The sequence below is a fragment of the Xenopus laevis genome, chromosome 4L (genome assembly GCF_017654675.1).
Source record: "Xenopus laevis strain J_2021 chromosome 4L, Xenopus_laevis_v10.1, whole genome shotgun sequence".
In the NCBI taxonomy this organism is placed as follows: Eukaryota; Metazoa; Chordata; class Amphibia; order Anura; family Pipidae; genus Xenopus; species Xenopus laevis.
Window position 1 is genome coordinate 88,403,910 of NC_054377.1, and position 72,089 is coordinate 88,475,998.

Consider the following 72,089-nt stretch of genomic DNA (forward strand, 5'->3'; position numbering starts at 1 on the left):
GAAATACCCTTCCTTCCTGAGATGTCCTATACTTTCTGAATGGCGCATCGGGTGCTTTTACCTTCACTCTTCGTCCAAATCTGCAGTCAAACCTCCGTCCTCTACATTCCCCTCTCAGCCGTCAGTTATGCTAACTCCGCCCTCAGCCCTCCCCCAACCACACCCACATTGGTTCAAAAACACTGGGGATGCGTAGGAGATACAATCTCCATGAAAATTTGCATGAATAAAGGGTAGGGGACAGGGGGGACAAACGGCAGTGGGCCTAGGGGCGCCCGCTATGTAAATCCGGCCCTGGGTGCACAAGATAGTCACAATATTTATCCACCTTAAAGGATGCCTACTTAAAGAGAAACTGGAAAGAAGAAAGTTGTGTAACAACATGTTTAAAGAAGAACACATGCAGGTGTGTATGTGTGCCTTATATGAAAAGCCTCTGGTGTGCCTGTAAATAAAAATCTTCTGTTCAACTTTTCCATCCGTGTGGTGCGTAACAGTTGGGTTTACTTCCCCATTAAAATCTGGAAGCCCCTCCTACAGACTTCCATAGTTCCTACTAGTCTTTAAAAGGGCCCTGCACCCTAAAGTAAACTTTTTTCATAATGAACAATAATATGCAACCAGTCATGGTTTAGAAAGGAGGTTCCTTGTAATGGCAGCCTAATGCCAAGGTCCAAGTAGCACACATTAAACACAGGGCTTCTTATTAAAATCTTCAAAGATCAACTTCAAGATCAAATCTTCAAATATTCAACTGTGGGCAGATTTAGTTAGCACTATGTTTAATTTATGAGACATATCGACAGTACTAAATATAATTATAAACTATATTTTAATGCTTATGGTTTATTGCAGTTAGTTAAATGTCATGGCTAAGCATTTTAATTGTGTGTTAGAGCTTACAAATGGGCACCGAGTCACCCCATAGAAGAGAGCTATACTGGCAAATTCACTATGATTCGTAGTTGCGCCAGCGGCAGCTTCGCCGCACTTTGCCAGGCGTATTTTCGCCAGCGCTACTCAAATTCACTAAAATCCGAAGTTGCACTCAGGGGAAGCGTAAGGTTGCGAAGTTGCGCTAGTGTTTATTCACCAAGCAAAGCGAAGTTACGCTAGCGATGCTTAATTTGCATACGGCGCCAAATTGAAGTTACAATGAAGGTATATGTAGCATCACTACACAAGCCTGGGAAACCTTCAAAACAGCAAATAAAATTTTTATTTTGTCAAAGCCACAGACCGCTGAAGAATTGTACACCCTCCACTGTCATTCCTCCTATGTGTGAATAAAGCCGAACCTTGATGTTAATTGTGCCGGATTCCTGGTATTTCTGATCTGCGCGTTGGCAGCGTTCTGTGGCTTTGATGTAGTAGCCGGCGAGGAGTGACCGGCATATCGCGAGAGCAGCGATCGAACAGGACGGTACATTGGTCCGGGTGAGCTCCGCCATTAACGATTCATGAGTAGAGTTTAAAATTTTTATTTTGCCCTACACATGTGCCCACTGTGGAAGGAGGGGAGCCCCAAAAAAAATTTCGATCTTTTTCAGCCTATCACCCATAAAAAAGAAAAAACACCAGCATTTTTTGGGACTTAGAAAAATGTTAAACTTTTTTTGAAGCAATCCCTATCTACTCTATTGCACTTCACCTGGTCTGAGGTGGCGAAGGAATTCTGGCGTAAAAGGTAGCGTTCAGAAAAATTTGCACTTCAGTGAATTTGCGCAGTTACCTCCGTTGTGCAAATTTGCCAGGCGTAAGGGTGCGAAGTAACACAATCGAATTTACGCCAGCGTCCATTAGTGAATCGGCGAATTAACGAAAATGCGCTACGCTAGTGAATTAACGCTAGCGTTAGGCGCTTCGTCCTTTAGTGAATTTGCCCCATGGAGTTTGGTTGCTCAAAAAAAACCTTCTGTGAAAAACTGACACAATAACATCTTTGCTAAAATCAATTAATTAAACTCATTCCTGACAGGAAAGTGTTAATAACTTGCAGAAAATACCAAACTACTGGGAATCCCTCAGTTCGATACCTAGTAATTTTTTTCTACTGTGCTTCAGCTTGCTGAGTGGTGTGCTGAGCACTGCAGTGTGTCTGAATATTCCATGAATTAATGCAGTGCTGGTTAAATAAACTTGCAGATGAAGCTGCAGCAGTAGATCCCTTCATTGCTGGAGAGCAAAAGGACTGTTAGGTTTGAAGAAATAAATAAATGAATAAATAAAAAATAATTACAAAAATAAATAAAATAAATATATATATATATATATATATATATACACTGTGTGTATATGTATGGGAGTTGGTGTTTCTCTATGAAAATGGGCCCTTTTATTTTTCATTAGTGATGAGCAAAACTGACCCAATTAGGCAAAAATATAATAAATGTTGTTGAAATGTAATTGGAGTTAATGGAAAAACAAAATAAGGGTTAAAACATTTTAAGCTCTGCAATAGCATATATAGTATATTGCCCTACTTTGTTAGAGGTAAACTACATGGGCGATTTTGTAGGATTGAGTTGGATAGACAGAAGGCATCTTATAAGTCGTATATAGTTTCATGGGTCCAAAAATAATGGGATTGATACAAAAATCTGATAAACTACAAGTAAGCATGGCCATATGATGTGACATGCCGACAGTAACTGAACACTCCATGCTGACTTTTCAGCTAATGAGATAAAAACTGATGTTGTCTGACAGACTTTTGCTCATTGAACTACACATGTCACACGTAGATGCATGAAGAAAACATACCATCCAACTTTATCTGATCCAACTTAAATTACAGCAGAGGGATCAGATTTTGTTGTGTGCTGTTACATGACAAGATTTTGTGGGTCAGATAAAGCCTAACTCACAAAATCTGATCAAAATCCCTCTTGAAGTTTGGCCCTTGGAGAAGTCTCTTTCTACTGTGCTACAACTGTTTTAATAGAAAAAAAGAAAAGGTTCCAATGTTGCCAATTTCTTCCAAACATGGCGCCCATGCAGCACCTTGGATTGACAGGGGATGGGCTCTGATCTAAGTTGGTTGATGTGAAAGCCAATGGATGCAAAATAATAATGTGAACCTTTTTTTTTTTGCATTTTTTAATGACGCAAAATACCCTTTTATGCCTATTGTTTATTGATTCTCTTACCACTGGAGGCCCAAGTCTAATGCCCACTCTGTCCTACCCTAAATCTGGCACTGCACCTAACAGCTGCTAAATTGGCTCCCCCTTCAAGGAATTATTGCTCATGCAGCAGCTAAAAGGAAGGTGCCCTTCTTAAATAACTCAAAACCTCAAATTCAAGACAATGGGCAGATAATCATGAAGATTTAGGGAGACCAATTGCAATATGTACTGTATTGTATGTATATAAATTGTCCAGAGGAAAACATTCTATTGGTTGCTTCCTGAAACACCCATTTTACATTCCTCCTCTAATATTGGCCAATTCCTATGCAGATTAAACATTTAAGTATAAATAAAAATGAATACCATGTAATGCTCGATTACCATAAGGACAACCCAGGCAGGGTTCTGGGGGCCTAGATTTGTTGAAAGTTTTGGTTGGCCACGGGCAGAGCTGGGATGGTTTAAGGGCAGGGTTGGGTCAAGCGAGGGGCAAGGCACTGCCCAGGGCAGGAATAAGTTAATCTGCCCCAGGTACTATGTTTTATAGTTGTCATGATTCTAGACCAGGGAATCTAAGATCTCCAGTCACACTGGTCTGGGGTTGGCTTTATACTCCTGTAAGTAAATAAGAAAGCAAATATGAACAGTTTCTAGTCTGGTGGGGAGCTGCCAGCTCAAACCTCATTTGACTGACAGATCTGTACGGCGCAATTCTCTTTGTCAGTGAGCACTGAGCTGGACCATGGGATAATACAGGGCTGGGGGCAACTATTGCAAATATAATTGCACAGCGGATATATATGTTTTGTAAAACACTTGTTCTTTACTAAGTCCTGTGAGTGCGGCTTCCTTTTTTTGATGTTATTATCATGAACTTCAGACCAGCACACAGGCATTGCAGTATTTTTGTTGTTGTGCACCAGATTTGCATTTTTGTATATATCTCTTTGATGCTGACATGTTCCTATTATTTACCATTTTACAATTTGTCCGGTGAAACACTTGTCCTGGCCCACAAAGGGTGAAATTATTTAAGATTTGATAATGATAACCATTGCTTTCTGTGTCTTTGCTCTGATCTCTCAGACTGAACGAAAACCAGTGTATTCTGGTCAACAGATTTTAATTTTGTTGTGAACATTGAAACTATAAGTGGCTAAAAATATGACAGTTGTTGTTTTGCACAGCTGAATGGAGATAATTGTATTGGCAATTGTGAGTGATTACTGCATTATCTCCAGTCAGAGAAAGTTATTTTTGAATGCTAAGGGAATTAATGACACATAAAACTATTTTCATATTGACTGCATTCATCAGCAGAACTGCTTTCTCTAGCGTTGGCAGTTTGTGATTACTACAAGACACTCGGATGTAAGGTAGAATGCATTGAACAACAATTTGCATACATTTACATCCAGAGAGCCTCTGTTCTGGTTACGGCGGATGTACAGCAGCACCTTCAATTCTCTGTGAACTCCTCTAATGGTTCACTCTTTCATTGAAATTCATGCATTTCATGCTACTGTATTACACGAGGACAGAATGACTTTATGTACCTGATGGGTCACTTGATTTCATCAATCTATTAGCCGTCATTAACTAGATTTATTAGCTGCATAGAGACTTATTGCACTGCAAATCAGTTATTCAGGCAGTTGAACTATTTCTTGCAGCAGAATGTCATGAAACAGTGATAGTATTGATTATTTTGTAATAATAGTTATTTTAATCATTTTGTGGGTCTCTAAACTTTAAGGTTTTGAAAACGTATGTCTCCATCCACCCTTAGCATAGGTTCAGACTGGATAAAACTTTGCTTTGACATGGCATGGCACAACATGTCACTGCTTTATTTCTATGATCTATTTCATAGCCATCAATATGAAAGCATTTTGTATGAAATTAAATATCATACATGATTACATTGCACTTGTAAATAAGTTCTGCTTCTAATAATAATAGTAAAGTAATTCAAGTCAAGCCAAAATGTATTGCCATTTGTACTACATTATATAGGAATTCTTTGTGCAGCATAGTAAGATACACTTTTTCAATGTATACAAGAAAAGATAAAAGTGCATCGGGTACATAAGGAGTGAAGAGTTCTGAAAATGTTTTTTTAAGCCTTTCATGATATAGACAATACAGTCACAATAATTTATAGTTTATTCAGTATTCAGCTATTGTACTACACAATAACCAGGGTTGTTTTGGGTAAGTGCCACCCTGAAGCAGGATCCAATTTAAATATCAGAATTTTGTCTCTTGAAGTTATAAGGGGAGGCTTTTGTTGCTCCTGGGAACTTGCTGGACACTGCCACTTAGGGTGAGTTTCTCAACTCTGACATTGCTGACATTCTGCATGCAAGTGGAACAAACCTACCATACTTAGCATACCTACCATACATTCTTAGATTGTGAGCTCTATAGGGAAGAGATACTCTTGTCCCTTCAATACAGGTATAGGATCCGTTATCAAAAAATGTGTTATCCAGAAAGCTCTAAATTATGGGAAGGCCATCTCCCATAGACTCCATTTTAACCAAATAATTAAATTTTTTTAAAAAAATAATATCCTGTTATTCCTGTTTATTATTATATAATAAAACAGTAACATGTACTTGATCGTAACTAAGATATAATGCATCCTTATTGGTGGCAAACCAATCCTATTGGGCTTATTTAATGTTTAAGTCATTTTTAGTAGCCGTAAAGTATGGAGATCCAAATTAGAGAAAGATTCCTTATCCAAAAAGTACCAGGTTTCAAACATTACATACATACATTAATTCAAATAAGTACCCAATTGGTAGATATTGAACATGAAATTGCTATTACAACGTATTTCCACTAGAGGGCATTTTAGCCTTATTGCAATTCCAATTTAAAATACAAACGTTTCATAGTACCAAGTCTTTCTGTTTCGCTGCAAGATAAATTAGATGCCAGTTTATTACGGAAGTATCGAATAACTAAATTAGGTTTTACAAAGTATTTTGAGTGAACCTATATGTATCATTACAAAACTGCCGTTCATTTTCTGGAAAACTCATTAACTCTTTAAAGTAGTTGTGGATTGAATTAAATGTTCCTATATTTTTATTATTTTTCTCACGTAAAATACCAAATATGAGAATTGCAGCCTGAATTACCAGATTGCTGAGTTTAACCTGAGGCATGCCAAGATGCAGAAACCTGCCAGTATGGACCAGGGATGAAGACAGGCCTGGAGAAAATTTTAGGAATAGTGGAGGCATCATTTACTTACTGAAAGGCATTTTGCAAATTGCAAAAAATCAGCCACAATTGGTTAATGTTTTGCACTTTGCATGCTGCCATCCTCCCTCTCAGAGCTGAACTAAATGCCTGGTTGAAGTAAAAGAGCATGGTAGTTAGGTCTAAAGTGGCAGTTTGGAGCACATTTTTAGCTTGCAGCTCAAGTGATCAGTGCAATGTGCTTATATGATGCAGCTTCCTGAATGTAAAGCAAGTGACAGTAATGAATGACAGTAACCTCCGAACTTCTTAGTAGCTATTCAATTACCTGGGATGTCCAAGAGGAAATCTTTTTTTATTGTGGTGTGTTTATAAGGAACCAGTCACTGTTACTTTAGGTAAAATGAAAGTGAAAAAACACAGAAGCAACGCATCTATCACTTTGCCATGCTCTTTATTCCTAGCTTATACAATACATTATCCCATTTATGTGTTTCATCCTAGCCTAAAGCTGGCCATAGACGAGCAGATTTAGCCTTATGTTGGACGAAATGTTCTGACCTACAACTAACCATTCAGATAAATAAAGAAGTAAAGAGAACAAATTACACAATTTTCTGACCATGAATTGACAGACAGTAATCGAAAGTTATGTCCGACAAATAGTAGTGACAAACTCCCATTGATATGATCAGATAGGCAATACATGTAGAGTAGTGATGTGTGGGCCGACCCAAGGACAAAAAGAGGCAGGTTCGGGCAGGGCCGGATTTACATAGTGGGTGCCCCTAGGCCCACTGCCATTCGTCGCCCCTGTCCCCCCCTTTATTCGTGCAAATTTCATCAATGGGGATTGGCGCATGGGAAATTTAAAAAATGATTGTATCTCCAGCGCATCCCCAGTGTTTTTGAACCAATGTGGTTGTGTTTGGGCAGCATGCCGCCCCCCTAAAATCCTGCCACCCTAGGCTAGGTGGCCTTTCCACAAATCCGGGCCTGGGTTCGGGCCGACCCCTGGACAAAATGCGCGGGTCACGGGCGTTTGCGGGTCGAGCTCTTCTCCTGCTCTCCCCGCCCGCGACCTAGTACTGCCGGCTTCCTGCGCCGGAATTTATAGACTTCCACCCGCCCCTTTTGTGACGTCACTGCGGGCGCGGGTCTATAAATAAAGGCGAGCAGCAGGCCTGGGTCAGGTGCAGGTCGAGAAATTCTCAAACCACACATCACTAAAGATATTATCATTAGCCGACAGAGATCTTCTAACCTGACCGATCAACTAAACGATTGATCCCCATGGTATGAAAAATGTCTGGACGATTCCCACACGGTCCGAAAATTATCTTTGCTTCTATGGCCAACTTAAGTTATTTAACCATGGTACAGGTAATATATCTGAGGCCTTGTAAGTCCTTGTATTTTGTTTATTAACCCCTTATATAGCACCAAAACACCAACATTTATAGGTTTAAGTGATCTTAACTTGTAACCAGTGCCATATGTTAATAGCAGGTGCTGCCTTAGTGCATATAAAATTGCCTGCCCCGTCTTCAAGCCAATACAGTCTATTTAAATGGGAGAGGGACAATCCTCACCTTTCAAATGGCCTGCAGCAGGCTGGGGGCTAGGACATTTTTTTCTATACAGGCAGGCGTGGCATGTCCTTGGGTGCCTCTATAGGAAATATATCCCTTCTTATAACTGAAAAGAACTCTTAATTCTGGATATTCAAAAGGTAAGAAATAAACAGTCAAAAATAATAGAAATTATAATTCTGTTGTTCTAAGGTAAAGCTGTGGATTTTATGGTTTTGCTACAGCCTCAAATTTTCTTCCATCATTGGGGCTACTAAATAACATGAGTTGGATGCAGCATCTGAGCCTGCCACCTGTTAGATATCAGCTTAACGTTACTTTCTTCGGATAATGATGTGATCGCTGTCTTGGAATTGTGTCAACATGCTTTTAAAATGCCATTTGTCTGCGGCTGACAATATCACAGTATGAAAATGCTGACATGAAAGAGAATTTCCACTTCGTACAGTCTGTAATATCTCATTTTATCCTGGTTATGCTTTATTAAATTCTCATAAACCTGTCAATAGGGACAGACATCATTTCACTATACCCCATTAGCTCTTCTTTCTCTGACTCTGTGAGAAAATAATGTACAATGCAGCACTGGCTTACCCACGAGCAGCCGGGGAACTGCCATGTAATTGAATTAAGTGGCTTGTGTTAATGACTCCGAAGATTTCCCTGTTTAAATAAAAATTAGTAAGATTATAGGATGGCAGATTTTGTAACGGCAACTACAGCAATATTGCGAGTTATGATTATAGTAGATATTACTGATAATTTAATAATAATGGAGATGACGTTATGCTGCAAGGCACAGCTGGATTGTAATTTGAAAATCGAATGTTTTAAACATAAAAAGGAATCAAATGCTTCTGCTTGGAATTTGTATATGTGAATTTCATGAGTTCACAAATAATAAATGTTTCTGGTTGGATTGTTTTTTTTGTTTTTTTTGTAAATCAGTTTCTAAAAGGACAATTATTTTATAAATAAAAAATTCATATATGCTTTAATCCACGTTTTATAATTTGTTATACTGTACAGGTATGGGAACTTTTATGCAGAATGCTCGGGACCTGCGATTTTCCGGAAAAGGGATCTTTCTATAATTTAGAGCTTTATCTCTGGTTAAAAAATCATTAAACATTAATTAAACCCAATAGGAATGTTTTGAGTCCTATAAGGATTAATTATACCTTAGTTTAAATTAAATACAAGGTACTTTTTAATGTTATAAAGAAAAGGGAAATCATTTTTAAAAATGTGAATTATTTCATTATTATGGAGTCTATGGGAGATGGCCTTTCTATTATTCAGAGCATTCTGGATTATGGGTTTCTGGATAACGGATCCTATACCTGTACATTATTATTAATATATATTGAGTATTAAAATATACACTTTTTTCCACAGGGAAATTGGAAATAGATACCTCATTATTTAAAGGGGTAGTTCACCTTTAACCTAACTTTTAACATGTTCTAGAATGGCCAATTCTAAGAAACTTTTTGATTGGTCTTCGTTATTTATTTTTTATAGTTTTCTTTTAATTACTTTCCTTTTTCTAAATCATTCCAGCTTTCAAATGGGGGTTAATGACCCCATCTAAAAACAAATGCTCTGTAAAGCTACACATTTTTTGTTATTGTTTTTATTACTCATCTTTCTATTCAGGTCCTCCCCAATTCTAGTCTTTTATTCAAATCAATGCATGGTTGCTAGGGTATTTTGGACCCTAGAGACCAGATTGCTGAAATTGCAAACTGGACAGCTGCTGAATAAAAAGCTAAATAACTCAAAAACCACAAATAATAAAAAATGAATACCAGTTGCAAATAGTCTCCAAATATCACTCTCTACATCTTACTAAAATTTAATTTAAAGTTGAAAACGCCCTTTAATGAAAATATTCATGCTGTTATTGTTCCAATAAATGTCTTTTACAGAGGCTATGAGCCAAGGTTTTAAAAGTTGCCTTGATTCATGTTTGGAATTCTCTTTAAACAGCAGGAATGAGCAATAAAGGGGATGTGTCAGGAAGCAGAATTTCTGTCCAGTATCATGTGCTTTCCAACAGTAAAAGCATAGATTCAAATAATGAAAGTTTTGTGTTCCTTTGGGCTGGTAATGTTAACAGTGGGACTGGAGACGGTGAAGATCGTTCCTAGTGCTGAATCTTCTTTACTTTTGGAAGATACTCAGCTGACACTATGGGGCAGATTTATCAAGGGTCTAAGTGAATTCGAGGGAAGTTAAAAAATTTGAAATTCGAAGTAATTTTTTTTGGATACTTCGACCATCGAATAGGATACTACGACTTCGAATTTACTTTGACATTGATTCAAAGTAAAAATCGTTCGACTATTCAACCATTCGATAATCAAAGTACTGTCTCTTTAAAAAAAACTTTGACTTCAATACTTCGCCAACTTTGTATGATCGTACTACAATCGGAATACAATCGTACGATGAATAAAATCCTCCGGCTTCGAATTCGAATGTCGGAGGGTTCTATTCGATGGTCGAATTTCTAAGTATTTCCCACTTCGAAATTCGACCCTTGATAAATGTGCCCCTAAAAGTGAAGGGTGCAGATAGGTGTTTATATATCAAATATACAGTATATGTGGGATATGGGTCTAACCTTGTGCCTATGGAAGCCTTCAACAGCATTTGAATTCCACTAATGTTCAAGAAAGGGCCAGATATGAACAAATTAACGTTTCATCCTTTTATTTATCAATTAAACATACTGCCAATGAAAACATTAGCCAAATACATTTGATGCTACATCCTTGCCACATTGCATTTCAGCATATAGCTTTGGTTAATGTTTTTTTATGAAAAAAAAAAAAACATTGCTGTAAATAGTTTTTTTGTTTCAGGTGTCAGGCAGCTTGGGGATTTAAAATAAAGCAAAATGCCATCTGTTTTTTGAAAGTCAAGAAGACAGGGGGATCATATGTTGCTGAATGTCCTATAAGCATATAAGGTAGAAAACTGAGGAATAATTGGCAAAATAGCACAGCTAGATATTAGTAATGGGCGAATTCACATCGAATTTCCATGTTTCGCTGCCGGCGAATAAATTCGTGAAACTCCAGCAAAATTCGCCAGCATCCAAAAAATTTGTACGCGTGTCCAAGAAGTCGCATGTCAACACTATTAGGACGCCCAATGACTTTAACGATAGCGTCCAAATTGAGGCGGTGTCAATTTTCCAGTTTCTAATTTTTTTTGCCGTTTGGCGACGTGAAACGGGAGAAATTCGCCCATCACTACTAGAAATGAGTAATACCAACAACATTTCTAATAAAGCATCATATTCATAAAATAATTCCAAGATAGTCAGAATAAGAATATATCTAACATACATATACGATCACTGATATGTTGAAAACATACAGTATGAATGATTTGTGTTTTTGATAATAATGGCTGTGGTGGCAGGTTTTTCCTTAAGGTGGCCATACATGGAGAGATCCGCTCGTTTGGCGATGTCGCCAAACGAGTGGATCTCCCTCCGATATGCCCATGAGGTGGGCAATATCGGGCTGATCCAATCGTGGGCCCTAGGGCCCAACGATCGGATCCTAGCGAACGCAAACGGGCGGGCGGATCGCGGGACCGCATCAACGAACAGATGCGGCCGCGATCCAGATCTTGATTGGGGAAGCCCGTCGGGGGCCCCTATACACCGGCCAATAAGCTGCCAACTCGGTCTGTCGTCAGCTTTTATCGGCCCGTGTATGGCCACCTTAACACTGCTCTATTTTTATTGCTAAAATATTTTGATTAGATACAGAGCATTACAAATCTGCACAAGTATGTTGCTTTTCTTAGGTGTGACTTTTTCTGTAATACACTGGTAATTGTTTGTGGTTGTTTGTAAGTAATCACTATGCTTTGCCTATGCTTTGTTGAATATAGAGCAGAATATATAAATGAGCATGTTTATATTTGTGTTTTGTATCCCTGGACCCTCTACAAACAACATAAGTGTCCAATTTGCTTAGTTTTTGTTAAACTTATGAATCAGTTCAGTAATATGTTAGTCGGGCAATGTTGATAATTGAGCAAAATCAGTAACAAATTTTCAGAAAGTAAGAAAACAGTTCATGAACAGAATACAATCTGAACCGTCAGAAAATGAAAGGTAGACTAATTTAATCTATCAAATCTCTTGCATAATCTGTAAGTGATGAAGACGCGCTGTGAGGTACTTTGGCCATTGAAAGTAGATTTTTGAAAACTATCTTTAGTAAAAGTGAAAGCACTCTGGCAACTGCAAGACCAATTCCTCTTACTGTGATATCGTTAGCAGAAAGTAAAACTCTCCAACTCTCTCAGAATGTCATGGCAGCCAGTGTGTCAGTGAACTACATGTCGGTAGTTTGCTCATCTAATTCTGGAAATGTGAAGAACAATTTTCTCGTGACTGCCTTTGTTGTGAAGTGCATGTCCATGTGTTTCACTCTATTTCAGCTGTCCCAGGTTCAGAGGTCACCAAGTTCGTAATGTTTGTTACTGGTTTGTTAGGGGGCATTTTTGCTCCCATTTGTGAATATCTGTCAGCTAAATGACAAAAGATTGCATAGTAAGCTATAAAGGAAAAACAACATATTAGAAAACCATTGCCCTTCTTTGTTTGGTCTTAGGTACCTATATTCTCCTAAAATTGTCCAAAGTGCAAAATTCAGGTTCCCGTTCTGCAACATTTTTCAAGGCCTTTAAATTTGTTTTTTACTTGTCCAACCCTATAGGTCCAACAATGTATTATAATCAAATCAGCGGTAGAAAGATTTAGAGAAATTAGCATTGGAGGCGCCAGTGGATAAGGGAGTAATTAAATGCTTTTCAAAGCTTTTTGAGCTTGGGTTAATTACATTAGGTCTTAGATTACATAGTAAAATGAAAATGGGATGAGAATTCTCCCCAAATCCCATCCTTTACACTTACTCCCCTGGACTCCCCCTGTGTGTAATTCCATAGCCTCTGACTTATTTAATTGACCACCTACCTGAAATCCTTAGACACTAGAGGTGATCTCCCTTTGTTAACGTAATATCCTAGCAGTTTTACTACTGATTAATGGCCACCCAGAGAATATACCAAGGCAGAAAAAACAGGCAACAATAGAGTTGATGTTTTGTTTGGTAAAGTCAGTACAAGAAAGGACCAACACAAACATTCTGTTTTCAAAGATGTCGAACAGGTAACAAAAGGGTGAATTAAGCTTTATATTGTACTAGAAAGGGCAAAAAGAACGGAAATATCTTAAATCCATCAAATGGTCAGGTGCTTTTTTTTGGGGGGTAGAGAGGGCAGGAGTGTGCGAAAGGTGTTCTTTTATAGTTTACCTGTTTAATTCTTCCTTGTTGAAGTCACCTGTAGCACATCTGAGATAGCAAAACAAAGTGGAAATTAAAACTCATTAGATGAGTCATAGGAATGTAACTATAGAGAAACAAGTGCAGTGTCAGACTGGGGGGGAATGTCTGGGGATCACCAGGGCTTCCACTTCAGGGGTCTGCAAACACTCACCTCTCAGCTCGCTGCCCTAGCTGCAACGCCCCTCCACTTCAACCCCTTTGCACCCTAAATTAATTTGGTTGCCAGCGGGGAAGGTCAGGGTGCAGCACCTCTGACATTGAGTAGGTCCCACGAGAGCAGGACTCTGACCCTCACAAGGTGGCTCAAGAGGTAAAAGGCCCAATGTGGCATCAACTGATAATAAGTTGCTGTATGAAGGTTTATGAAATATATCTTATTACAAAAGTCTAGAGAGCCTGAAAATTATTTTGCTGTCAGGCCAAGTAGCTTCTAGGTTACGCCACTCTAACAGAGAATTAATATTAAAATGAGAAAGTTGTGTGGAGTTAGAACCTAAGAAGCTGTTCAATTATCATGCTTCGCTGACATCATTGCATTTATCTGCTTATGGTTCTTCTCTTCTCCTTTTCTTCCTCTCCATTCTTCTGCTCTCTCTCTCTCTTTTATTATTCTGGAGCCTACTGTAGATTCTTGAATGCTCTTTGATGTTTATCTTTATTCTATTTGGGGGATTTCGCCAAAGCGACAGTTGAAAGAATACAGCGTGGAACAGTGATGCCGAGTGGTTAAAAGAATGCTGGAAACAGGATTAGGATCATGTTCTAGCACTGCATGTCAGCTAGTCAATAGGACTAAAGTTCTTTATCGCCCCACAGTGGCAGGTCCCTTTGTCCTCAGAGGATTATTTTTGGCAATCACCTTTCACAGTGACGAGGGAAGAATATTCATTTATGGATTGCCATTATGAAATGTTGGGAATTCCAACTTGTAGTTGTAGCTGGCAGAGACAAAGTGCAGTGAGTGTTTCCAGAGCATCAAAAAATAAAAAAAGGCACGTTTGATTTACATTTTTCAAATGCTTTTATTTTATTATTTGAAATATCAATGTGCAAAAATAGGCATAAAACATATCGTAGAGCTTAATTTTTTTTTTTTTGTAGAAAAGCTTCTAGCAAGGGGACCTATCATTTGAAGCTCTTGTTAGCAGGGCCCTATGATCCTCCTGTTTCATTCTGTAAACCGTTTTATTATATTGCTATAATGTTATTGTAACTTTCTGGCACAATATAAATAAATGATGACAATCGTTTTGATGCAGGAATGGTATGTGGAAGGATCTGAAGTACAATCACAATGTAAATAGTGTTTCAGATAATCAACTTTATTGAGGATTACTTCAGGATTTATGCATGAAAACTACTTGATAAATTGTGTCTAGATTCCATTAGGATTGTGCTGTTTAACTTTTTCCATTTTGTGGTCAGTTTCAAAGGCTATCATATGTAAAGGTATTCTGTCATGATTTTCATGGAATAGTTTTTATTATGTATATTGCAAGTAATTCATTCTACCATTTAAAATGTTATTCTTGGATCAATAAATGTATTTTTTATTAGTAGTAATATTGGTGTGTAGGCAGCCATCTCAGGTCATTGTGCTGGTCATTTGCTTTCAGAAAGAGCCAGCACTTCACAATGGTACCGCTTTCAGATAAGTTATTGTTTCTCCTACTCAATGTAACTGAATGAGTATCGTCTTGGGTTAGCCAGACTTGGACTTTTACTACTGAGTGCTATACTCATATATACCACTAGGTGAACAGGAGTATTTTTAGCAATGTAGGTGTCAGGGAGCTGTTAACTGGTTGCCTTCCCATTGTTCTGTTGATAGGCTGCTGGGCGGAAAAGGAGGAGTGATATCACTCCAACTTGCAGTGCAGCAGTAAAGAGTGACTAAAGTTTATAAGAGTGCAAGTAACATGGCCAAGGGCACCTGGGAATCTAACAACATTTCTAACCCCATGTCAGATTTCGAAATTAAATATTAAAAAAAACGTGCTGTTCAATGTAGATTTCTGCTGGGGGAGCTATTAACTGATGTGAAAACATATTTTTCTATGACAGAATCCCTTTAAATTATATCATACAAAACAATCTGTAAAGCACACAGGCAGGCTAAGGGCCATACAATGTCTTGAAAAGCCTTGTGTAGCCCATGAGACTCCAACTGGACAACATCACATTATGAGGTGTAACCTGACGGCAGTGGACTGTTTTTACCATTCTAGGAAGAAACAATATTAAATTGGGGGATCACCAATTACTGCTGAAAGCTAAGTAATGAAAAATGTCTATGTACTCCTATGGTAAAAATAAGCAAACAAACATTTGTATTAAAAATTATACAATTATATAATATATACACCAAGTGCTTTGAAGTCACTGCTTATTATTAGAATTATAATAACTGTAGCAAAAATAAGGAATTAATCAAAAGAATGAGTGGGTGGGGTTTGGTTGTAAAGGGGTAGGACTGGATGGATAGGGGGTACAGCCATGCATGCACAGAGCATTTTGTGTTCATTAGAGTCACTGCCCAGTGGGGCACAGGTAAGCCAATAGTTAATAACAAGGGTTTCAGTGGGTGGATCCCTTAATTGAGGCTTATTAACCAAACACTGGTGGTAGGAGTAGGCTGGATTGTATAGGCTTCTGATTGCTGGATTATGTGCATCTAGCATTAATGGTTCAGTAGGAAAATTATTCATTCGTGCGCCTAAAAGGTTTCTTGCTGTACATTAAAGATATCTAAACAGAACAACTAGGCAGTTACTGTATGTAATAAAAGGCACTAAGTTTGCCCAGGAGCAGTAACTCATAGCAACCAATCAGAAGGTAGAAATTACTGGTCACCTGTTCAAAAGCAAAGATCCTATTGGTTGCTATGGGTTATTGCTTCTGGGCAAACTTAAGTGTTTTTTGTATAAGGGGGGATAGTGTTTAAAATGAATAAAGAAAGTGTGTGGGGGCACGTTTGTATTCACTGAGCTTGACAAACTATTCTTTTTACAATATAATAGGAGTTTAATCATTGCCCCAGGCTGGAATTCTTCTGTATAATTGAAGATGTATTTATCTGAGGCAGGTACAACTTTATCCTTTGCTTTTATTTCATCAGATTAGCTTTTCTATCTGTCTTTTTCTTAAATGGTGATATTGTCTGAAATCAATTACTGTGAATTTTAAACTTACATTTTCACACCCTAAGCTTTTAACCTCTTTTGTCTTCTTGCCATTTTTGACAATAATTTGGCACAAGACAATAACAAACAGTGGAGTTACTGACATTGCAAAGGGAGTTGTTAGCTCAGTGTGAAATCCAAGATGTGTATATTAAAATCCTCAGATGTCATAACAGATATGGTGAATAATATAAACCATCAGTTTGTGTTCTTGGGGAATTTTGCTTATGTGTAAGATGATAGTTACAGGCCATGTTTTTCCTAAGCAATATAGTACTGTATTACTACTAAAGACGTATGCTTTTACCTGCAGAACATGTCTATGATTTTTAAATGTGATTATAATTATGACAAAGGAACCTAAGAGGTTTTAACTGTTGTTGTTTGGTCTTTCCTATGATCAGTTGCTTGTCACTTTTCCATTATTACTTGCATTTGGATTGGAGTTGGGGTTTGGAATAATAATAATGAGGATTATGAGAGAGGAAACTGTGACTAATACACAAGAATGTAGAACTAAATCTGAACAGAGCTGCTTACTCCTATATATGTCTGGGTAAGCTCTATAATATTAATTTATATCAACATTTTTCTTTCTACACGTTAAACACAGGGATTTGAAAAATGATTACAGGCATCTCATTATTTCTAAAAGGTACCTTTCCACTTTGTACAACTTGCTTTAGAGTATCTCTTGCCCATAAGAGTTGCTCTAAATGGGAGATTTACTAATATAGGTTACACTGAAAAGTTGTCAGAGGGGCCAACGTCACCATAGTGAATACAAAGTTGCTCTTATCTGGGGTCACTATTCTTTTGGGAGGGTCTCCTACTGTTAAACGCCCCTATTTCTCCATGGTGGAGGGTAGGGCTGTTGAATATAACTTGTGCTACAATGGAATCTCACCTTAGGTCCCCTATACCAACTTCAGCTTCAACATTCCTTCTTCTAGTTTGCACTCAGAACAATAAATATGGACCTATTATCTTTCTAGAACATTGACTTTAAAATAGTACTTATGTGCACATGCATAATATGGGGAATGGCATATTCCCTAGTGTAAAATGTAAAGATATTAAAAGACACTGAGTTCCATCACCATATAATGCCATATGGTGATGGTCATGCAACTACAAGGTGACTTAATTTTCTCATATTTTGCAACATAATTTTTTTTTTATAAAGCACACATTTATTCGATCAGATCATACAAGTTACTAATTATTAAGGATGATATCACTCAGCACCATTTATAGTGATGCAATAGACGAGCCCTAGGGGGTGCCCCAGAATTTAGGTACATCATGCTTAAAAGACAACTAAAGCACATTGTACTCTCTATTAAATTTAGTTGATTACACAAAGTGGCCATACACAGGCAGATTAAAGCTGCAGATATGGGTCCTTTAGACCAATTTATCTGACACTGTGTAGGGGCACCCAACGGGTCAGACCAAAAATCGGCCAGATATTGATCGGGCAAGTTTGATTTTTTTTCTGCGATCCAGGACTATCGGCTAGTTGATCATGCGACCCATCGGCGCCCATTTACAGCATTGTAATCCGATCCTCCGGCCCCTGAGCTGAACGTTTGGATTAACCCAATATCGCCCAGCTGTAAGTGCCCATATTGGGTTCAGATCACTGGTTTGGCGACCTTGCAGTGTATGGCCTCCTTAACGTACCCGGGGGAACAGAGCTGGAGCATGCTTCCACTGGATCAACTCTCTGAACAAAATTCTCTGCAGCACCAAATCAGCGAAACTGCACAGTGGGCATGGAAGAAAAAGCATTTAAGTAACTAATTATATTGACGAATCCCCATTATCAGGCTCGCATTGTATTTTTAAACTTGAACCATATGATTTGCTAGACATGCTTTGAATGTCAACTATATTTAGATGATTCAATATAAATTGTCTATTACAACCAGCAATATTCACTCATATACATCAATAGGCTCCAAATACAATTATATGGCAGAAATAATAGTTCTCTGAGTCAACTTTATTCTCTACAAGGTTAATGTAGCAACCTTTGATCTACAGCCATGCCATAGACACTATGTAATATGGCCAATTATTCCTCTAAATCTGAATATTACCTAATGCCCATTCTTCTGTCTGACTGCCTGATCCCCTCCTTTGTTATTATGTACTTATTCAGGTTTTGTCTTAGCTAACAAAGACCTCTGATACTGCTGGCTCCAGCATTTAAAGGGAGGGGGAATTAAAGCAAGGTGTTATTGTGAGTTTAAGACAGGCGTCATATTACATGAAGATTTGTGCAAAGTCAAGCTGTTCTGTACTTACAGCAGGTTAGTAGCAACCACATATAAAACATGGGCAACACTCTAGATGTTGTTATATCAGTACAATGGTAAATTTTTGGATTTGAGCTATTTACAGAGTCCTGGAATAATAAATCTTGAAAAAAAAATTTTAACCCGAAAATATGAATTTTGACCAAAAAAATCAACTACAAAACTCGATTTTTGTGGAAAACACAACTTAATAAATCTTCCCCTAATTATTTTCATTAATACTGCACCTAATCTTTTACAGACTAAACAATATATATACGTGAGGTAAGTAATGTATTCCTAATAATGGAATTATTTTGGTTAATAATCAAAGAGTATTACCAATTAATATATTTAATATGAGAATATTTCAACTGTAGTAAAAAACAAGATTAAACCAAGTAAATAAACAAAAAGAATGATATACAGTAGAGCTCCCATTTTACATTTTTCAGGGGGCCAATGAAAAGTAGTTTGTATATTTCTTTGATTAAGGGTACACCGTGGTCTGAAACTTGTTGTGTTATGCACACCTGCAATAAATGTACTAAGCACTTTATCTGCACTTTAGTGCTTTCAGCTACTTATATTTGAACCAAAACAAAGCTTTGTGATAGATGAATGCATGTTGTGCCATATCTACTGCATTTGAAGTAGAACGTTGTCTACATCTATTCTGTTTTTGGCTATTTTAAGTTAAAATGAAATCATGTAGAACAAGGTTAATGAAACTTTCACAGCAAAATTCTTCACTAACCATTTGGCTTTTAAGGGGTTAGGTTGTTTGTATCTTTGCTAGATTAACAGTTTCTGTAATTTATCCGTAGGATAATCTTCTGACATACTTTCTGGGATGGTCTTTTACACTCAACAGAAGATCATCTCCCCAGCTTTTTCATCAAAGATCTTTGAGGATCTGAAGGTCTTTGTATTCAGCTTAGACGTTAAGCCTTTAATTACAATCACCCATCTTCTTTGGTAATGCTAAATTCAAGGACCACTTTAATGGTGGCCTTATTTAGTACCTTGCCAACTAATGTCAAAGTGTTGAAAAAGTGAGAAACGTCATCAGCAACATCTAGCCTTGAGGACAGAGTATTAGGACACAAGGCGATTAAGTGTTTTATTGCCCCAGCATTTTGTAGTTCTATGGGAAGGGGACAAAATGCTCAAAATCACCCCTTCTTTTCCTTTTCATTAAAATTACACAAGAGCCCCTAAGTGTGATTTTATGCATTTGAAAACACGTCAGTAATAATTTTCATGTGATCATTGCCTGCATGAAAACTACTCCAGGTGCTTTAGGAGCTTTCCATTCAAAGTCAATAGTGGGAAATTGCAAGTGCTTTGTTCCTGCCAGTGGATGTGCTTAATGCAGTTTCAAAACACTCAAAATCTCTCCATGCACCATTAGATTTACACAAATCTTATTAAAATGTTTTTACAAGAAATGTTTAGCAGTCATTAAGTCACCTACTGAGTCGGGCTGTGAGCTGCAGTGCTAAGGAAAGTGGGGTGTATTTATAGTTTCACTATCACTAGGATGAGCAATATTAATGCTGAGCAAGGGGTCCGTTTACTAAAGTGCGTTAAAAATATTCGCACAATATATAGACAGAATTTTCACCAAATATGTTATCACCAGTTTACTAACCTGCGGTAAATATAAATTTGCAAATTTTCTTGCGCAAGAATAATTCTTCGTCAGTTATCGTATTCGCTGAAAATAACGCTACGTACACATTAACGCCTGGTTTACTAAACAGCGAAATGTGCTAAAGACAAAATTAACGCCAGAATAGTCACAAACTTTTTGTTTGATTGTTTGATTGGTGTTACTCTGGTGATGTTGTTGGATGGTATAATCATCAGTCAATAAAGTTTATGAGTTTTGAAGATGCATTTCTGGCCATAAATGTCACAGTAAAAATTGCCATAATAACCGCCATAAAACAAGACTATTTTATAGCATAAATATTCGCAAAAACTTAATTTTTTGCCAGAAAATTCGCAACTCGGTAAAATTACCGCTAACGTAAGTTGGTTCCTTAACGTAGTTACCGCAAGTGATCGCAATGACTTCTGAGCGCATCGCTGTTTAGTAAACTTAGTCGCTGCGAATATTCTGGCATAAAAATATTCTCAGCGATAACATGCGGAAACTTAAAGTCAGATTTACCGCACTTTAGTAAACGGACCCCAAGTCCCTTGCCATTCTTGGTAATAAATCTTATTATTGTAAACTAAACCTTTCAAAATATGCAACTTTCTTAATCTTTGCAAAACTGTATTTTCATCATTGCACCAAGGGCTTCTTACCAGTGTTAGAGATACCCCACTTTATGCTGCCGAATTGGGTTTCAGCCTTCTGCTTAGTTTTATGTGTTAATCTTTACAAGACTGTAATGGAATGTTTCTGTTTAAAATACACATCCACATGAAGCACATTTGTCGGCTAAATGCCCTAATAATTAAGAACTAATCCATGGGACTCAAGATAAATATTCGTCCTACAGCCCTAACCTTGGTCAAAGTACTTGGCTAGATAAAACATATATACATGTATTTTCAGATAATATTGAAAATACCCTCCTACCATTGTTATTAATTGGAAATTACTGGATACAACTAATTAGAATGTGTCTATTCTCAACATCACGCAGTAGTTGATATCCTCCCCTCCAGGCCAAAAGTTGAGTAGTATACACGGACCTCTTTCTAAGTTCAAGCAGAGGTGAAACAAAACCAAGTCAATTTAAAAAATAGTTCTAGCCTGGGGGTGAACACAGCTTCTCTCACATTGAGCAGGTTACAGAGTTTATTGCATTTTTTCATTCTAATTTCCACCAGGAGGATGTTTGCACATGTCCTTCTAAAAAAGACAAGCCAATAACAAACAGAAAAATGTAGGGCAAAGCTGAATTTATACAACAGCAGTTCAGAAGATGTCACCTATTCATTTATTGAGTCAACCAGGGTAATACATATATAATAAATGCCAAAAATAGGACTCGAAGCAGCATTATAAACATTCTACTGTATTTCTTGCACCTTCACGAATTTCTGCAATATGGTAAATTAAAATATATAACTATGAAATCCTCCCAGCACAGGTATATTTTCACACTTGAAAGAATGCCAATAGAAATACAGATATTCAGAGAACTATTTTCTCAGAGTGAACAAAAATAATTGAAACACCTTGCAGAACTCCAAATCATAACATAAACCAGTACAGATTTGAATATATTTGTGGTATCAAAGACATCTGAAAGTCATTACTATTACTTATTATTTTTATCAAAATAAGAGATCTAAGGGATTTGGAGAGAGGTTGCTGGCACCCTATATTTTTATTATTATACCCAATTGTTTGCATCAATAGCAAACAATGTAAAATTGTGAAATATCGAAATAATCTTTTATAATAAAAAGGCAATTACAGACAATGTCATGTCATCAATGTTCCAATTCCCTGGACTTTCTCCACATGCTGTATTTCAAACACAGGTGTAAGTCTGTAATTCAAACATTTGGTATCCAAATGCAAAGCCAGGGCCCTCTGATATTACTGCTAGTCCTGATGGGAAGGGGCTGTCAGCAAAACTGCACCAAAGACATTACACAAGATGTATTCTGATGCCACAGTAGCCTACCTAGGGGTTTCCAAGTGCTGTGTTTTGAGGCACTGTGTCCCCTCCAACCCTAGTTTGCTTGGGGAAAAAATCTATATAATTAAAAGCTGGTTAGAAGCTTAAAAATGTACCAGAGGTGACCTATTCTTTTGCACTCTTATGAATGAGAACAGGGAAGCAAGTAGTATTACTCCTTAATTAAGCACAGGCCCAGTCTGGAAATGTGAATAAAGCTAGCCATACATGCAAAGATAAAACTGCATGAAATTAAGTTTTGTACAATTACCTACTGTATGTGTGTTTACTAGCCTGCCAATAAGAACTGATGTCCATGTACTATGGATATTGTTCAGTTTAGGGATCAGCCAGGTTTAAAATGTCATCAATGCACCGTCAACCAGCACATGGTGCATCAGCAGATCAGTATATAAAGGAGCCACAGCTCCTTTTTACTTCCTGCTGCTCCCACCATTTGTGTGCTCTGCACAAACAACTATCATGGATGCATTACTGAATTGTTCTATAAAAACATTTGCATCCCTCGTGTTTTGTAGCAAGTCATGACAATTGCCTCAACCCTACTAAAGTATTTGATTTTGTTCAATGGTAAGTTACTGCTATGCTATAATTGCTTTTAATCACCATGAAAGAGCTCCTGTGAAAAAAAATCCTATGTGACATTGTCTTCACTGACCCCATTATTGAGTATAGAAAAGCTCCTCCAATCAGCACAGGTTAAATACATCAGGATATATCCTCATATATGACAATATTAAACTGCCCCTCATTTTTTTTGCCTCATATTTCTGGGGGGGGGGGGGCTAAGCATAAATATTGCAAAGAGTTTAGTAAATCATGTGTCATAAAACTTCTGCAGAAGCTAAAGTTATAAAAGCCAAGACACAGGCCGGGAGTTTGGGGATTTGCTAGATTAGAGGCCCCATTAAAGCTTTGGCCCAGCAGGAGAGTTTCTGCAATACACAGATATCAGTCCCAGTATGTTGCTAAATTCAGTCCACTGGAATAACATAATAGGTATGCATATACTCTTGGATTGCTAATGTTTAGACACATGCATTGTATGGTCTGTTGCTAAACAATGAAACATTAATATAGACAATAGCTTTATTTATTGAATCCTCCACAGCAAAAAGGATTTGAAGAAAAGAACATGTTAGACACTAATTTGTGATATCTTGCATTGACTTAAGAGTAGAATTGATTATTTTTATCAAAATAAGAGATCTAAGTGATTTGGAGAGAGGTTGCTGGTTTTTATTATTATACCCATTGTTTGCATCAATAGCAAACAATGTAAAAATGAATAATAGTGCATAGGTTTTTAGATCTGACCATTATCAGCATGTTCCTCTATGTTCATGCAGAACTAAAGATGGACCAGTCAGTTTACAATGATTTGAGGAGAATAATTTTTGCTACTAAATGATCTATCTGTGCTGCTGGATGTGCAGAAAACATGCAGTGCTGGAAAAGACTGGGGTCAGATTTGAGAAACTTTCTGAGAGGGCAACACAGCATTCAGATCCATGGGATTGGATAGAGTGAGAATGGGCAGATGCAGTATTATTACAGGAGGAATGGCATAGAAAAGACAAGCCAAATGCAGGAAAATTAAACACAGAAGAAAATTAGTGTTTATTTACCTTGAAACAACAAAACTCCAAAGCTAATGTTTGTCTTGGAAGGAGAGGTTTATTTATAGGAGGAAATCATTGATGGAATCAGTAGTTTCAAAAACAAATTTTGAAGTAAGATTTAAAGGGGTTATGCAAAATTTGCTTCTGTTTTTATTGAATTCAGTTATGTTAAGTTAAGTTGCTCCTTGCACTTCCACAACGTTGTACTCAGCACCACTGATTCATCCCACCACATTAAAGGTGGTGGTAGCTACAGGGATACCACAATGGCCTGCGTCAACTGATGCAGTGAACTTATGGAAGAAGCATCAGACACAGGCATCATTTTGATACTAAAAGCATTCGATTACGGCATCTAAACCATGAATCTTTTCAGTGAAGTTATGATCGATTCACTTTTAAGAACACATGCAAATTCAAGTTTTAATACCACCCGCAATTGTTTTTCCCAGCACACAATTAAAAGTGCTCTAAAATGAACTCAATGGAACGTGCTTATTAACACAATACTTGTGTCCAACCAGGTTCTTGCACATGGTTGCCAACCTGCCTCTGCTGATGATAATGTGAAGCTACGACTATTTACAACTATTGTTCCTGGGTATCTTTGGAGATAACTTCACCCTGGACCAAAGGGTTCTAGAAATGGTTTGCTTAAAGGGGAAATCCAGCTTCCAAATCAAAATTTGTTAAAGAGGGCCACATAACACAGAACTCCCTAATGTATGCATCACAGTTACCAGTTTCTTGAAAAAGTATGAATAAATGGCATTTTCTATGCTGAAATCCAGCTGTTTAACAGTTCTTCTCTTTCTGCATCATTTGAAATCCTTGCAGGGAAGGAGGGACTAAACACTGATGTTACAATTTGTAACAACTTTTCCTCAGCTTCCAGACAGTATGCAGGAACTACATAACCAACAATGCATTGCACTGTGATGTTCCGTTCCTTATTGAAATCATGTGTTCAGGGAATTGTGGGGTTTGGAGGATGCAGGCTGAGGACAGATGGCTGTTGATACAAAGTAACAGTAGTCAGCCAGCTCAGCAAAGTAGTCAGAAAGATCAGCAGGAGAGCAGGGGGCTAGGCTTACGGAACTGTCAGAAACCATTACAAATCATGAAAAAAATGCATTTTTTTAAATGATGTATATTGCAAAGATTATGTTTACTTTTAAAAAAAGCTGAAGCTGTGTTTTTGTGGAGTTCCCCTTTAAACAGGAGTACCAAAAAAATTGTCCAGTAAGTTGGAACACAAACATGATTCAATCCGCAGTCTAAAAATGCTAGATGTACCTTACACAAAATTCCTGTTGATTTGGTGCAGTGGCCTCCATTGCTGCAGATGCAACTCTGAGCACATCCACAATTGCACTGCACATTTGCTTCCTAAATTGCCCTAAATACAGGTAGGGAACCTGTTCTCTGGGGTTTTCCAGATATGGGGTCTTTTTGTAATTTCCATACCTTAAGTCAGCTAAAAACCTGAAACAGGAATTAAACCCGATGGGCTTGTTTTACCTCCAATAAGGATTGATTATGTCTTAGGCTCAAGTGCAAGGTATTGTTTTATTATTACAGAGAAAAAGGAAATCATTTTCCTTTTGTTTAGTTGGCCTTCCCATAATTCGGATCTTTCTGTATAACATGTTTCCAGATAACAGATCCCATTTCTGTATTTGATTTAATATGGGGGAGCCCCATATTTAAAACACCAACACTTACTAAATTTGTGTTTCATTGATTTTTATTTTTTATGTATATATTTAGTTTGAACACATTAAAGACTCATAGAAAACCTGTTTTTTCAAACAACGCAGAAGCCATACAAGCCTTTTTTTATTGTTACATGTAAAATCTCAAGGTAAATCCATGAACTGCAAATGCCATTACATATAATTTATAAATAAACAGCACAAACAATTTTAACGTTAATTGAGCTGCTGCTGTACAAAGTATCCAGCCTGCTGCAGTGATTACGGTCAGTTATACACATATATCGAATTCTAGTAGAAGAGACTCCTCTATGCTTAGGAATGAGAGGTATAAGGAAGCAGTTCCTAATTTGATCCATTTATGAAGTGCTTGAGCAGAAATGAATTTAGTCCTGTAATTATTCCTTGCTGGTGGATTTTCTGGGGATACTTCTGTGACAAAGTATTGTTGTATAAATACAAAATATAAATTTTTGGTCCACCAAGTGTTTCATTCTTGTAAATGAGGATACGTTTTGAAACATTCCCTTTCAGCCTGAGTGGCTGACTGCGTAAACCACTTAAAAAAATGTTTTTGTGGATTTTGAATATTATCCTTTTTTGTTTGACCCTTGAATGTATCCCAAGTATAACCACTGCACCATGTAACCGAAGGTTAAGCTGAGATTAACTGAAGGGTTAAATAAAATCTATTCATTTTAACACTGACCTAAATGTTTCACCTCTTTCTGATAAATCTGATTCAAAGCAGGCTAGAAATGCAGAGCTACCACTACAACCATCCCCCCCTTGTCACTGCCCCAAAGCCATTACTGTGCAATATGTTACAAACAACCTGGCAGCAAAGGGACCAGATAAGAGACAAAATGACACTATTTCCAGAGCAACACTGACATACATACATGAAGGACATTCCCCCTATATACAAGCAGAGATTTATTCCTAAGAGAAAATGACAGCTCCTTTACAATTTATACAAAATAACTGTACAGACCATTTAGTCTTCCTGGGTAAAGACAAATGCTTTCTGATCTTGGCAATACACTTGACAATTCTTCCTTCAGCTCAAGACTTAATATGCTCCTAGTAAGCAGAAAAGACAGGCAGCTAAATGCACCCTTTTGGCCATACTGTATCAGCAATAAAAAGTGCAAAATCAGATCCCCATTTTTCTGTTGAAGTATATATTTCAGATGAACTAATTCTATTTGGTGTTGCTATGTCATGTATATTTCTCATATATATATATATATATATATATATATATATATATATATATATATATATATATATATATATATATAGATATATAGATATATATATATATATATATATATATATATATATTTGCAAAAAGAGCGACACTCACAGGGTTTTCTTTGCAGTCAAAATTGTGTTTTGTGTTTTGTGAATAAAACACAATTTTGACTGCAAAGAAAACCCTGTGAGTGTCGCTCTTTTTGCAAATATCGATTATCTCTGTGCTGGCACCCAGGTTGTTACAATGTCAATGGAGTGCACCTTTGGACTCGGTATATATATATATATATATATATATATATATATATATATATATATATATATATATAAAGCAGTTTTCCTCTGTTAATTTTATTCCTTATTGTTGCAAATTCTGCAAATCCTGCAAGTATATATAATAGTTTATATATATATATATATATTTTATATTTTATGAGTACACCCACAAATAATAAATCACAGATATCAGAGACATGGCCTACTTTATGACCAGTTGCATGGTGCCCCTATTGCCCAAAAGAGAAGGCTTACTAACAATGTTTTCTTTCCTAAAGCTAAAGCATTTATTTTTCCCAAGGAAGACTGAATGCAGCTATAAATGTTAGATTACTTGATATATGCACCTTATACATTTTATTGGACCTTCTTTTTGCAGGATTGTATTACTTAAACTGCAATCTTTATAGTTCACATGTCAGTTCATAATGATCTATGTCCAACAGAATAGAAGGTTTTTTATGTAATTGTCTTCATTACTAGGATATCACCAAAGGAAGGAATTGTGCAAGATTCTTGTTTGATTAAGTCACTTGATTTCAACGCAGAATGTACAGGAATAGTCCATGTCTGAGGCTGATGTATCATGTGCGGCATACATTTAAGAAGGGTCTGTATAGAACTGTGCCTGGGATTTGGCATAGTGGGGCAGTGCTTACAAAGCTTCTTTCTGGTTTTAGCATCCCTAAGAAATGATTGGTATCTACACAGTTTTTATAATCAGTGATTCAGTCAGTTAGGTAAGGTATCAAGTCCCAAGGATGCAGCATGTTGCTTTGCTCTGAGCCTCAAGTTCTCTATACTTGTAGTTTTGCTGTTTAAGTTTGGAAGGCCCCCTGAAGACTGCAGAATGGGGGAAGACCAGACCTGCTGTGCATGGGACAAGGACTGGTAATACGACTGGCAATGCAAAGAGCTCAGGGGAGCCATGCTGACATTCATGCCCAGATAAGGTACTGCTGGCGGATTTGCCATATCAAAAGAAGAGTAATGGACTAAGTTGTTGGTAGCTGCCATATGCTGACGAAACTGTTCTTGCAGACGGAAGAGGCTCAGGGGTGAAGACGAGTAGGAATGGGTTGGAGTGAGGCAACTGCTGGAGGAGGGTGTCATTGTGCTGCTGACTGGAGACTCTAAAATATTAAACAGTAAATCAGTCACAAAATTACAATACAGTGATTTTAGATGTTCCAGTCTATAGGAAAGTAAATAAAAAAGTAAGCCAGGCTAAACTGCACAAATTGCTCAAATACCATAATAATAATTCTATAGCAGAAGGCGCACATGCTTAAGAGTAGGGATGCACTGAATCCACTATTTTGGATTTGGCGAGCCCCTGAATCCTTTGTGAAAGATTCAGCTGAATACCGAACTGTATCCGAACCCTAAATTGCATATGCAAATCAGTAAAGGGGGAGGGAAGAAAGATGATTTTAAGAAAAAGGTCCCTGAAAAGGGCCAATCCTTGCCGACTACCAAACCAAATACTGGATTCAGTGCTTAAGAGACAATAAATTAGCGGAATAAGAACAGCTGTAATATTTTGACTATAGATAGTTTTTGCCATAATACATAGGCATTAGTATTTACTTGTTGTTTATCAGCATATAAATTCTACTAAAGTTATTGCAACTGAGCATACAAACATACAATTAATTGGAACACATACCTGTTTTGGGACTTGCTTTTTTGGAGTTCAGAGTCTTGGTGTCTGCAATGGGATTTTTTTCAGTTTTGGGTTCCTCTTTTGGGGTTTTTGGCTCTTCTTCTTTGTCAGTCTGGTCTTCAGCAGCAGATTCGCTAGCAGACTGTTCTGATAGCGTGAGGTTCAGCTCCACGCTGGAGTCATTTACGGAGCTATGGGCCTTCTTGGAGTCATTGTTAGAAGTTGCAGAATCTGCAGGGGTGGAGTCAGTCTTCCCCTCACTGTTGCTCACCTCCGAGTCCTTCTGTTTCTGCAGCTGCTCTTTCTGAAGACTTCTTTGCTTCTTGCGGAACTTGGCTCTTCTGTTCTTAAACCAGACCTGTAATTCATAAAAACAGGACTCAGGCTTTGTACCACAATACACGGAATAAGTACACTATGACAAGCATAATTAATTAATCTATGATTATAAAAGTAAGAGAAAAATTATAGTTTATTTATCAGTAGTATAACATATGTTTTTTTTTTTAAATAATATCTCAGTGAAATATATGGCTATTGGTTATGTTTCCTAGGGAGTGCTTAGGCTTTGGTGGGTGGTGAGAATGTAGGAGGGAGCTTCAGATATGAATTATAGCCCTAGAATTAAATTTATGTTAATAATTGGTGTTATTGTTAATTAAGTGATAATGGAATGCAGATAATTATCAAATCAATGCTTGCACTTATAACTAGGACAGATACCATGAACTTTAAGAAAGCAAGCCCAGAAGCAGGCAGTGCAGGAAGTGCTGTTTCCTGTTTGGATGAAATGGGTCAGTTGGCCCAGTTTTGCAAAGTGAAATGCGTAATATTGCTATCTGTTACCTGCACTCTGGCTTCAGGAAGGTTAGTGCACATGGCTAGCCTTTCCCTCATCACCACATCAGGATAGTGAGTTTTCTGGAAGGTCTTCTCCAAAGCTTCTAGTTGCTGTGCTGTGAATGCAGTGCGACTGCGTCTCTGTTTTCGGTGCTGGGATCCATAACGGGCTTCCAAAATGATGTCTTGAAATGTACAGCCGTTGGAAAATAAAAAAGGGCCACTTTAATTATTGGAAAATGTTGGCACATAAGTTGTATCAAATACACAAAAAAGATATATAACTTCTTTCATATACAATAAGCAGGTTGGTCAGTCACAATAATAGTGTGGTCCATTATATATCATCTAATCAATGACAACAAGAACTTGCCAGCTTGGGATCTGTGATAAGCCCCTAAATATGTTATCCTACAACAGTGGATTAGAAGGGAATGGTGTCTAAATGTAATTTAAGGTATGAGGGAATACTCGTTCATTAACCCTAATTTCTAAAAAAAAAAACTGACTCACAGGTTTGAATTACAAATTAAATAAACTAGCACAGCCTATAGCTTATTCCACAAAATATATTGTCACATAGTTGTTCTTACCAGCCAGTCTCTCTGCCAGAGTAAGTGCGTGTACAGAAGGCCTGTAGTCTGGCGCATGCTGTGCCTGCTGTGCCGCCTGTTGATGCAGGTTATACATGGCGCTTAGTGAATTCATTGCATGCAGGGAGTAGCCATTCACTCCATAATGCTGCATGGCTGGAGGCACCTGAAAAGAAAATGAAAGCATTAAAATAATAGCAATTGCATCTTAAGGAACATCAAATATTGTTAATTGGTAGTAATGCATTTTTATTGCATATATAATAAAGTGCCATAAGTAGAATTGCTGCTTTAAGAAATAGAAAAAATCTTTATACGTTTGTAGTCCAACATTTTTATATACAATATATACAGAGCAGCACAGGGTCCCTAACGGGCATCTAGCAGGCCAAATTTGCCTGAAGCATAACCACAGATATTAATTTATTGTGAAATAACTTATCCTTTACTCATCCGAGGTCACTATGCATAAACAGTTACAAAAGGGTTGTATCAAAGTTTCATCTCCTGCATGAAAAGGTACACTCTCATCAGACAGTTAAAAAGGTATCATAAAGTCTTCTCAGTCATGTAAGCTACCTTAGCCTTATAAATGTTTCATACCTTAGAACTCCAGCTCATCATAAATAAACCATTCAATGTCAAAAATGACAAAGTTGTAAGCACCAAAACCACACACTCAACTATTAATTCTACTATTTTTATTAATTAAAGCAGTATAATTTTTTTTGGGGGGGGGCTGTATTATATTAAGTTATTAAAACTAATATTTCACATTAGAAACACACTCATTTTGTGCCAAGCCCCCCCCCAATAAAAAAAATATAAAACATGAGTATGACCTTCATTGGGATCAGATATTACTATTACAGAGATTTTTAACAAGTAAAGTTGCAAAATCAAAAATAGCAAATATTGGCAGGAACGCTGTTTAAATATTTCTTTAGCATGAGAGATACAATAATTGGTCTCACTATGCAATTGATTTGCGGTATCTCATAAAACAACAAAAATTGTAAAGAAAAATGGATCTGACGCCCAGCAGAGCCATCAACCCTTCTGATTGTGCTTACGCTGGATAAAAGAATCTTCATATTTCATTAGGCAGGCGAGGAAGCTGATCTTTGTAACCACAGACAGTTTGGTTGTGGCTATTGTACCAGTGCATCTTTTAGACTTTTGTAGCTGGAAGGCACATACTAATGAAACAAGCTCTATTTTATTAACTAGAATATCTATCATGAAAATGATATATATATATATATAAAAATAAACAAACATGGGATATCGGCACTTTCGAAAAAAGACTAATTCTTTAAATGCCTGGGTGCACTTTCGCACCAAACTAGGTATTTATCATGGTGGATGTATTTACTTTTTGTACTTTGAAAAAGGCTGAAGAAACAGCCAAAACGTCAGTATGTGCCAAATAAAAATACATAATTTTTTTATAAGACATGAGCAGTGCGGTTTTTCCAACTACATATATATGGCCACACTGGATTGCTTTTAAGGATATCCTACAGCCCAGGCCAAGTGTCCAACATTTGGATACTTTGCAATATGGTCATGGACACAGTCAAATCACGGAAGATGCACCATCCTATTTAGCTCAAAGCTGACCAGTGACCTAATTTATGTACAAATTTGGCTATTACTGGCCAACCTGATTATCTTCTTTGGTTGAAATGTACTACTAGAGCTGGATTATGCAAAATATTTTAGACTTTCCGCATTTGATCTGAAGATTAAAATAGTACAAAGTGGCTTGGCTTTACAGCTCTTCCCTTGCAAGGAACTCCAACTGCAATTGCTTATTCAAACCAACATGTTCAGTTTAAAGGGGATGCACAGTTTCATCACAGGTGCTTGTGTACTAAAACTGACAATTAGCCATTTCTGGACTTCTACTTATCACATTTGAAAATGTTAATCCCCACCAAAGATTACAGGAACACAACTTGTTTAGTCACTGATTACAAAAAAAGCCTTTGATTCAATAAATTCAGATGATTAACTGCTGCAAATAATTGCTCCAAACAGGTTTTGTGGGTCTGGTGTCCAAGTAAATGCAATTAGTTGGGTCTCATCCCTCTCACAATTAGTTCTTTCATTTTTACAATGTTTCAGTCAATTAAGCATTGTCATCTTATCATCTATATAAAGTAAATGAATTTCAAGGAGTATGCCTTTAAACAGTATAATGGCATGCTGCCATGTAAATTCCAGTAATACATATGCCAAGGGAGTGAAATATGTCTTGGCCTGAGACACAAATTTGGCAACCAGCTGAAAGGCACTGTTAAGGGTTCTTGTTAAGTGTATGGCTGTAATGCAGATCTTACTCCACAAAACCTGTTTCTGCTGGCTGCTTCTCCTAAATTTTATACGGAAACTGTCGAAAGACTTGATCACATTAACGAATACAATGTACGTTTTAATGTAGCGTGTAATGCTTCTAAGGTGTCAGCCTTTGCAAATTCTGGAAGTTACAGTCCCCCTCTATTTTCATGACCTGTTACAGCTTGACCAGGGTCACTGCTAATCTATAACCAGGCACTAATTATATAAATTTGGAACATGTTGCATAAGGTTTTACTGTTTATCTCTGTATAGGATGGTCCCTGCATATAAAAGACCTGCTCTTCTCTTTTTTTTTTTTTTCCCAAGCTTTTTTTTCTTATTGCGACTTTTTTGTCTCCAACATTTTTTTCTCTGCGACTATTTTGTTGCAGCAAATTTTTCTGGGGGGAATTTATGCCGCAGTTTCACGAAAAAAATTGCAGATGGTAAAATATGGAATTTCGCCAGAGTACATGGCTGGCAAAAAAGTTTGCACATCACTAGATACCAATACCTTAAAATGTAGCTCTATTAAACTATTTACACAACAAAATAATTTGATACTTAAGCTACCTACCTAGGTCTTGCGTTAGAGAAGCTGAATGTTTTAGAACTACTGAATGCAGAAATAATCCTTAATGTCCCTTGTCGTGTGTGTAATTGAAATTAATTCAAGGTAACCCAAATCTCTTCTAGCTTTGTTATTGTAAGAGCTATACAAATGCACTAGCCATTTCAAACTTGCATTCTCTTCTACCATCAGTTTGCACAGCATTCCCTTTCAGACCACCCACTAATAAAACTAGTTTGTTAATGCAGGCAAGAAGACTTGTTAGTATTTGGCTAACCCCTCACTTGAAACCTTAGAGGGATTATCATTTTAATAGTATTAAATCTCAAGGAGGACAGAGACATAAAAGCCTATAGTTTTGAAACAGCCTACGATTTAGCATGTCTCGCATATCTGTTTTTATGTGTTTCAGGTTTGAGTGTGTGCCTCCCCATTTTGCTTTTTTGTAGTCAACTGAAGAATATGGATTAATCATCATTTGAATGATTGCCATTTTTACAGTGGCCTACAAAGTGTGGGTTTTTTGTTTGTTCTTTTGAGATGACCACTTTTGGTTATTATACTGCAGGGTGTTTTGATGGTCAGAGATGGATGAATTTACCAGTATGACTCTAATGCATCTAGTTGAGAAGTCGTTTCATTCACTTTGATTGGCTTTGAAAACTGTGTTGACAAAAACATCATCATACTTAATATGTTATTGAACATGTTTGATATAACAAATATTTGATCTACTATTATTATTGTAATTATTACAGGTATGGGATCTGTTATCCAAAGTGCTTGGGATCTGATGTTTCACGGAATTTGAATCTCCATAACTTAAATGGTTGGTTCACCTTTTAGTTAACTTTAAGTATGTTACAAAATGACTAATTCTAAGCAACTTTTCAATTGGCTTTCATTTTCCTTTTTTAATAGTTTATGAATTGGTTTTCTTTTTCTTCAGACTCTTTCCAGCTTTCAAAAGGGGGGTCACTGACCCATCTAAAAAACAAATGCTTTGTAAGGCTACAAATGTATTGTTATTGCAACTTTGTATTACTCTTTTTATTCAGGCTTCTCCTATTCATATTCCAGTCTCTTATTCAAATCAGTGCATGGTTACGAAGGTAATTTGGACCCTAGCAAACTGGAGAGCTTCTGAATAAAAAGCTAAATAACTCAAAACCAAATAATCAAAAATGAAAACCAATTGCAAATTGTCCCAGAATATAAATATACAAATATACAGAAACATACAGAAACCATCAATAACAAAAACAACAGGTAAAGGTGGGCCCTGCCCTGCAATATAAAAGGAGAAGTTGAGTTGAGAGACAAGATGTGGAACTGGGGTACTGACTGACTCTAGAAGTCCTTTTAATATCAATTAAAATGGACTTTATAGTTTCAACACAAAAAATGCAGTGGAAGGTGCCAGCCATATTATGTACCTATATTTTTGCAGGAAAAAATGTTTTTAGAAGAAATGGTAATAAAGGCAATGGTCTGATTCGTTGCTATTGCACTGGGGCTAGTTGTGCCCCAATTGTTAAAAACCTAGTAAATTTTCCTTTTTAAATTTCAGGGGAAAATTGAGAAAACTCTAAGAAAAAATGTAGTGAGAAATGGTTTGAAGTATGGCAAATTTAAAATTATTTAAAGAAATATGCAATTTAGCATTATTCAGTCATTATTTCTCACAATTTTTTATTCTCAAACTTTGACTAATAAAACCCTCTGTGTTGCTTTGAATAAAAATCCACACCAGCCAGATCGTCAAAAGCTTGAGGATTGTGTGGTTTCAGCAGCTGTTTCCCCAGTTTTCCTTCCAAACTGCATTAAATTCCCCAGGGCTCCAATTCAAATGATTCCTATTGAATACGCTAATAACAGATTTATTTTCTCATTTACTCCATGCTCAGAGCACAGGGGCAAAACAGCCTTTGGGAAAGTGAGAGATGATTTCAAGACAAAAAAAACTGTTATCCATTAACATCCAATTATCACTTGGTCCATGCCATTAATTATAAATCAGTCTTCTAATTGGGATAATTAGCTCTCTCTCGGCTAATGCAGCGTGACTGATGCGTTTTGAGAGGGTTTAATCACTTCATTTGTTTAGTGGCAAGGGAACAAATGCAATACTCAGTGTAATTTCATCATCATCCTCACCAGAATTAAAAGCTCTTTAAGCGGCTAATAAATGTTTGCAAATACCTCTTCTGGAGGATTTGACACATCAGATTGGTAAATCAATTAATACTGTGATATCATTATTACTTGACTTGCTCGTGTACTGTATGCCACTCATGTTGGTAAATATAAGAGAAAGCGCCCATAATTTTACAGGTGCTTATCAACTATAACTGAAATGTATTTTTACCTTGATCCACACTCTTACTAGCAGTGGTGTAAAAATTCACCCTCCATTCTTAAATTCTCTTCGCTCTTGTCAATGTATATTGAAATTGCCCATTCACCCGGCACCCAAGACCTTCTACTTCTAGTCCAGCTCAGTTGATGTGTGTGCTGTTTCTTCTGCTATAACCATGTTTCATAAGGTCATAAAGGCACAGTCATCAGAGGGCCTTAGCTCAGAAGCAATACAAGAGCCCCCAATAAAACCAAGCCATGAGGTGCTACCAAGAAGTATAGCCTGCCGCATTTATTTACGCCTTCCTGAACTGATTTTCCTGTGAAAACCAACCTGCTTGTTCTGTCTGTATAAAATAAATGGACAAAAATGATAACCTTCATCAACACATACTTATAATCTGCAGATAAAAACACTGTTTAAAACAGAAAAAAATGAAGCCACTGCCCCTAAAGATCCCCTACCATAGACCATGGCCTTTGTGACCTTCAGCCAGATTTTGCACTGATTATGTAAAAAGCAAAAGAAGAATGGTATTCTGCACACTGCAGCTACTGCCTTGCATGCTGGGAAAAATATTGCAGAGTAAAGCTATCCATTCATAAAGCAACACTGCAACATGATTGGTTATACATTTGTGTTTTTGGGAAGTTGACATAGAAGATTTGCCCACATATTCTATTATTGTTTAAATACTATACAAGCCAATTTAATTTAATAAAATTGTGCCAGGAAGAAAAGAAAAAAGTGTGTGAGTAAAAAATATATATAAAAAAAACAGTATTCCACTGAGTCTTGTATACATTCTTGCTGGATTGAATCACTTGTGATAAAACACGGAGGGGCCACGAGGTGTAAAGTAGGACAACTTCTGATGAGTAAACAATATTTGCACTCAGCATGACAGTAAATAATCTTCTTAGGGAAGCAGCGCACTCAAACTATCCCTTTTATTGTCTAATAATCCATTAATGAGGTTTGCTCAGGGGGTGGTATGGCTTCGGGACATGATTAAATATGTATTACTGTCATTTACATGGAAAACTTGGCGGGCCAACCAACTGGAAACCAAAGCCAATTTACACTGAGACAGATCAGAGCCCTGAACAAACTCGGCTCTCAGAGATCTGAATTTGTGGCTAGAACTTAACCACTTCTTTGTCAAATTGCAGTTTTACAGGGTACCAGAGCATATATTCATGTACATGGCAGCCTGTGGTCTGCATGAACCAAAACAATCATCTGGATTATAATGTATTTTCAGGCCTGCTTATAAAGTTTAATGCTGCCACTTTAGTTTGATCTGTAGAACCACTATTTGATGGCAAAAACATAAGAGACTTACTGATTACTTCTACAGCAGGGATTCAACCTTCCACAGGATTTTTACAGCCTGCTCTTGCGCTTGATCTATGAAATCATCTTTTTAATATAATCCAGCTTGCAAAACTGTTACTTATCAGAAAAGTGTTCTACTTCATGGAGAAGCTGAGCAGCGCTGCTCTGTAGGATTCTACAGTACCTTTGCTTGCACTCCAGTAGCTCTATATGTGAATGAAAACTCTATTATGAGATCAAGCCATTCATACCTACCTAATGCCTACTGCTATCAAAACCTTTACTTCTCTGCATCTTCATTTCTGACTTTGGAAACTACCATAACTACCTGTTTGTGGGGTCAAAAAGTCCATCCAGCCCCTCCATACCAACAGAGGATTAAGGGAGCTAGGGGCTATAGATTGAATATATTTAGTATATAAAACAGAGATTTTAATTGTGACCAAAACAATTAACATTAAAAATGACTCTCTCACTTCAAAACATTTTGCACACCTACATGGAGCCAAGAATAGACACTGATTGTATTTCTGTCACTTGGTATTTATTAGTATCATTCTAAACACTGTCTAAGTGTCTAAACAGGCCTCCAAGAATTAAAGTATCTCTCTGGGGTACCTTGGTATAGGCAGAGGTCTCTATACCAGACGGTTGTCCATCTGGGAAATAGTCTTACAACAAATGTTCCCAGTCTGTGGATTATTCTTTACATCTATGTGGCAGAGGCTCCCAACTGCATTGCTGCCCCACCAGGGGCTTTAAAACAACAGATAGAATAAGGACAACATTTGAGTCTGAGATTTATGGTTACTGCTGTGTACCACTTGAACACTCCTAGAAAGATAGAGGGTGATATGTATCACAATCGATGCTCCCAGCATCCTCTGTTAGATAACTGCTAAGTGTATATCTTTCCTGCACAGAATGCTATGTAACTTATCATAGCTTAGTACTTATCCCTGTGATTTTTAGACAGAGAATTACAGCATGGGACCTGCTATACAGAATGCTCAGGATAACAGATGGATCTCCATACCTTTAGTCTACTAACAAATCATGGAAACATTAATTAAATCCCATAGGATTGTTTTGCTTCCAACAAGGATTATCTCTTAGTTGGAATAAAGCAGAAAGTATTGTTTTAACATTACAGATAAAAAGTAAATTAGAATTAAAAATTAGAATTATTTGCTTAAAATGGAGTTTATAGAAGATGCCTTTCCTGTCGTTCAGAGCTTTATGGATAATGGGTTTCGGAATAACGGATCCCATACCGGTAGTATGTTTATATATTTTATATTGGTAATTAAAAGAGTTCAAATAAGGGTGGTGTTGTTACTAGTTTCATTCATTTAAACACCAGCCAATAAAACCATTCAATTACAGTTAATAATATCAAATTATTTGTGAAACTACCGTGAAATCTCAATTTTACATTCCCTGATTTTAAATTTCCCCTTATTTTACACCATTTTTTGTCATCTCACCAATGTATAATGCATAATACATTTCCCTGATTTTATATTTTCCTGGATTTTCAACCATTATTTCTGGTCCCCTGAAAAACGTAAAATCAGGGTTCTACTGTAGAGCTAATTCAGAGAGCACGCCTTTGATGTATATCGACCCTAAAATCTAAAATTTAGCGCTACTTAAGCCCCTGATGTATGTGAACCTTTATATTCCCTGAGAAGAGCTGGATGTATTTCTATATTAACATCCTATGAGATATACAGCCTGTTTAAAGTAATATATCCCTAGCCATAAAACTTTCAGGTATCATCTATTTATTAAAATCCCTGCACAAACAGACAAAATTGTCCATGAGGAAGACACCATGAATGATCTAAATACATAGACATTTTATATAAGCATAAAGCATAATGAAACAAATTAAATATACTTGTGAATCTCCAGCAAGTTGTGACAGTAAATAACACTAGTATATATTGGATGGGGCATAGCGCACAAATGATTTGTTGGTCTCAGCAGTTTGATCTGATTACCCAGGCTTATAAAACAAGCACCATAACAAGAGCTGCACTGTTGAACCAGCTTACCAAATCAGGCTTTTCAATATAGGGCAACTGATGTTTAGATTTTACTGTGCCTTTATTGGTGCAAAATACATTGCCTGGCTTTAAGCAATTTAGGATGAATGAATATTTAACAATCTATTTGTTTTTTTGAAAGAGAGTGTTAATTATATTCCAAAACCATCATGCAGCCAGGTAAGTAAGATACTGTATTAAAAGCCAAAATTTGTATTGTTTACCCAGTTTTCTCATATATATATATATATATATATATATATATATATATATATATATATATATATATATATATATATATATACGGTACCCTCTGCCCCATTTTTCCACGTAACCCCTCTGCAGCTAATGTGGCATGACCTGGGGCACTCTGACTGTGATGTATGGGGATGCTTTGCTAAAATATGCGCACTCTTCCCTATTCTGCCCAGCATTTAATAGAGGTGACATGGGGTTTAAAAACAGACAGGGATATTAATTTATCATTAGCTATGACACCAGTACAAAGTCATTTTAAGCACAGAAAGGCATTATATGGCTGTTCCTATTCCCCGCACGATACACTCACAATAAGCACAAAGTTAAATCCTATTCAGCTTCCATAGAGAGCGCCAGACCCACTGCTCAGAGCAACTCAGTTGCACTATAGCTCTATGACTTGCTTGGGACATCCTGCTCAGCTAACAACCGTAACCCTTCTTTTGCCCCCCAGATATATTTCACAGTGTCTTATTAAAACACCATTATGGAAATTAAATGGGATTTACAATCTGAGGCTTTGTTTGCCATAAATGAAGAGACAGTTGTTGGAATATTTGCCCTGAGGGTAGGAATAGATTTAATGGTGACAAAGGAATATTAAGCAGGATACTCAGGGGCTGTGACACAGCAAGTCTACTGACATAACCCTTTTAGGGAGATCCTGTCAATATCCATTGGGGAGAGGCGGAAAGAAACTACTTTTGATTATTTCTATGTTCAGCTGTTCAGATAACAGTAGAGTCCCAGAGGGAAGGACTAGTTGGGTTTGTAAAAGAAACAGAAAAGGGTAAAGGCAACATGACATATATGTGTGTATATATAGGATGGCTTAAGTCAAAAGCGGAAACATTAAAATAAAAACTACGATTTTTTTCACTAGAATAAGACCTGTGAGTGTGGTTTATTGGTTCTTCCTTAAATTTCTTAGAACAAACACAATATGTAAAAGAGGTGGAAAATATCAGATACCCCTTCTTAAAATAATAATTTAACTTATCTGAGACTCTCACAACTTCCATCGCCAAAACAAACCTTATCAGCTTTAAAGGGGATCTCCACTCAAAAGCTTTTTTTTTTTTTGTATAGTGTAAGAAAATGTAATACTAAAAAACTTTCCAGTAAACATTAATTATGAATGTTCATTCATTTTAAAGTTGATTGCTATTTGTGCAGTATTAGTTTATCTATTCCTGATGCCAGTTCTGACTCTGATAGCAGAAGTTTGTTTTCTTCTCGGACTGTTAATCAGCTTGACTTTCAGGAGTCAGGGGCACAAATTCAGAAATTACAAACAGCCAGGCATATACTGTGTTCAATAGCAATTACATTTAAAGACAACTTTAAAACAATGGAAATTGTTTGATTCATGTATCTAAGAAAATGCCTTAGAGTGAAACTTTCTTGCAACAGCTTTAGAGCAGGCATCCCCTTTCTGTTGCTTGAATAACCCCTTTATGGACTGACATACTGTAAGTTACTCTTACGTTTTCAACTTTGACAGACATGTTTCTAAACCACAATCACTACCTGGTTCATCCACATAAAGCATAATAAGAATAAACTATAATAGAAACAAGAAAGTCGCACATAGATCCCGTGGCTACTATTCTATGGTAAAAGGACGATTACTATCACATTTGCCGGCACATATTTAGAATGTAATGATACTAGATAACTCTGTTCAGAGGAGCATTGCAATTGTCTTTATATATTACATGTATAGCATATGAGGAAGAGAAGAGAATAAAACAGTAAGGAGATACAGACCTTCCCAGTGCAGATGGCGGTGCACACACAGAAGCGTTTGGAAGTAGCTGTATCTGTTCCTCCGATGGCGACTGAAGTGCAGACTGAGGGTCAGGCGGTTGCTCAGTTCCAGCGCTGTGTCTGTCTCCTGTCGCTTCCCCCGTGCTCTGGCTGCGCCTTTACTCCATTCCCTTCTCTTAAACTCCCCACGACTTGTCTCAGGTCCAGGAGTCCATTCACTGGGGGCAGGACTGAGCAAGGACTTTTAACAGAGCCTGGCACCATCCCGCAACTGGCCTGAGCTCTTCTCACTGGTCCTCCCACCTGTCAATCATCGCTACCTGTTTTTTTTTTTTTTTATACGACTTCTTACCACTCATTTACTCAAAGGCAGTCAGGTGTGAAACTCTAATTAAATCATTGAGAGATAATGGGAAGCTACAAGCTTTTGGCTGCTGGGTTTGTGACTGATGATAGATATGATACTTAATGCTGTTTCTCCTCATCATACAATATCTGGTGCAGCTATTTAACCCTTTCTCTTTTCCCTAGGCTATACCATGTATCTTGTAGGCGATAACACGTCCCACTGTGCTATAACACCGACTAATATCGGCTAAAATTCCCGCAGAGAGAGAGAAAAAATTCTGCTGTTGGAAAAAGAAAATTGTTAGCAGCGCTAGTGTAGCTTCAGGTTTTGAGGTTTTAGATGACTATAAGTGGCATCAACTGTATAAAATGAAAGCAAGTATATTTCTATAGTGTATACAGGGGTTGCTCGTATGTTTTTCTATGTACTGTTTATATAGTTAGAGATATATAGATGATAAATAGGCAGCTGCATAGATGATAAAAGATGATAAAAGTTTTCTATAGCGTAGGCGGGGTTGCATGTGATATAGATATACAGATATTGAATAGGTAGATATTTAGATGATAAAGGAAGAGTTTTCTATATAGCAGATAGATAGATAGATAGATGATAGATAGATAGATAGATAGATAATGATGATAGATAGATTACATAGTAATGCCTGAAGGGTAAAATACTTGCACCGCATGCTTCTGTGAAACTTCTGTAGCAAAGTTATAAGTATCTAATTGTGTTGCCTCATTGGTGGAATATAAAACATCAGGTGAATTTGATTTGGGCATTGTTTGGTGAAATTAGAAAGTTTTTGGTTTTGTTTGTTTTATTCTAAACACATTTAAGCTATAGATATAGTTACAGAGGGATGAGTCCAGGGATGTACAGTGTTTGGTGGAATTGAAGGAGCAGCATCAGCCTCTCCCAGGGAGCAGCTCAAGCCTTGAGGAGGTCAGTGCAGCCTGAGAGTGTGATGTGCAAGAAATAACCAAGTGGGGTGTTGGTTTTATTTGCTTTTCAGCTTTGTGCTGCAGAAAGAGCAGCTAAATAGACGTCAGGGCTCTGCTTGCAGATCTATCCCAGGCCAGGAGGATTTATGCTGAGGCTGGGGAGACAAGACGCCAGTTGAGGCTCAAGCTCCCGTCTTAAAAAATGACTGCCGGTAAGAGGATTAAAACAATAATGCCCTTCTCTTCTTTAGGATTTTTTTTTTTAAGAAAAGATTTCTTCTCCTGGAGCAAAACCGTTTAGGCAGGAATTAAGGACATGAAAAAAAAGTACTTTTTAATTTAATCCTGAATATCTGGGTATGAATTCTGACAATGAAGAGTTGGGAAATCTCAAACGGGTTTATTTCAGGGTAGTTTGATTTAAAAGGCGCATCCCAGGAAGAGCAAATCGCTTTAAATATATTGCAGGGAGCTGACTGTGGGAATGATCTCAGTGAGAGGTTAATAGTGGCAATATACAGCAGCAGAAGATCTTCCCCGGTGTGTGGATCCTTTCTCTTTCTTTCTCATGGATGAAATTTATATCTTTCAATTACTTCGAACGCTTCGAAAATAAATTTAAAAAAAAAAGTTTGAGAAACTGAAAAAAAACGACATTTCATTTTAACCCGATAGCCTGTGATTGATCGCTGGAAATAACTGGATTAATAGGATCTTCAGTGAATGTAGTAAAAAGGGCACTCGCTAAAAATAAATTGGAAAAAAAAAAGAAATCATAGACACGAATTATCACAGTTTTCTTTATTCGTTTAGGAAATAAATCCCGAACATAGAATCCACACAAAACACTGGATCAGATTGAATTCTGCGTTTTCAGTCTAATCGTGGTTTTCCACCTGCTTAGTAAATATTAAATATAAAAAATAGAAGATGAGTTCGTTCGTTTTCCTATCACTCGTTCCTTTGTTCTGTTATTGGTGCATTTATAAAAAAAAATGTACACACCTGGTGCATTACAGAATATATCTAATCAACGCAAATCCCCCCAACACTAACCTAATCCAGCGTTTACATACCTACAGACTGCGCGGCTGAACAGCAAATTAGCGTTTCTCAGCGTCTCAGTTTAGCTGGAACTGGAATCTCTGGGTGCAGATTTTAATTTTGCGCTATTTATTGTACATTCAATGACCCCAATTATCCCCAGCTGCTGCGGCCCCCTAGGCGCATAAATTGTCACAATCACCACAAAACATTTAGTGAACCGAGTGACTAAGGCCTCGAATCTACACAATTTACCTGTACCTGAATACTTCACCAGTTACAGAAAAAGAAGAGATTACATTTAAAAATACTTATTTTCCATAAATACAGCGAAACCAGACATCTACAGACTGTCTGTAGATGGCTGGATTCGCTGTATTTATGGAAAATAAATATTTCTAAATTGAATCTGTTTTTTTTTTTTGTAATTGGTTAAGTCTGTGGATGGATAAAGTCTAGTCATAGCTCTAAAACTCGAGATATTTGTTATAGGCTTTTTAAAGGGTACGTTTATTTCTTAAAACGTAACAAAAAATGGAAAAGAGGAAACAATTTCATCTTTTTAGCCTCATGTGTAGCACAGAAAACGTTCGGGTTATTCCACTTTATTGTGCCAATGAATAACTTTACCAATCACTGCAATCTAATGACGAACTTCTACACTACAACATGGGGAGCAGGGAGTTTTTTGTTTTACATTATTCACATTATTATTATCTAGTTTCTGAGTAATGGGTATGGCACATTAAAGTAATACAATATTGAAGATTGTAGTCATCTATATATCTATATACTCTATCATCTATCTGTCTAAATGTATCTCTTTCCGTCAAATATATATATATATATATATATATATATATATATATATATATATATATATATATATATAAAAATATATATTTCGCCAAGTCTACATAGAAACCATTATTTGAAGCTATGAGGTGTGTCTACAAATATGTATTCATTATTTCTGATCATGTTTGAACACAGGCTCTTTCTAGGTACATTTCCACTGTAGTATGCTATAAAGAACGAGGACAGGTAGCTGGACATTCAGAAGAGCAGAGGCTGGCTTCGTAAGCAAAGAAGAAAAAAAGAAAAGGAAAGACAATAGGAAGAAATAAAGGAAAAAAAAAAACCTGTACATTTTCTTTCCACTGTTAACACACAATTACACATCATCGCACACACCTTTCCACAGTGTCTCTGTCTCACCCACTCACCCACCCACACCAGTCACGGGCACTTTACATGATCAATCAGCCCCTTCAATAATCAAGGTGTTAATAGGACTCTCCTGCTTAACCAGGCACTGACCACCTTGTTTAGGGTATTTTAGGGGCTTTTAACAGTTTCCATTGTCCACTTTTTTTTTCGGCTACAGCCTTGGGGTGAGAATGAAAAGGGGATTAACTTGTGAACTTCTAAAAAAGCAGGAGTGAAACGAGAGGCAAATGTAGGCCAGCACTCATTGTGGGAACCATTTCTTAAGCAATTAAAGCGAGGAGAAATTCCTCTCAGCCTTTTTCCTTAAAGCGGCTTTCTGGGGGATTTAAGGAGGACTAGTCCAGTCCATCAAGGCAGATTTAAACTGCATAGTGATACGGTAAAGCTCTCACCGCTCTTATTTAAAGGACCGATACAATTTATTGAGGATCCTTGACATTGTTACTTTAATCTTGTTTAAAAACCTAAACAGATTAGATACAATCCTTTATTTTTCTCCCGCGTTTCTAAATATATACAAATATCCTCCTTTTAAAGGACTACTGTTTTTTATGTATATAAAACTATTCAGATTGTTATATACAAGAAACAAATATCAAGTGCAGACATAGCTATCTTTTACCTATCTCAAAGTCAAAGTAAACTTTATTGTCATCTCAGCAGTATATGAATAAACAGTGATATTGCCTCTATCTATCTATCTATCTATCTATCTATCTATCTATCTATCTATCTATCTATCTATCTATCTATCTATCTATCTATCTATCGTCTACCTATCATCTATCTATATCAGATTGCCTCTATTATCTATCTATCTATCTATCTATCTATCTATCTATCTATCTATCTATCTATCTATCTATCTATCTATCTATCTATCTATCTATCTATCTATCTATCTAGCCATCTAACTATCTATCTGTCTGTCTATTATCTATCTATCTATCTATCTATCTATCTATCTATCTATCTATCTATCTATCTATCTATCTATCTATCTATCTATCGTCTACCTATCATCTATCTATATCAGATTGCCTCTATTATCTATCTATCTATCTATCTATCTATCTATCTATCTATCTATCTATCTATCTATCTATCTATCTATCTATCATCTATTTAGCTATCTATCTATCTATCTATCTATCTATCTATCTATCTATCTATCTATCATTTATTTATCTATCTATCTATCTATCTATCTATCTATCTATCATTTATTTATCTATCTATCTATCTATCTATCTATCTATCTATCTATCTATCTTCTACCTATCATCTATCTATATCAGATTGCCTCTATCTATCTATCTATCTATCTATCTATCTATCTATCTATCTATCTATCTATCTATCTATTTATCTATCTATCTATCTATATATCTATCTATCATCTATTTAGCCATCTAACTATCTAGCCATCTATCTATCTATCTATCTATCTATCTATCTATCTATCTATCTATCTATCATCTATCTCTCTATCTATCTATCTATCTATCTATCTATCATTTATTTAGCTATCTATCTATCTATCTATCTATCTATCTATCTATCTATCTATCTATCTATCTATCTATCTATCTATGTGTCTGTCTATTATCTATCTATCTATCTATCTATCTATCTATCTATCATCTATTTAGCCATCTAACTATCTAGCCATCTATCTATCTATCTATCTATCTATCTATCTATCTATCTATCTATCTATCTATCTATCTATCTATCTATCTATCTATCTATCTTTCTATATATCTATCTATCCTACTAACTATCTTCTATCTATCTATTATCTATCTATATAAGATTGGTAATACATGTAATAAAACAAATCCTACAACAGCCATACCTTTACAGTGTCGTGGAAGTCATACAACAATAGGCTCTTCAGGCCCCTCAATAACACATCATGAAAATGTCTTTATCTCAAGGGTTTTTTTCTTAAAATTGAGATCCGTATAACTAATTAATAGCCTAATGATATTTGCTAACTTCATGAATACATAAGGTTACAGTTAAAAAAAAATGGCCTTAGCCTGTTGTTGGCTCAATTCAAGGGTACTTCAGCATCTGCTCATTTGAGGGCAATTAATCATTTTGATATATGGTTTAAAATTGACTGCTTCCTGTGGACCCTTTTTTGACAAGAATAACAAAGCAATTTGCCAGAAGCCATCTCCAGGACACATTATTAGCCCAGACTTCATCTTTAAAGAGGGTTATTTTTAAAGTTTGGATTTAGGTAGCTGTTTCAATCATGCATTCCACCTTCCATTTTATTCGAATAAACCCTTTTTATCTACGACACCTGCATGTCTCTCAAAGCCCTTCAGCGGACATATCTAAATGGAATTACAAAGCCGTGCCATAGTATTTTTTTCTCTTGAACTGTCTTGTTTTCCAGGCACTTGTGCAAGGGTACAGGAATGTCAAATGACTGTTATACCATTAGTTTTAAATATTACAGATTTAAATCAAAATTTATTGTGTAAGGTTTATCACTAAATAATGATTTGCTCTTGACAGACTGAAAATTGCTTAACTAATGTACCCAGGTTGCAGACCATTTATTGCCCAACCTGACAAGTGGTGTCCAGATTAAGTAATAGAAAGGACCATCAGAGGAATGGATTCTGAATGATCATGTTTGAATGTCCAGTTGGACATTCTGATCATGTACAGTCTCAAGATCTGATTGGTCACAATGCTTTAGGTGATATCCTTGCAGCGTTTGTATCAATTCGTATCAGCTCTCAGACAGGGTGCCTGACTCCGCCAAGTCAGGAAATCTCATAGATCAATGAATAAAGCTTACCCTGGAGAACCTTCAAACAATAGTATTGTTTATTTCGATATACACAACATGTTTCGAGTCCAAGGACTCTTCATCAGGTGCTTATTACACAGTGAAAAAGAACAAGAGAATAAATAAATAAATAAATATTTATTCTCTTGTTCTTTTTCACTGTGTAATAAGCACCTGATGAAGAGTCCTTGGACTCGAAACATGTTGTGTATATCGAAATAAACAATACTATTGTTTGAAGGTTCTCCAGGGTAAGCTTTATTCAAGATCTGATTGGATCTTTGCTGAGTTTGGCTTATGTTGGACCTCATGGTGGGTTAATATGACTATATGGTTCCCAGACCAGTAATGGAACCATATTGTGAACTTATGGAGCAGTCAAAAAAGGATATGTTCATGGTCTACAGTCTTCAACTGTCATTTTACAACTGACTGAGCTCTGTGGTTTTCAACCATATCACCATATTATTTATGTGGGCGAAAATACACATTGCTTCCAATTTAAATGCAGTAACTCCACCCAGAACTTGGCTTTAATGGAGAACTATTTCTAATTTCCTTGCGGAAAAACAGGTTTGGTAGCCTGCTTCCAGGTAAGTGATTTCATTTACCCTATTGTGTGTATTGTTATCACATATACCCAAAAATAAATACATTAAACATTATTTATAACTGGCCCATTAAAATATTGTTGACTGTTTCATACTGTTTATGACTTTCATTGTCCACCAAGAATATATTTTTCTTTGTCGAAGGGCCAAGTTATTTCTAATGAATGACTGAGCGATGCTTTCTACTTATATAAGATAATCTTTCCAATAAGGTCATGAATGATTTTACATTCAAAATGTTACATTTGAAGAGATTCCATATTTTGAAGTAAATATAAATGGTTGAGACTTGTCAAATCTATGCTTAAAACTATACTGTCACCACATTATGTCCTTGTCGTTCCAAATTGTCGTGCCATAACTATTTTGGCATCAGAACTTGTAAGAATATTGCTACTTTTCTTTATAAATCCTTTCTAAGCTAGCTCTTATCTGATCTATGCGGACCAGGAAGAGTCAATGCAGCATGGACTTTCAGTATGGTGCAAAGCTGAAAATGCTTCTCCAGGGTTTTCATGAAACAAGATTTTCTCTTTCAAATCATGCATTTCATATCCAGCTGATCTGTCTGAGTCAAAAGGTATATTGGTAAACAAAACTAGAAAGATGGGGCATATCTGCTTTGAGCCTTACTTATGGATTATGGGGGACAGGCATGATGCTGTGTGGTCATGCTGAATTTGGATATTCGTGTACAATCTGTGGGTATCCACAGATCTGCTTGGGAAGAACTAGAACTATTAAAATGATTATATGTACAGCTCATCCTCTGTTGATTTAGGTAACATGTTGGTGTCACAATGTGATAGTAGGTTTATTAATAAACACTATTGGAATTACTTGTACATGGTACATGGAACATGTACCCTGGGTGTCTGCCTGTGTGTTATTTGTGCAGTTAATCAGAGGTTTAATGTTAATTAACTTGCATGTTTTGGATTTGGCTTAGGGCTCTTACTGATGAGCGGTTGAAGCTGCGCTCCCCTGCGTTACGTTTTTCTGCGTTCAGCCGCAGGGGAGCACAGGAATAAACGTATTTAGCTTTTTTCAATGGGGCTGTACTCACACAGGCGTGTGTAGGCGCCGAACGAAGGTTGAGACGCAACATGCTGCAAGAGCCCTTAGATAGATCCAAATACATCTGGAGTTCAGCTGAATTCCAATATAAATTCTTGATTTGGTGCATCCCTAGTTATTGAGGCTTATGGAGCACATTTTAGGGATTTGCTTTAATATTTTAAAATAATGAATAACATGACTCAAAGTGCAGTTACATGGAGCGCTATCTGTTGATTGCAAGGGTGCACAACAGCTGTCTGCTAATTGTGGGAATGTAGGAAAGCTTCACCATTCAATTCAGAGTGTGTTGTATACAGAGAAGGCACTAGTGCACTTTTAGGGGCAGAATTATGAAAATGTGAGTTTAGAGCTCACCTCAGAAAAAATTCATTCATTTTCTATTCATTTCTGTGTGATTTTTAGAATTGTATTTATCAATGGGTGAAAGTTAAGAGTTCAGCATTTGATAAATATGCTTCTAAAAATCCCATAGGAATACTAAAAATGTGAAATTAGAGCTCACCCACTTTCTTTTAAGTATGGCCCTTAATGAAATAGATAAGATAATAGAAGATAATACTTTCCCATTAAAGCGCCAGCTGCAGACAAGTTCGGTTTGTGAAATTTACAATAAATATATATTTTCTGGCTGCATATTATCTTCAATAAATAGCAATACATATATGAGAACAAATCATTATTTTGTAGTGAAAATACAACTAGGCATTGTTTACCCAAAATTATAAGCAATGTCAGCAAATCAATAAATACATTTTGCAAGCAGAAAGTCCAGAGGTGCACTTGTCATCCCGGTTAACCCTTGGGTTTATAACTTTACCGGAGCGAGAAAATCTTTCTATATGTTCCCCCTTGAGAGATTTAGCCTTTGATTGAGGGGTTTTGAACATGAAGTTTGAGTGTAAACACTGGAAATGAAGGTTGAATGCAAAAGTGAAGGAATTACACACACATTCTTTGAAAAAGCAGATCTTCACTATGGTGTGATGTTAAAGGGTGGCCACAAAACAATTACAATTTTCCTTTCCTGCGACTATTGGTCGTGTAGACGTGTAGAGCTGAATCATCAGATGTACAAGTAGAAACAATAGAATTCTAACTGTATCTGACAATTCAGCACTAACAATGACAGATGTTCAGGTGCCATTAATGGCACCGATCAAAATTTTCTGGCCAGCCCGATTGATGAGCTGGTCGATATCCAAGTCATCATCATCATCATTTATTTATTTATATAGCGCCGACAAGATGTTTACCTTAGTTCTAACAACAGGGAATACATGGTGGATACCAAACAAGGGTTACAGAGTACAAAAGGATTATAGAGGGCTCTACAAATTAGAGAGTACAAAGTAAAGGTTAGGGTACAATTGAGACATTAGGATTTTAGAAACAATTTGTGATTTTTGATACAGCAATGATTGATTAATTAAGGTACATTGAATAAGCTTCTTTAAACAGGTGGGTCTTTAAGGAGCGTTTGGAAAGAAGGAGAAAGTCTGACAGTTCGAGGCAGAGAGTTCCAGAGAAAAGCAATGTGAGGGCTCACCTCCCTGGTGGTCCAGGGGGTCAAGGGGGGCGGCAGGGACGCCCGCCGTGTTAACCGTTCCTCCATCCTCTTCTTAGGTGCGCGCAGCGTGCCACTTCCTGGTTTATAGCGCATGCGCGCTGGCGTGATGACGTCAGCGTGCAGTGGCGCGAAATTCAAAAGGTATTAAAGGGACATCAGTGTAAATCAGTGCCTGTGATAGGATTTGTTAATGGTGCTATTAGCTTTTGCTATTTTGCTTGTTTACTGTTCCTGATTACCTGTTTTGACCCCTGCCTGGCTTTTTGATGATTCTACACTCTGTATCCTGACTCCTTGCCTGTTGTCCGACTCTGATCTTGCTTAACCCTTCGATTGACTACCTGGTTTGACCCTTGCCTGCCTGACTACATTTATTCTCTGCCTGCCCCGACCCGGCCTGATTTGACTACTCTATTGCTGAACGCCTTGTACTACGACCTTCCGTCCAAAGACTTTGCTCTACAGTCGTGCCCCTCTGCCTATCCAGAACCTTCATCTTGCACCTCTTGTTTAAGTCCAGGTGGCATCCAAGTAAGCCGAGGGCTCCTCCCAACGCGCAAAGGCAGTCACACTACTGGTGAAGCACGAGCCGAGACCAGGGTGCCTGGTGTTTGTTCTGGTGTTGGGTGCCGACCGTGACAAGCAGAAGCCAGAGACAAGTCTTGTAGACGAGAATGGGCAGAAGTGATGAGAGGAGAAGCGAGGCGAAGGTCAGAAGCAGAGTGAAGGTTGCATGAAGGAGTGTATTTGGAGATCAGAGATGAAATATAGGGAGAGGCTTCATTATTAAAGGAGAAGGAAAGGTTAAAACTAAGTAAGCCTTTTCAGAAAGGTCCATCTAAATATACCAGTAAACCCCCAAAGTAATGTTGCTCTGAGTCCTCTGTCAAAAGAAACACTGCATTTCTTTCCTTCTATTGTGTACACATGGGCTTCTGTATCAGACTTCCTGCCTTCAGCTTAAACCTCATTGCCCTGGGCAAGAGCATGCTCAGTTTGCTCCTCTTCCCCCCACCCCTCCCTTCTCTACTGTAATCTGAGCCCAGAGCAGGGAGAGATTCGGGCAGGAAGTGATGTCACACCACATTAATACTGCAGCTCCTATCCTAAACAAACAGAGAGTTTCTAGAGCTTTTTACTCAGGTATGGTAAAACATTCTACAGAATAAATATAGCATTCTAGCTTGCACTATTGCAGCTAATCTATTGGCAATAAAATGCCTCCGTAGCTTTCCTTCTCCTTTAAGGGCCTTAAAAGGGAGTGTTAGTAATTTGAATTTGATTCTAGAGGAAATTTGGAGTCAGTGAAGGGACATGCATATGGGAGCAGCTGATGTTGAGCGGTGAGATAGATGAATGAGTCTAGCGGCTGCATTTAGAACAGATTGGAATTGTGAAAGGTGTCTTCTTGGAATACCTGCAAGGAGTAGGTTGCAGTAATCAAGCCGGGCGGGAGATGATGAGAGACTGAATCAGTGTTTTAGTTGATTCTGAACTGAGATATGGTTGTATTCGGGCAATGTTGCACAGTTGAATGAGATTTTGCAAGTGTTTGAATGTGTGGTGAAAAAGACAGATGTGAGTCTAAGATAACTCCTAGGAAGCGTGCCTGTGTGGTGGAATAAAAGGTTGTGTTGTTTACTGTGAGTGATATCTGAGGGACAGGGGAAGATCTTGGAGGAAATATAATGAGTTCTGTTTTTAAAAGGTTCAGTTTCAGGTGGCGCTGTGACATCCAGAAGGAGACAGCAGAGAGACAGTCTGTAACTTGGGAAAGGACAGAATTAGAAAGATCAGGAGTAGACAAGTAGAGTTGGGTGTCATCAGCATAAAGGTGATACTGAAGTCCAAACGACTGAATACGTTTTCCTAGCAAAGTTGTATAGAGCGAGAACAGCAGAGGGCCTAGAACAGAGCCTTGAGGAACTCCGACAGAGAGAGAGAGAGAGGGAACATAGTAGAAGTAGAGTTAGCGAAGGAAACTTTGAAGGAACGGTCAGACAGATAAGATGTAAACCATGAAAGAGCAGTGTCGCAAATGCCAGATGAGTGTAGAATGTCTAAGAGGAGTGTGTGGTCAACTGTGTCCAATACTGCAGAGAGATCTAGAAGGATTAGTATGGAATAGTGACCTTTCGACTTTACCAGTAGAAGATCATTGGTTACTTTCGTGAGTGCAGTTTCAGTTGAGTGTGTTTGGAGGAAGCCATATTGCAGGGCATCGAGAAGGGAGTTGTGAGTGAGATGCTTGATCAGGCGTTTGTAAACAAGCCTTTCTAGTAATTTGGATGTGAATGGAAGAAGGGAAACTGGACGATAGTTAGTTGGAGGGATGGGATCAAGGGAAGTTTTTTTGAGGATAGGACTGATTAGGGCTTGTTTGTATAAGGATGGAAAAGTATCAGTAGAGAGTGAAAGGTTGAATAGGTGGGTAAGTGCAGGAGAGAGTGGTCGATATCCAAGTCTTCTGCCGATGTTCGCCCTTCATACACGCGATATGGATATTATCGGTGTCTATGGCCACCTTTATTATATTAGTGATCAGCAACCACTGTCAGGAATTTGGGCTATTGTAGAATGCTGGATGAAATAAATGTGCCATATTTAATTTACTGCAATTAAGAAAAGGTCATTTAGAGATCATATTAATGCTGAGGGATAAAATCAAGATGCCGAGACATTCCCTAGACACACTATTTAAAGCAAGGTACGGAGAAGGCATGCATCTAAATAAGCTGACACACCAAACTTTCACCCTGGAATTTGGGACACAAAAGCCTGGAATTATGCTTGAACAGTATCCCAAGACCTTTAAAATTCACTTCATAACTCTGTGTCCCAGGCACCAAAACCTAAAAGGGCATATAAAATGCTTCCTGGCAAAATATTTTTATAAATAAATAAGTTAAACTGGGCAATTACTCACTGTGCCATGGAAAAACTCTGTGGAGAGTTCAGTGTAAAGTACAAATGCTACGTAAGCATAAATACACAGTATTATATATTCTGCCTTATCAGAGTATAATTTGTCATTTTTACTCACTTTGAGAAAACGTTTACTGGGTTTAAAAATAACTCACAGTGCTTTGATTCAGTGGTTTGTGAAACAACAAAGTGATGCTACGGAGCTAAACAAAGAATCGATACAGTAGCAGCAGGTTTATATTTTTTAATACGAATCAAATTATATATCAGAAAATAATGATCTACAATCTAACCTAAGAAAAGAAGTTAATGCATAAAAAATTAATTCTACAGAGTATTAAAACATCTTGAATTGAATCTCCCAGGCAGCGACCAGCAATCTGGCTGTTCTTCTAAATTAGAGGGTAGGGAATTTAAATGGTTATAGAACTTTTTGGAAACACTCACCCTGAGTAAGATGCTTGATTTCATGACTTCTAACTGAAATGACTTCTAACTGCTGGTTATTATCTGTAATAAGTCTACTGCCATTATTTCCTGCTGATAACTATATAAAAATATTGTTTATGTGGTATTACTAGCTGGGCAACACTGGGAAATCAATCCATTTTAATAGTAATTTCAATAAAAGTTACGTTTTATATTCCTTTTATCTTCCCATAGGATAGTTAATTTGACACAACTGCTGAACCTTTTTGGGAACGTTGCGTGTAATTCAAATTCTTGAACTGACATTTCCTTGGTTTGTTTTTGTATTGTGATCCGGCTATCTGCAGCACTATGGTGATACAAGCCAGAATTTTGAATCAGGGATATGGCAATCCAGCCTCATTTGGTGCCACTGTCAGAACATAAGATATAAGATATAACATAAGATATAAGATAAAATGTTGTCCCATCCAGGGCCGCAGAAAAGCCAATCCAGTCTTGTACAATATGATGGAAGATGAGAGATGCAGTTTCCTGCAAGGTAGAAATTTATTCTGATTTGTCACAAAGTCTGGTGCTAAGAATACTATTTGTCTTGGACTGTTGACCTAAGGCATTATATGAACTGCCTATTTATGACAGTGCAATCCATTAATAGAATATATGGTCTCCTCAGTTTGGCTGGCGACACTAACACTGCAAGCGGACACTCAGCAATAAAGAACAAGTTCATAGGCATGACCCAAGCTTGCAATGATAAGAGCTTTCTATCATGCTACATAAATGATATGTGTACTGTCTGGCCCTCTTCAAAAACGACAGAAAACATGGAAGGCAATTGAATATATTACAGTAACTGATACTGAAAATCACAACACAGTCGTAGAAGCTGTAGCTCCTTATTCACGCCTGTAAAGGAGACAAAATATCGTACAAGTATTTCACCTACAGGTACTTTGCTCTTCATTACTGACTGTGAGTGAAATCAATAGTTTTCTGTAACAAAGCCCGTTCTTTTTCTTCCTCAAGCATTGTTTTTCAGCACTGGGACCATAGCTAAGCCAGCAAAGCTATGATTAAGAGTTATGGACTCTGCTTGACCATTTATTGTATGGTGAGGTGTATCAAGACCCAAAGCAAGTTTTTTTGTGGGGGTGAGTGATTTATAGACCAAGCACTGAGCCAGGAACTATAGACAGGGCTGGAACGCTAAAATAAAATAAATTAAGCCAGTTTATAACTTATGTGTTGTATATGTGTGTATATTTACATTCATATTTATCTCTATCTAATGCAAAAAAGGGGGGGCGGTTGTGGGAACAATCCAAGGCTAAATTATAATGTTGGAATGGGAGAACTTTTCCATAATCTCTGCAGTAAATTTGAAAGCTTTCTTTATGTAGGTTATTCAGAGAACTTAAGTGTGTTTGTCGAAATGTTTTTTTGGGGGGTATTTGGGGATGGGGGGTTTGTTGATTCAGGAAAAACGCAAGATAATACATTAAAGGGCATGTAAAGGCGAAAATATAAAATCCCATTTTTACTTTCTATAATGAAAAAGAAACATATCTCCAATATACTTTAATTAAAAAATGTGTACCATTTTTATAAGAAACCTGACTGTATGCAGTGAAATTTTCCCTTCATTTACTGCTGTGGATAGGAATTGTCAGATGGTCCCTAACTGCTGAGCAGGGAAACAATCATACTTATGAACAGCAGGGGGAGCCCCCGCCTTACTTCCCAGCCATGCAGAACTCAAGCAGCTTTGTTTATGATGATCCCTAAGCAGCCCAGACCACATTGAGCATGTGCACAGTCTTAGTCTTGCAAAGATGTATAACAAAGTTACAAGATGGTGACCCCCCGTAGCCAACTTTGAAAGCATAAATCATTTGTTTGATTAGGCTTGTGGTGCAGTAAGTTCATGTTTATATTTAGTATACAAAATACAGCATTTCTAGCCTTATTCTATTTTAGACTTTACATGTCCTTTAAGCTCTCTTGACTACAATTTGACAAATAAACATTTTGTTCATGGTTTTGCAAATATTTCAGCAAAGCGATATAGGATAGTTTTGCAACAACATTATTGTGACATTTTTGACCATGCTTGGGACCATGTTATTTTGCCTTTGTTTTGGATTCATAAATGATTAATATAACAATAATGAGAAAAGCAAAACTGATACTGCAAGGTCCCATGCATACTAGAAAATGTTCACATCAAAGGCAAGCACTTCACCACTTCTTGCTGTGCAGTTAATCCTTTATTTAGGCCAGTTTTGCCACTTCTGACCTCCAGTTCAATACTGGGAGTAGCAAAACTGTCTTAAATAAAGAATTAATTGCACAGCAAGAAGTGGGGAAGTGCTTGCCTTTCCTGTGAACATTTTGCTAAGGGGCACATTTACTAAACTCGAGTGAAGGATTCGAATGAAAAAAACGTTGAATTTCGAAGTATTTTTTTGGATACTTCGACCATCGAATAGGCTACTACGACCTTCGACTTCGATTTGAACGATTCAAAGTAAAATTAGTTCGACTATTCGACCATTTGATAGTCGAAGTACTGTCTCTTTTAAAAAAACTTCGACTACATACGGTAGTTTAAACCTGGTACAATGTTAGCCTATGGGGACCTTCCCCATCACTTTTCTAAGCTTTTTTTGATCGAAGAAAAACCCTTTGATCGATCGCTAAAAATCGTTCGAATCGTTCGATTCGAAGGATTTTATCGAACGATCAAACCATTTTTACTTGGATCGATCGATCATAGGATTTGCGCTAAATCCTTCGAATTCGATATTCAAATTCGAAGGATTTAAATTCAAGGGTCGAATTCGAGGGTTTATTAACCCTCGATATTCGACCCTTATTAAATGTGCCCCTAAATGTTGACGTGGCCGTACGGCTAAAGAAAAGCACCACCGTATGCAACAACACCTGAAGAGTGTAAGTAGTGCTCCCCAAATCCCTTATTTCCCATGCATACTAGCACATGGGATGGGTTTGTGCAATTGTTGGCACAGTCGATTTTCAATCTACAATTAACATCAATTCAACTGATATGCAATGTGACTTAATGCTCTTTCAAGCTGAATACCTACCAATGGGATGGGACCTCATTCAACATAAACTTAACAGTGTGTGTCACAGGCTTTAAGTTTGGTGGTTGTTTGTAACAGATGGTGTTCAAGCATGTTCCTGTGACTGATAATGCAAGGAGATTCAAGATATGAAGAGTCAACTGTGGTCTCATCCTCTAAATCTGCATATGATACTCAAAGGCTAGTGTCAAACATTGCTTACTGATCTCTGCAGGTTTCCTGACAAGTGTTTTAATTAAACCAGGATTTCTTTTTCAACTTTTGATCTCTTGGTTAACTTTTTTTTTTAAACCATTTTTATTTTTTCAGCTTTAATATAACAATATAAAGGAGCTTAAAAAAAGGTAAGAAGAGATGTGAAAAGTAGGGGAGAAACAGCTGGGGAGCAACATCAGAGCAGTGCATACAGACATTCTGTTACACACAGTAGAATAAGGCAGTCACATTCTCAGTCATAACCAAGACTCCAAATTATCAAGAATAATTTGGGGGCAGCCTCTAGCAATTTATACGTTAAGATCTGATATGGTTGTAAGTCATCAATACGTTTTCTCCAGTAGTTGAATGTGGGAGCAGAGGTCCTTCTACATGTCATCTGTCATGTTGGGAATCTCTCGCTCCCAGCTTGAAGCAGTTTTGTGTAACACCAGGATAATGGCTTGCATATTTCTTGGTATGGATGGTTGGGCCCGGATAACTTTTTTAATCAACTTCTCTAGAGGAAAGACATATAGTTATTCTGTCGTAGGTCAGATCAGTAATCCCTGTATTCAGGGCCGCCATCAGGGAGGCACAGGGGGCACATTTGTACTGGGCCCTGGCCTAAAGGGGGGGGGCGGTCGTTCTGGGCCACCTTGAGAGTGCCAAACCCCCTTTGAGCTGAAGACCTGAAGAGCCGAAGATCCGAAGTCCCAAAGAGCAGAAGTCCTAAAGATCCGAAGACCTGAAGTGCCGAAGACCCGAAGCGGCAAGTGAATCGAAAGCGGCGATGTCTGTGTGGCCTTTTTACTGTGGTGTGGGTTGGGGTTTGGGGGCTGGGCTGGGGTGGGCAGGGGCCAGGGGGCCAAGAAAATATTGTTGTACTGGGCCCCCGTGATTTGTGATGGCGACCCTGGTTGTATTTATTCTTACAACATTGCGCATTGCAACTTTACTGTCTTGCATTATGTTTCTTATCATCACTTCTGTACTATTCAACCACCTTTTTTCATTTTCAAAGCCCCACCATACTTTGTGTGCTACCAATCCTAAAAATAATTCATGTTTTTTTAATAATGCATTATATTCAAGAGATTTTTATCCAAGAAAACACACTAGAGCGCATATTTTTAAGGTGTGTCTAAAAATATTTCATGCCTAAAATATGCCTAAAAGTTTTATTGAAATAAGGGAGAGTAACAAACGTTAGAACTGCAAAGCACATTTTTAGTAGCTGTTAATTTTGAAAACCATTTGTTTTAAAAAAAAAAACAAGATTAATCAGAAAAAGGCGTATAAATGACATGGGTTGATCATCTCCTCTCCTCATCTCCTTTAAAAGACATCCCCCACCCCCACTGAAAGAAAATGGTTTTTAATCAGAATATGTCACAACACTAGTAGCTGTCCGTTTCAAAAATTCCAAAAAATCTGAAAATAGACTCATTTGGATTTTGAACTATCTTTCATGGCCGTATGCAAAAACTGGAGATCCCAGAATTAAAGGTGCAGTATTAATTTTTTTTATTTTTTCAATTATTTGCCTCCTCCTTCTGACTCTTTCCAGTTTAAAGTGGGGGTCACTGACCCCATCTAAAAAGCAAATGCTCTGTAAGGCTAAATGCATTGCTATTGATACTTTTTATTACTTGTCTTTCATACTTCATACATCACATACTAAGTTAATTTCAAGGTGAATAACCCCTTTACGTATGTGATGATGTGAGCACATTTCCTTGTTGAAAACATTGCCAGTAGCAGGAAATATATATTTATAGTCCAAAGTATATGCATACCATGATCAATAACTGTCAAGGTGTGGTTGCTAATTTATGACATAGAAGGTACAGGGAAATGACAGTACCGATAGGATGTTGGTCCGAAACCCCACTAAAATATTGTATGTGGCTTATTGTTCAGCATATGAAGACTATTGTCAGGAAAACCTTAACATCAAATATCCCATCTAGGTTTTGGTGCAGTTTTCTCTATTTTGCATAAATATATATCTGGACTGCCTAGCTGGTCCCCCTTAACTCCTGCCCCCAGCAATTGCAGGGTAGGTCTGTTTCCTCTCTATATTTAGAGGAAATGTATCATTCAGAGCTGGGTTGTTTCCCAGTGTAAGCCAGGCTGCCCAAAAAAAGGTTGAGTAAGATATGGCAAGCTAGCAGGCTCATAGTGACTGGCTGCTCCATAAGCTCATTGGCAGGAGCATACTTTCGCAAACATTTATTCACAGCAAATAATAAGCACATATTTGTCTGATTTGTTTTTTTTTTGACTATTGATTTATGCACTTCACTCCTAAGGGGCCACATCTCAAATACTTGGTATCTCTTTTACCATTGGACACATTACAGTGATCAACATTAGGCAAAAAGAAAAAGCCACAAAACAATGATGAAATAAGTAGAAATGCATTGAAAATTGGGACAGAACTGAGAATAAGGAACGGAACTTAATATTTAATTAGACTTCCCTATGGAAACGCAACTGTTCTTTTCAAAATTGATTTTGATTTTGATTATTTTTCAAAACTAGTTTACTTTGCCAAACGTTACACATGTTTGTATTTTGCACTGAAGTGTGAAACGGAGTATGAATGTTTGAGTGTATTTATATAGGACTATTAGGCTATGCAGCTCTGTACAATTTTACAATGTAGAAAAGTTATAGAAAGGGAGGACAAACATTATAATAAATTAACGTATAACAATTCAGTGATTAAGTACCATGGGGCAAGAGACACAGTAATAAGGTGATCTCTCCAGTGTTGAGTTTGCTATCTAAGTGGTATACAACATACAAATAATATACGCGTATGTGTATGTGATCATATACATGCACACACTCAGGAAATAGGTTCTCTGTATTATTCTCTGCATTATTAGTCAACAGGGATCATCAAAGACAGCAGCATACAGTGTTTGAAACTATTATACCAAGTATCCCAATGTCAGATCAGATGTATAATTTATTATGATATACTATATTCAAGCAACAATGTTCCATTTCTGTCTTTCTGTTGCGCATAATTACCCTTGTTAAACTTCAGTGTGAAGAATATGTATTTATTTATTTTAGCTGGTACAGAAACAAAGCATTTGCCTTCTTTTTCATTCGGGCCTCAGCTCAACACAAGCTACACTAGGAATGATGGGATAGGATGCACCACTTGTTCAGACCTTTGATCAGGTCTTCAAGCTATAATCTGTTTTTCTTCTTTCCACTTGAGCAGATCCTATTTCGCTGTTTGCAGATGAGGGCAGGGTAGTGACCGGACCATGTGTTCTGTTTGTCATCATAGAGGAACGCCCGTTTGAACTCCAAAGTCCAGTATTCCCACTAGTTGTCTTAGAAATCTTACATTCAGGAGGTGTCCACTGAAGTTTGTGTCAGTGGAATTAAACTCTGGATTTGTGACCAAGGAGCTCTGTCACTGCACCCCTTCCTATCCTTCACTCTTGCTTGTGAAATAGCACAAGGAGACTCTTTGTATGCTCCTAATCCTGCTGCAACACAGCTTTAGCAACATCCAGGGATAAAAGCACCATCAAACCACAACTTTATGAGGGCAAATCTTTTCTAATCCTTCGCTTTAGCTAAACAAAGCTCCTCGCCCTAATCCGCTATTGCTTGGAAAAAAAAGCTCAGATTTTGTTTTTAGTAAGAAGATGATCCAAAGGACTAATTTTGAGAGAGACTAACCAACTCTGACAGCCTTTAAAATAGCCAGGGTAAAATAGATGCAAACTTTACTCTCAATTCATGGTTTTTTCAGTACATGCAATAAGAAATATAGCCAGGGTTTAACTGTTTTCTCTTAAGATCACTCTTTTTGTATTAACTGCTCTGTCTCCCAGGACTGGACATAAACTGTGTTTGATGCTCACATACTGTAGAATGAGGGAATGGCAAGCAATAAAACATTAATGAAAAGATATATATATATATATATATATATATATATATATATATATATATATATATATATATATATATCCAGAAACAAATGTGCTGTTTTAGTTTATTGTTGCTCATACATCCATGCCTTTCAAAGAGCCATAGCATTTATTAGACTTTTTCTGGATTTATATCTAATGCAACATTAGACATGTTCAATATCGCTCTCATTTGCTGTGCTGTCCTTTAACGGCACAACAAGTGAGAGGGGACCCTCATTTTTGTTCTCATTGCACTCTTACTGATTCTAGATATTAGATTAAACAATCTTTTGTCATTTTTCAACCTACTTCATTAATAAAAAGACATATATAGATAGATACAAGATCTTTAATTGTTTAACTTTAAATGAGTGGTTAATACATTTATGTATCTACTAACATATTTTAAGAATGTTACTGTTTGTGTAGCAACCTGTAGCAAATGCTGCACTTAATGGAAGATTTGACAGTAATCGTTTTATAGAGTGTTAGCACTCTATCCCAGTGGTTTCCTTCGGCACTGTCTCTTTGCATTTTGCATAGCTGATCCTCCTTCACCTAGCAACAATTTAGGAATGAGTGCTGAAGGAGTTTCCATGCTAATGTGAAAAAGTATAAGAAAGGAATATCATTGTCAGCCATGCAGGCAAGCCATGGGACTCCTTCAAAAAACCCCTTTGAGACAGTATATCTAATTTTATTTTCCTGCACATATCCTGGGGGTTCATCAGACATTGGCCATATTTATTAATGGAGTAGGTTGAATTTGGTGAGAAAGACTTTTCTCCTAGACTTCAATGGAGTTTTCAAATAATGAACTGTGAAATAAAGTTTTCACATCAAATTTAATCTGGTTTATTTTCAGTACTTGAGTGCCAAAAATATCAAGAAGTGTTAACCTTATTAATTTTTATGTATAGATGAGGTTTTTATTTTGTCTGGTAAGAGCAGCTACATGCATTTTTAATGCAAAGATGCAGATAAATAATACTAGGATTGGTGTACAACCTACACTATGTTTTAATAAATAAATAGAAAAGGTGACAGTAAATGGTTCTTACAAATAAGTACCTTTTCTGGAGATGTTGACAAGTGAATTGAAACCAAGCTTCCCTGGACTTTTCACAATTATTAAACATTGTATTTGTATGAATATGCTTAAAAGTCATATTGTTATCAAAGGTTCCCCTAGATCATTGATCCCCAACCAGTAGCTCGTGAGCAACATGTTGCTCTCCAACCACTTGGATGTTGCTCCCAGTGACCTCAAAGCAGGAGCTTATTTTTGAATTCCAGACTTGGAGGCAAGTTTTGGTTGCTTAAAAACCAGATGTACTGACAAACCTAGTCTCCTGTAGGCCGCCAGTCCACATAGGGGCTACTAAATAACCAATCACAGCACTTATTTGGCACCACTCAGGAACATTTTCTGTGCTTGTGTTGCTCCCTAACTCTTTTTAAATCTGAATGTTGCTCACGGGTGAAAAAGGTTGGGGACCCCTGCCCTAGATGGTGAAAGGGTTGAGGAATCTGCCTACTAGTATGCGTATTTCCTTAAGGTAGAACATGGTACACAGCTTTGGAGCGGTCCACTGTGCATATGTGATACTATTTCTAGCGTCTGTGTGACAAACTAAACTCAAGTAAAGGGATACTTATCTTTAGACAATGAAGGGTAGACAATAGAGCGACATGTCTAGGGCATAATTCTAAGTGGGCTGCAATTTCAGTCTCCTGGAGGTAGAGTGAGGTAGTGGGGCTTTTCTTTTTCAGGGTGCCTCGGGACACACTTTTCTCTACTTTTCTCAGCTTTTACACAAACATGTTTTTTCTTACCTTTTCTGTGTCTGCTGCTCTGTGTCCTGCACTAGTTCTTATAGACAGGAGGTAATGGTGTGGATGGGCAGTGGTGGGAGAGGGTATGGATTGCTACCATTACCTTTGGTGCCAATGCCCTTTGCAGGTCTGGTCTGGCAATCCCTTATTCTAGTCACCACCCTTCATGTCATATGTAGGGGATCACTATGTATATGTATATATGTATTTGTAAAGTGCTGTTAAGGAGCCGCAGAGCTGTACAGTGCATACAAGTACAATATATATATATATATATATATATATATATATATATATATATATATATATATATATATATATATATATAAAAAGTATACACAGGGAAGACAAATCACATAATAAATATATACAGAATCTATCAGGACAAAGAGCTATGTGGTATCGTTCTTCTCTAAACAGAGAGTGTAATGGAGATGTGTTGCTTACATCATAGATTAGAGCATTCAAATCTGTATTTTAAGTGACAGAAGCCGCTGACAAACTCCACGCAACATTGTGATCTCTCCTGAAAAACTACTTGTGTACTGCCATGTAAAATGCCTTTGCTCTGGAACTTATGGAAACCAGCTCAGTTTTAACTGCATGGAGAATTTATAACCACAGAGACTAATTATTAAAAGGTTTCAGCCAAAAGACAAAAATTTAAATAATACTATCAATATCAGAGGGCTTGTTATATGGAGACACCATGAACAACTGAAAAACAAAATGATGTTCGGAGAATTAAAATTATGACTGCCAACCTAAACTGTGGATAATCTATGATGAGCTAAGAAACAAATCATTAAACACCTGTGTGAGAAACAACAAGGGGAAGTTGAAATTGGACTTAGATGGACAAGGCGTAAATTCACCAGAGAGCCCTGTGCTTACTAGGACAACTGTAACATTGTGGAAATGCATTCTAGTCTATGGGGCAAATTCACTAACCTCCGTAAATTCGCCAGCGACAGCTTTGCTCACATCGCAACACTTCGCCAGGCGTAGATTCGCCAGGACAATGTTAGTTCACTAAAATCAGAAGTTGCGTCCAGGGTGCCAAACTCTGGCGAAGTTGCGCTAGCGTTACTGCACCAAGCAAAGCGAAGTTTCACTATTGTTGGCTAATTTGCATAAGGCGGGAAGTTAAAGTTGAATGGACGTATCTGTTTCAGCAAATACATTACACTACACAAGCCCGGGGAAACCTTAATACAATTGAATAGAGTTGTTATAATGCCCTACACATGAGCCCAGTGTATAGTTTATGTGCCATATGTTACGAAATGAATGGGGGAGCCCGGGTAACCCAAAAATTTTTTTGCAGCCTATCACCCTGAAAAAACCCTGAAAGAACATGCACTTAGCCTGGTCTGAGCTGGCGAAGGCAAGTCTGGTGGAACAGGTAACGTTCAGTAAAATCCGCATCTTAGTTAGTAACGGTCTTTCGCCAGAGCGAAACTTCGCCTGGCGTAAGAGTGCGAAGTAGCGCTAGAGTCTATCTCCTTCGCTAGCGTAGTTATACCGGTTAGTAAATCGGCAAAGTTCCGAAATGACATCACGCTGGCGAATTTTCGTTGACTTTAGTCACTTCGGCCTTTAGTAAATTTGCCCCTATATCTTAGCTCTAGGGCCGGATTTCCGTGCCTGGTGCCCCTAGGCTGGCAGGTACGAGCGCCCCGATCCCAGCATGGGCATGCGGCTGCTCGCTTGAGAGCCGCGGCTCCCCATTGCTAAAGGAGAATGCGGCTGGGCGGCATGCCGCCCCTGAAAATTTGCCACCTAGGCCTGGGTCTATGTGGCCTCATCACAAATCTGGGCCTGCTTAGCTCTGAGTTTCATTATGTACATAATCACTAGAATATTACACTTACTACAGATGTCCTTTTAACTGAAAGGATTGATGGTAGAACAATGCAGGTCTGGGAATGAACTGCAGTCTGTATTTATATTCAGCCAGTTTATTGTATTGTATCTATATATTTTTATAACACATCAAGGGGCAGACTTATCAAAGGTCGAAGTGAAAATTCAAATTAAAAAAATGTGAATTTCAAGCTAATTTTTGTGTATTTCGACTAGGGAGATTCGAATTTGTAAAAAATTTAAAAATTCTAAAACTGACATATTCAATCGAAAAAAAACTTTTTCTGATTTAATTTTGTTCTAAATTCGACACTTGGTAAATCTGCCCCCAAATGTACACAGTACTTTACAAGCTGTAAACATAAACAAGGTACATTCATAAAACACAGAATAAATGTATGTTTTATGAACTGTAATACCCAGCTGGAGTGAAGTCCCTGCCTCAAAGACCATGCAATCAATGAGTTTAATGGAAACAAATAAGCTATTTCTCAATATGCTTGTGGCGTCACTTGTAATGTATACTTGAATACCCAGGCTTGTAGGGGAAACTGAGGTTTGGTATAGCCCATGGAATACATTTCAGCTTGTTCCATTACATGATTATATTATTATCATAGCTGCCCATGGTTCATGCAGGACAAGCTTATCTTTCATAATTGTGTTAATCTGCTTTTGAACCTGATCATTTACAACATGTGGTATGAGCCGCCATAAGTATTTATTACACATTATTTGGAAGACGACTGACTGCTAAATTGGCTGTTACTGTCACTAATAAGCAGTTGCACAAAAGCTGCCGTAGGAACAATTATTGACTGGAGCCTTCCTAATCTGTTCAAACTATTGTACTTTCTTTATGTGTTCAATCGAGAGGTATTTAATCCGTCTGAAATATAAGTTGTCAATTATTTTTGTATTGGTGCTACGGCGAGAGAGACGGTGAGAGAGATGTTGAAGTCCCAGCTCTGTAGTATCCGTCACATATGGACTTATTAAAGGATTAACACAAAACATAAGTATGGGATTGACTTCTAAGTATCACTGGATCTTGGTAGCAAAGTGTCTGCAGTACAGCGACACCGTAAATGCACCCAGTTAGCAGCAGGTGGCAGAAGAACAAAATGGATTCTGAAAATCACTTTTCTTAAAACAAAACATGTTACTTGGTAGCTACAAAAAAGTACTACAATACAGGCACGTTTCATATTTGTTTTCTTAGGCTCAGTCCATGATCATCATCTGAGGTCTTCGCAGATTTTTAATTCAGTGCTAGGTACAGGCCAGTTGCAGGACCAATCCTACATGGGAAAATGTGGATGGGGCCTTGTGCACCCCATATAGCCCATCGGATGGGCAATACAGAGTGCACATTTTAATGTCTTCAGTATTTCAACACTTACATAATAGAGCCACATAGTAATAGTAACACATGGCCTTATTAGAAAGGATTTCCCACAAGTATGTGTAATGATTACTAGCTAAGGATGAGACAATTAGCTATATTACAAATGGCCTTTCTCCCCGTTGGTGACTACTAGGTGAAATTCCACCTGAACTTGAGTCTTGGGCCATATGAATTCAAATAGCATGGGGTATCCATTTTAGCTCTCCTCAGCCAGATCAATTCAGAACCTTTTCTCTTATTCCTCAGAGATTTATGGCCGAAGCAATTCTTTGCAGACAAAAGAAAGCAGCAAAAATGCGTTTTTTGAGAGGTCCATAGTGTCAGTTGTTAAAAATATTTCTCTTTTTCTCTTCTCTTACTTGGCTGCATGCTACTTCAGAGTTACAATCAGCCTGAAATATTTTATAAATTAGCATTTAATGCGATTAAGTGAAAAACATGAAAAGCATTAGTAACAAATGATATGGAAACATCGCCTTTCCGGTATTATCACAGGTTACAGTGACTCCACAATATTGCTAATATGTCCTTCTGCTTTAAGTGCATCTTTTATAAAGAGAATGTATTCTGAAGAACCAATGGAACCCCTCATGTAACCTAGAGATGTTAAAGGTACAAGCAATTGGCTTGGAGGACTGAGGGCCACATAGAGATGTCACAAATGAAAATGCAGAATGTGTGTTTGTTTTTGTTTGTTAAAAGAAAATGGCTTTTGGGCAACAACACTTACAACATCACTGTCCTTGCCATAAAGAATAACTTTCAGTACTTCAAATAACAGTTCAGATCCTTATGTCTAAAGAGGTAGTTTCTTGTTCTTTTATCTTTTCTCCGTGAAAAAAGATGCCCCACTATTTGCCTATAATGTCCTAATGTACTTGTAAAGAATACACATACTCTTTTCTCCAGAGAAAAATACCTTTGACAGTCTACCCTCTACTAATTACCAGTTTAGTTGCACGTCTCTGCAAACTCTCTGCTCCTTTCTCGTTTTTAAGAACTGGAGCCCAAAACTGCACTGCATACTCAAGGTGAGGCCTTACCAGAGACCTATAAAGAGGATAAACTATGTTTTCTTCCCTCAAGTTAATTTTTTTATACAAGACAGTAGTTTAATTGCAAGACAATACTTTACTGCCTAGAGTTACTCAGTTTTTTATCCACCAAAATGAGTTTCTTATCTTTATCATTGTAATGCAACCCCTCACCTTGTTTAATTGTGAAATGATGGATTCTGGGACTAAAAGTTCTGGGATAATCTGTGCACCGCCGACTATAGAAAGCAGAGGGCCTTCAAGTCCCAGTGCCCATCACTTTACAATGGAACAAGGTGAGGGAGGGGTTGGATTACTGTAAGAACCAAAGGGCTGGTCTATTGCTCATTTTGACATGAGTGAGAGAAATGAGCAGAGAAGCATCAGGAGACACTTACTGCAGCAGCACCTTACGTTTCTGGAGTTGTGACAACACATAGACAGAAGAGTAGACAAAAGCTCCTGTTTTAAAATTATGATCTTAGCATTGTAAAATTGGTAATATTTTGAAAACTAAAATATCAAAATCCATGTAAATTGTTGGGTGTGTATAGTTCCTCTTTAAATATTTCATCATTTTGTTTCATCTGTGTAGTAAATTTAATAAAAAAAATATGTTTAGATATGGCTATTTAAAATAGCAGAGATATAAGGTTGGGTGAACAATCAAACATTGAATGAAATCAAGGCAATTAGATATAAAGGAATCACTTGTTTACAGAAAAAAATCTAAATATAAGAAATAGCCTTCCAGTAGATGTAGTGGTGGCTAGTTGAGTAAGGGAATTGAAACACATATGGGATAGATATATATTCATAGGTTTAAAAGACATGTCTAATAAAAATTTTAGATGGACTAAGAGGTTTTCCTATCAAGTATTTTGTTTGTAAATGCGTGGTTGAATGATTAAAGTTAAACTCCATAATATAATTTTCATATCAATAAGTACAGAGGTTAGAATAATGGCATTATGATTACATTCTATATTATATGTAAATCCATTGTAGCTGGTTCCAGGATGTTGTATAGCACATATTCACCCACAGCCCAAAGGCAAGTTCAGTACAATATTGATCCAGTCTGAAAGCAGAGGGGTCTAGGCTAATAGATGTGTGTTGACCAGTACATGTTTAAAGGCTAGGTATATAGGTTGACCATGTCTAATCAAGTTGTAGGATATAAGATAAATCAAGATGAAAAATGTTTCCCAGCTTGCCTAAGATGTCATTATCATTTACTTTCCTTCAGTCCATCTTGAATTATTTTACACACCATATATAAAGGAGATAGTACATGCTTGAAGTGTCCACTTATTAATGATAATTACAATAACAGAATAAAAGTGTCTCTTTGTTTCAATGCATAAAAATGTGTTACAGACCCTAGTTATATAAAGATATTATATTTTATAGGAAACATACAATCAATAAGTAGATCTCAGTAACAGCATAAACAACATAAAAATGCTGACCTAAATACACAGGGGGTTATTTATCAAAGTCCGAATTTATTGCAATAATGTCTCAAAAAAATTCCAAATCCGCACAGGTTTTGTGGGCTTATTTATTAATACACATTCCCGAAAATGTTGTTTGCTGGAAAAAATCTGAAAAAATCGTGAGAAATCCTTTTTTCACGTTTTTTTCGGATTTTTCATCCAATTTTCAAGATTTTTTCGGATTTTTCCCCACGAAAACTCCGAATTTTGCCAAAAACCCAGCACACATCAAAAAATCATTGGGACTTCTCTCATTGACTTATATGCAACCTCGACAGGTCAGAGATGCCGGATTTTCAGATTCTGACTTTTCCCATCCTCTGGGTTTCATAAATTCCGAAAAAAAGATTTTTTTAAAAGTCCGATTTTATTTAAAAAAAAAAACAACTGTATAAGGTAACAGCATCCAGACCAGTAAGTGTAGGTACTAACTGCTAACTGTTTTGTAGGATATTCCAGAGGTGTGTATTTTTGCATCTAGATGTATGCATTTATTGCATCACAAAAATATAACTGTTGTAGCAGCAGTTTTTGCCCTTCTAACATAGAGGAGAAATAGAATGTGTCTTTGGGCAGGTGTTCTGGAGTGGAACTCACTAACCAGGCAGAATGGACCAGTGGGGTTGTCGTCTGACATGGAAAAAACATTGTGATAAATAACCCACTGTGACCAATGGTTCCAAGGCCAGAGGAAAAAGACAGAAAAAAAGAAGTCATCTGCAGTCAGTCTAGGAAGATTACTGACATAAAAACAATGCTAGAAGGGGATAGTTATCAAGTGCAGAGCAGGAAAGTACAACTCTCTCCATGGCTACTAGATTTAGGGGGCTCTGGATGGAAGGTTTGCACTCCAGTGGGGCCATTAGGACTGTGCCAGAAATGGATGCAATAATCCATAACGTATTGAGCCTCCGATTTACCATGAAATATAATACAGAGAGGACAGCATGAATTATTGCTGATGGAAAACTGCAGGAAGAGTTCATTTTTCTCCAGTGCAATGTAAACAGTCCTTGCTTGTTTTTAATGTTGCTTTCTTAACCCGTGTGTGGCAGGTAGCATCATACTATGGAAATTATATACATGATGTATTTGTATGTTAAACTTACCAGTGAAGCAGTTTTTATAGTTTACTACATATTTGCTTTGCTAATTGAACGCCAGTTACAATGTGTTTTGCAGTACAAACTAAATATTCAGCATTAATACTTGAATTGTTTCTTGTCAGCCATTTTACAAAAGAAACATTTTTGCCACTTTCCATCACACAGGAACATGTTATATTGCATGGAGCAAGGCTGTTGGCAAAATGCTACGATTTGCAAATCATCCCATCGGCTTCTTTGGCAATCTCACAAAGTATGATGTCAATAGTAGAGCTGAGTTGGGTAACACTAAACACCTTTAGAATTATCTCTAAACTCTCTGTCCGGGACAAAACCAACTTGTTTGAGGAATATCAATTTTGGTAGTACTTGATCAACCTGAAGACCTTGGCATATAACTTTATGTCAGTATTGAGTAATGATACCTGGGTCAGAGGGGTCTTTTCCCTTTTTTTTTGTTTTAAAGATATGTTTGCTTATAGAGCTTCTTGTGGAACATCTTTTCCATCAGGTATTCAATTGATTACTTCAAGATATTGAATTAAATGGTCTCCTGGATCTTTGTGATATAAATGGTGAATAAATCTGTCCCAGGAGCTTTGCCTGCTTTGATAGTCTTAAAAGCTTTACGGAGTTAATCTTTAGTTATCGGGGAGTCAAGTGCACCCTTTATTTCTATAATCATTTTGAGGATAATTGAGTTATGGATGTAGTTTCTACAAAAAGTGCTTTCTTTTAGGGTGTCTGGACTTGGGTAAGTGTATTTGGTTGTTGATACATTTTCATGTAGTACTGTCTGAATACCTCTGCTATACCCTTTGTTGCAGAAGCTATCTATCACTTGGTTGTGTGTGATATAATTTCTTAATTGTTGGGGTGGCTGGCAATAAGCGGCCTTATTGATTAAGTAACAATATAGTGGCAAAAGAGTTATTCAGGTAATCTTATACCAGCAGGTCTGAATTTATACATTGGGGAATCTTAATTATCAAAGCATGAAGGAGTAGACAAGAAATAAAAAATTGAGGGCACACTGCCTCACAAATTAAAAACGATTGTTTATTATAACATTAAAACACAGATGGCTGCTGTGGAATGAACGCCTAATGTAATTTCTTATTTTTGATTAGGGGATGTTCCCGAAATGCGTTGGGCGTCCATTCCACAGCAGCCACCTATTTTTTCATTTAAAAATTCAAATTAGTGTAATTCGACTAGGGAGTAGTTAAAATTCGATTTGAGTTTTTTAAAAAATAAGAATTTCGAAATGTATCATGTACTGGCCGTTTAAGAATTTAAATTCAATTATTTGCCACTTTAAACCTGTTTTTGGGTGAATAGTCCGTTTTCATTCATTCGAATTGGAATCGTACTAATCAAAGTAACATCGTATTTGATCAAATTCAATTCAAAGTTATTTCTAAAAAATTTCACCAATTGACTCCAAATGGGTTCTCGGAGGTCCCCCATAGGCCAAAACAGCAATTCAGCAGATTTTAGATGGTGAATGTTAGAAGTTACATTTTTAAAGAGACAGTAGATGATACATTTTGATATTTGAATTTTCAATTTTTTTTCAAATTTGAATCAAATTTGGACTACTCCCTAGTCGAAGTATTTTTTTAATTCAGAGGTGAGTGAATTATTTTGCTGAACCACTACATTTAATGCAAATATATTTATATTGCTTAGAAAACAAAATAAAAATACCAGCTTTTAGTAATTGTTCAAAAAACAATTATGGGTTTTAGAGGTATTTATATATTTTTTTTAATCTTTGAATAACTTTCATGGTATTCATGGTTTTAGAGTTTAATTGTGGTTTCAAAAAGCTATAATATCACTAAAATTCGACCTTTAATAAATGGGCCTTGGCTACTCAGGATGTTGATGCAGCTGAAAATCTGCTACTGTATATATTCCAAGCTGAACAGATAATCAAAAATCTGATCA

General features: G+C 37.1%; 1 protein-coding gene across 2 annotated transcripts; it reads right to left on the reverse strand.

Annotated features, from left to right (window-relative positions):
- Window positions 1-27,382: 27,382 nt before the first annotated feature.
- dmbx1.L (diencephalon/mesencephalon homeobox 1 L homeolog) lies at window positions 27,383-42,575 on the reverse strand. 2 transcript variants are annotated; one of them, XM_018258383.2, is made up of 5 exons: window positions 41,136-42,575; window positions 30,447-30,611; window positions 29,859-30,053; window positions 29,016-29,370; window positions 27,383-28,479 (listed from the first exon to the last, which is right to left on the reverse strand). In XM_018258383.2, exons 2-5 carry the CDS (start codon window positions 30,597-30,599, stop codon window positions 28,079-28,081), a joined length of 1,104 nt encoding a protein of 367 aa, XP_018113872.1. In that variant the 5' UTR covers window positions 30,600-30,611; window positions 41,136-42,575; the 3' UTR covers window positions 27,383-28,078. The 2 variants fall into 2 exon arrangements, with proteins under 2 accessions (XP_018113872.1, XP_018113873.1); XM_018258384.2 differs by having other exon boundaries at window positions 27,384-28,479; window positions 29,859-30,037; window positions 30,446-30,611.
- Between the last annotated feature and the right edge of the window lie 29,514 nt (window positions 42,576-72,089).

Bases quoted from the DNA above. Each gene is read 5' to 3' on its own strand.
- dmbx1.L (XM_018258383.2), bottom strand. From the start codon at position 30,599: ATGCAGCATTATGGAGTGAATGGCTACTCCCTGCATGCAATGAATTCA. The intron at 29,371-29,858 runs GTAACAGATAGC...TATGAATTACAG, and splicing joins TTCCTGAAGCCAGAGTGCAG to GTCTGGTTTAAGAACAGAAG. The intron at 28,480-29,015 runs GTATGTGTTCCA...TTAATATTTTAG, and splicing joins AAAAGCAAGTCCCAAAACAG to AGTCTCCAGTCAGCAGCACA.